We start from the raw sequence: 72,089 nt of genomic DNA on the forward strand, positions 1-72,089 counted from the left end.
CAACACACACAGTAACTCAATGAAAACACTACAAAATGATACAACACCAGTTTAGAAAAATAGGAAATATTTATCTAAACAAAACAAGACCAAAACAACAAAAATCCAACATACACAAGTCAAGTTATGAATTTTTAGAGATTAAACTCAAAAATAGCGCTTAGAAACAAAAATGCTTTGATGAGATGTTAACACGGCGTCGTGATGGAGTCGTTCCCAACAAGCCGACACCAGCGGCGCCGGACACAGAGCCGTGTAGACCCCCAAGTACAGTACCTTTGGTGAAGAGTGAAAACAAGCCGATGCGCGAAGTCGGGGATCGCGGCGTCTGTGCGAAACGTTGAATCCGTGCACTTCGAGCGGCATCGGTCACGACGTGGTGCGGTGACTTCCACGGAGTCGCGGACTTCAGTGGGGCTGCAGCGGCATCGGGCCTGCGAAGAGTGTCGCGTTCCAGTGAAGGTCACGGCGTCTGGTGCAGGCGGCGTTACTGGATTCAGCAGCGGCGGCGGTCCGGAGTCGTCCGAAGTCGATTTCCTTGGATTTCCACCAGCTTTCCTTTCAAGGGCCCAGGGACTGGATAGGGCACCACTTGTCGGAGCAGGAGTCTCTCCAGAGACACCAGGTGCTGGCAGAGAGAAGTCTTTGCTGTCCCTGAGACTTCAAACAACAGGAGGCAAGCTCTAACTCAAGCCTTTGGAGATTTCTTCAGAAGATGGAAGGCACACAAAGTCCAGTCTTTGCCCTCTTACTCTGGCAGAAGCAGCACTGCAAGAAAGCTCCACAAAGCACAGTCACAGGCAGGGCAGCATATCTTCCTCAGCTATCAGCTCTTCTCCAGGCAGAGGTTCCTCTTGGTTCCAGAAGTGTTTTCTAAAGTCTGCAGATTTGGGTGCCCTTCTTATACCCATTTTAGTCTTTGAAGTCACCTTTCTTCAAAGGGGACTCACACCTACTTGTGAAATCCTGCCTTGCCCAGGCAAGGCCTCAGACACACACCAGGGGGTTAGAGTCTGCATTGTCAGAGGCAGGCACAGTCCTTTCAGATGAGAGTGACCACTCCACCCCTCCCTCCTAGCAGAGATGGCTAATCAGGAAATGCAGGTTACACCCCAGCTCCCTTTGTGTCACTGTCTAGTGCGAGGTGAAAAACAACCCAACTGTCAAACTGACCCAGACAGGGAATCCACAAACAAGGCAGAGTCACAGAATGGTTTAAGCAAGAAAGTGCTCACTTTCTAACAGTGGCATTTTCAAACGCACAATCTTAAAATCAACTTTACTAAAAGATGTATTTTTAGATTGTGAGTTCAGGGACCCCAAACTCCACATGTCCATCTACTCTCTAGTGGAATCTACACTTTAATCATATTTAAAGGTAGCCCCCATATTATCCTATGAGAGAGACAGGCCTTGCAACAGTGAAAAACGAAGTTGGGAGTATTTCACTGTCAGGACATATAAAACACATTACTATATGCCCTACCTTAACCATACACTACACCCTGCCCTTGGGGCTACCTAGGGCCTAATTTAGGGGTGCCTTACGTGTAAGAAAAGGGAAGGTTTAGGCCTGGCAAGTGGGTACACTTGCCAAGTCGAATTTACAGTGTAAAAATACACACACAGACACTGCAGTGGCATGTCTGAGACATGATTACAGGGTTACTTGTGTGGGTGGCACAACCAGTGCTGCAGGCCCACTAGTAACATTTGATTTACAGGCCCTGGGCACCTCTAGTGCACTTTACTAGGGACTTAACGGTAAAACAAATATGCCAATCATGGAGAACCACTTACATACACATTTTAAACAGGAGCACTTGCACTTTAGCACTGGTTAGCAGTGGTAAAGTGCCCAGAGTAACAGAAACAGAAAAATTAGAGTCCAGCACACATCAATAACCTGGGGAACAGAGGCAAAAAGTTAAGGGAGACCACGACAAGGATGAAAAGTCTAACAGTTCTATATTACAAATTACTAACATGACCATATCATCAAATATGCCTCCCCTTTTTAGAACATTTTTAACTATTAAATCAAAACACAGTTTATTTTACCGGGCCCAAGGTTGTGAAATCAATTTAAAAATTATTGACAGTTATGGTATTTGCAAAGTCTAATCCAAATCGAGGACACTATGTAAAATGACCCAAACACAATACACCCACCGAGTAAACCCATCAGGAACATTGAATTCCAAGAATTTGTTACTTGAAAATAAAACGGTTATCTGCTGATCATCTGCTTTTTCCTAAAACATCTGTTCATTGCTTTTTGAAGACGAACAACACAATATACAGTTGGCAGCAATTTCTGGAGACATTGCATTGTTTATGCTGGAGAGAGTCATCCAGAATATCAGTTAAACAAATGTGGAAGTTTGCTCCTGTGTGATGGCTCATAACCCATATATATAATAAGAAAGAGGGACAAAAGAGATCCTACTTTTCACAAACCTCAAGACACACCAGGCATCCTCTGGGCCTCTTATAGGTCTCTGATCATGCCCTTCAGGGTCTTGCTGAATCTCTCTACAAGACAATTAGTTTGAGGATGGTAAGGGCTGGAGAACTTATATGTCATTCCACACACCTTCCACATGGCTTGCATGAGAGCCAACATGAAGTTTGTGCCCCGGTCCAACACCACCTTCTTGGGGAATACCATGTGGGTAAAAATCCTCCTCAGGGACTTTCCCACCACTGGTGCAGTCGTAGTCTTCAGAGGGATTGTCTCTGGGTACTGAGTGGCATGATCCACCAGAACCAGGATGAACCTGCACCTGGCAGCCATCTGGAGCCCTGCTTTGTCGATGCCCACCCTGTCAAAGGGTGTGTCAACAAAAGGCAAGGGTTAGAGAGGAGCTTTAAGCTTCAGCCTGCCTTGCCACTAGCTTGGCAGGTCACACAGGTCCTATAGAATGCCTCTGAGGACACCCTGAGTCTGGGCCAATAAAAGTGAGGAGCAATCTGTGTAAACTTCTTGTCCCGGCCCAAATGTCCTGCCAGGGGGATGTCATGGCCCAATTCCAGCAGGAAGACCCAATAAAACTGGAGGACCACTAGGGCCCTTTGGGCCCCCTGGCCAGAGGCCTTAGCTCACTGTACAGAAGATTGTCCTCCCAGCAAAGGTTAAGAGTCCCAGATTCATCACCAGCTGCTTGTGTTTCATCTTGCCACCTCAGGCCCTTGAGGGTGGGGCAATCTCTCTTTCTGAACTTCTCCCTGGTGGGACCTCCTCTTACTTGCCATTCAGCAATCTCAGTCAAGGCATCAGGACGAGTAATGCCCTCTTCAGTGGATGCCGGGGGGGGGGCTTCAGCCACTTCCCATCATTCTCACCAGAGATAAATGCAATGGCAGGTTTCCCTCGCCCACATTCTCTACCTCTCTCAGCAAAGGACTGGGCCATTATTCCAGACTTCAGCCCATTCTGGCTCCCTTTTGGGGTAGCCATGGACTGTGTGGTAGAACAAATCTAGTTGGGGAGCCCCTACATCTCCACATGAGCCTGGAGCTCCACTTCTTTCCAAATAGTGTGCTTTAGGTCATTATCCAACAGATAAGCCACTGGCATGGCGGGGCTCACAGTGACCTTAAACAGGCCAGAAACTCACCCCTATTCAAATGGCACCTGGGCCACTGGGAAACAACCCTCTTTGTTGTCAGCCACCACCACTTGGTGAGTGGCTTGGGGGGTAACCTACACTGGGGAGACCAACTCACTCCTTGCCATAGTCATGCTATCCCCTGTATCCTTCAGAGACTGTACCCCATGCCCATTGATGGTGACTCTCTGCATATATTTTGCTGTGTTACCAGGCACGTGGACTCTGGGAAACATTTGACTGTCGTTCAGGTATACTGGGAACACCACTAAACCCCCCCATAACCGTGTACTCCCTTCTCATCACTAAGCTTGCTACCCCTGGAGCCTTCCTTCCAGTGGGCTGGAGCACTTGCTTTGGACACGTAAGATCTCCTTTGTAGTGTCCGTATTTGTAGCACTCGTGGCACCTAGGGGCCCTTGGGAGCGGACTTTGTCCAGGGAAGTTTTCTTTGGGGAACTGGATTGAGGATTCAGGCCAGACCCTTTCCATAGGGGATGCTTTTGTGGACTGCTAGACAATTCCTTTCTTCTGTCACCCCCATCTTTCTTGTGGTGGGGACCCTGTCCCCCCTTTTGGGAGTCCCCAGAGTAATCTTTTTGGACACTCGGCTGCAAGCCCAGGGGTTCACTTTCTCAGCAAGTTTCTGGCAGTCCATCAGCTTGCTGTCTACCAGTTGTTGGAGCAGATTAGTAAAGCAGAATTTGAGGAAGTGCTCCCTCAAGATTAAGTTGTACAATTCCTCATAATCATTTACCTTACTGCCCAACACTCAACCCTTCAGTGCCCTACTCGAATAGTCTATGAAGTCAGACCAATCATGTGTATGCAGTTTGAGGCTAGCCCTAAACCTCTGGTGGTATTTTTCCAGGGCAGCCCAAACTTATTGACCAACACAGCCTTCATGGCAGGGTAGTTAGCCTGGTTCCCCATATATAAGGGAGGGAGGGTGTCCCTGCCTATGGGGGGGCATACTGCCATCAACTACCTCCCCAGCTTACTTCAGGAACCCAGTGTCTCTTCAAGACCATCTCATAGGCTGTCCGGCCATTTGTCCATGTCATCCCCAAGCTGATAATCCTGCACTATATACTTTGGAATTCGACCTCTACCCTTACTGTTCAACACTGTAGGGGTGTTGCCACCTTCACCATTGTTGGACCCTATTTGTAGGGCTCTTATGTCCAACTCTCTGAGGCTAAGCTCAAGGCCATCTTTATCTCTTCCATGGCCAGTCTCTTTTCAGCTAGAGCCTGATTTTTGTCCATTCTGGCCAGGACTTGCTCCTTTTTTAATTCAGCATGCGCCTGACCCTGGGCCTGCTCTTTGGCAGTCCTGGCAATCTCCAACTTTAACTTCCTGTCTTCCGTCCTGTCCACAAGCTCTTCTGGGGACAGGGTCCTTGAGAATACACTGCTGGGTCTGGAAAAAGAGGTCCCCCCTTCTACTGGTTATCCCTCAGAGCTCCCCTGGCTCTGTTCTGACTCTTCCCCATGCTCCTGTTTATCCCCATTATCTACTTCCCCCTTAGGGTTGGCCGCTACCCAGGCTTCAAGGCTTCCTGCAACACCGCCTTTTTGGCTCTTTCCTTGCAAGCCCCTCCCATTGACTCACAGACCTTCCTGAGCTGTGCCATCATGTAGGAGTCCAGGTCAGCCAGCTAAAATTACACCTCAGTAAGGCCCTTAGACATGTTAGCAGGGAGAAATCAAAACCAAGATCTATGAGGAACAATAGGACACCCCTCTCGGCTACTTCACTGTCTCTTTTTGGGGACACCTCAGGAACAAAGCAATGCTTAATTTGTAAAGCTATTTGTGTCAGGTCCAAATGTTTTCTCAGAAGTCCACGACATGAGGTGCTGAATGTTGCGGTTGAGAAATAAAAAGGGGGCTTAATTTTGATTCCACCGCATGCCTCTTTCGTCCATCACCATAGACTTTCTTCCTCTTTATGTCTCTCCTGAAAGTTCTTCTGTCATCCCTGCTTTTGCCCTTTGCCACTGTTTTTCTATCTTTCTCTTCCTCTTTCTTTCCCTCTTTTATGTGTTTTTGCTCTGTTACTTAAGGATAAATTCTGATGAGGAAAGATAAATGCTGGTCCCCCAAAATGAGTGCAAGTGTGCCACACCGACAACCACAGGCTCAAATTTAGCACTGGAACAAAGGAACCCTTTTGCCAATGTGAAGTTGTGGCACACAGTTTGTTACTGTGTGATGCTGTGCAAATGCAAGTCCTATCCCACAGGTTGATAGCCAAATGTTAAAAAAAAGGCATATTCTGGTTGGGATAGGTGTGGCCCTTGCCAGGCTGAACTTACCACTGGTGTCAGGGGTGGGTGATTACACTCACTGTATAATCCGTGCCCCTACTTGGGAAGCTTGGCACAGAGCTGTCAGGCTTATCACAGGGGCAATGTGTTATGCACTGGCACAGCACTACCACACAACAATTACACTGAGTGGCCGTAAGGAGACTGCACACAAAGTTTATGTAAATAATGTGTGTATTCAACACACATGTTAATTAACACACCATGAATGTAATGTAAATGTGGGCATCAATCACATTAAGAAATATAAGTAGCAGTACTAGGCAATTGTGTTAATACAATATTAGCAGTATGTACATGTGAGAAAAAAATAATACTTTCCCTCCCTGCACCCTCATGCGATGCAACCAGGTTGGCAGTTTGAGACCCACCCTAGCGATCAACCCAATTCAATATCAAATATTTATAGAATGCATCCCGGTTCCCAATGACAGCAGCAAGGTGTACTTGCGGAAAATCTCAGCACTTTTAAAAAATGGCTGCATAAGCCGCGCAAGTAAACTTAAATGTGATCTGCAATAGTAAAGAACATGCATGGCACCCCCGCCGGGTCGTGTAGTCAGTCCCAGGCAATCACTCCGGCACACTCATTCTGCACTGCTATGCAGTGCCACGGATATCACAGGCTTGCGCACACTTTTTTCCAGCACCTTAATGCGGTGCTCTGACATTCACTAGGTGATTTATCAATGAGTTTGCAGACCCCTCTTGGACCCTCCAACCAATTCCTGTCCCCCAAGAGCTAATGATATAGTAACCTTTCCTCGGGTACTATGCTGCTCGCAGCCAGTGATTATACTTATTCAGGATCCTGAGGCAAAGGAGTAAGGAAGAAAGAGAGAATGGCTGATCAGGCAACAGTCGACAAATGGAACTTATGAACTTCACTGAGGGGTCTCCACACTAATTTTATGGCACAGGTCCCGGTCTGCAAAGCACAGGGGAGGGTTGCCTTGAAACACACGCTGTTCACAGTGGTGCCCAGTCAAACCAGACACTCCAATCCACAAATAGTTTCCAATTTTTTGCCTCCCAGGAATGGAGGCACCACGTCTAGGGTGCAATGACTTTGGCCACACCAGGTATCCCGGTTTCACACAAAGAGTTACCAAACCCACAACGCCCTGAAAGGAAGCACAACATTGGGTGGGTGATCACTTCAGTCACATTAAACGATTCCCATCAGTCGCGAACAGTTACCAATTTCCATGCCTTTCTGTTATGGGCACAATGTCTGGTGCACGGGATCTGAGTCACCCCAGAAAATTCCAATGGAACATACAAAGTCAGCAATGTAGCGCCTCCCTGAAATGAGGCACAATGTCTAATGCACAATGACTTGAGTTGAATCAGATAACTCTGATCGCACAGGAAAAGTTGATGATGCAGGGCTTACCTGGAATAAGGCATAACATCTGGTGCACAATAACTTGAGTTGCACCAGACAGTACGAAACACACAATTATTTTCAATCTGGTACCTCCCTGGACTAAGGCACAATGTAGGTTGTGCTATGACTTGAGCTGCAGCAGACAAATCACACACATGGAGACGCAAGCTCAGCAGTGCCACATGAGGTAGAATGTGGCACTTCTCTGGGTACACCTCCAACTTCGAGAGTCGCAACCATTGACATGGAGACTGCACTCAATGAGCATCCAGTCGGGTGTCACACATGAGAAATGTGGCACGCCCACCAAAAGCAGGCCACGCGGAGTCCTCCAATGATGAATCATCTCACTACCAATCAGATACATATGTGTGTCATGGCCCCCCTTAAAGGGCAACACTCCTTGAATGCGGCAGTAGTTTGAGGGCTCTTCACCAGGTAAATCCGGTCCAGGTGCAGTACTTAGTTCTACACTCACATCACTGCTACACAGAAGAATGCAGAAGATGATGAAGACACCCAGGGGAGCAGAAGGTGAAGGTCACTCGCAGGAGTTCTTTGATGTCCCTGAAACCTTCACAAAGAAAAAGTGGCAAGCCAACAATCCCTTGGAGAGCACACTTCAGAGTGCCATATTGCAGGAAGCAGTTTGCTCAGGCCAGCCACGATGCAGGAAGGTAGCGTGGTCCCTTTCCAAGGCAGTAAATACTCCTGTGCACAACAAATTAATCTGACACTCTGCACCACATAGTTCAGGGTCTCTGTCCCACGTTCCTGCAATGGTATCTCTAAGTTGCTGAAATGTGATACACTAGTTATACTGAAGTGTGCCTTTGAAGTTATGGGTAGTTCAAAGGGGTGACCACAGATGTCTCCCCTAAATTTTAGTCTTGTCTGCCATGGGGTTGTGGAATGCAGATCTTGATCCATGGTCTGGCTCCAAGAGGCCAAGTGTCACAACTTCTCCCTCCAATCTGTCTAGCCAGGCCATCAAATGGCAGAGGTATGTCATTCCACTTGCCTAAGTATCATAGAGGTTGCTGGGGAATGCACAGATGGGTTTTCCCCAGCGTGCAGAGGAATGACACTGATTCAAAAAAGCAGCCAAACATAGGGGGTTATTCTAACTTTGGAGGAGTGTTAATCCGTCCCAAAAGTGACGGTAAAGTGACGGATATAGCACCAGCCGTATTACGAGTTCCATAGGATATAATGGACTCGTAATACGGCTGGTGGTAAATCCGTCACTTTTCCGTCACTTTTGAGACGGATTAACACCTCCTCCAAAGTTAGAATAACCCCCATAGTCTTAGAACATACAAATGCCCACTTTCTAGAAGTGCCTTTCCAAGGCATTACTGATAAAGCCACATTGGTAGTAAACATTATGAGTATGCTCCACTGCAATCCACTATTGCAGCTGGATTAATTGTAAACTTTTCCCCCTATTAACCTATAGGTAAAGAAGTTCTCAATAGTAGTGAAAAAACACATGGGCATTCTTCAATCCCTGGGCACATGTGCCCTGGTACAAGCACAAGCCTGTAGGGGCACACTTGAAACAAGGTTTAAGAACACCACAAAGGTGAAAGTGTGCCCATACAGGCCATCTGTGACAGGCTCAGTATATATATATATATATATATATATATACATATATATATGAAAACATCACTGAGCAAGTGTGTACATACTAGCAAGCACCATTTCCTAGCAGATGTAGGAAGGGCTCTTGCACTTTCAAACTGTTCTTACAGTGGGAAAGTGCCCAACCCTGGAGGGCCACTCAAAGAGAATCAGCAAAGACAACTTGAAAAAGTAAAAAAGGTTTTGGGAACCACTACCTCATTGTGTCAGGTTTAACATGGTTCCACAACCCTGATACCACAGCAAAATGCTAATGGCCCTGGATTCAATTCAAACCAAGTCCAGAACATGAACGCTCATGTGTTTCTAGACAATAATCATTTTCAACAGTTTCTCATGTTTGAGACAGTCAAGAAGTATGGCTCCAATGAGTCAGCCTGATGGTGCCTGAGAGGGGAGGTAGATTGCATACTTGGCACAATCTTGGAGGTAGACCAGAGTATTCCATTCATAGATGCTGAACTGAATGGCCACCCAGTGTCATTTTTGATTGACACTGGTGCAACCCGTTCTGCTTCAAGAACAGTAGAAGTCCCAAACATACCCCTCTCTGGAAAAATGATTCAAGTTATAGGAGTGGTGAATAAATGAATGACAACCCAATAGACCACAGAAATACCTGTGAAAAAAGGATCTTTTGAAGAGAATCACAGTTTTGTGGAGTGTGATTGTAGTCAAGTGAGTCTTCCGGAATGAGATCGTCTTTGTAAGTTGAACTGTGTCATCTATTGTACTCCGACAGGCATAGAGATGCAGACTCATAGGAGGCTGTCACCTTTAAATTGGTAAATTATGAATTTTACAGTATGTTGTTAACTCTGCTGACTATGATTTACCGCCAGATCTTAAAGACACAGTTAAGCCTGAAGTGTGGGATTTTTCAAGCAAATACAATGGACTGATTAAAGGTGTTGACCCTGTCTGAATCACAGTCAAACCAAATTCTGAGTACCTGAGAATGCAAAAATATAGTTTGACACCCCAAATGATTACTGGGATAACTCCATTGATCAAGTCAATGATGCAACAGGGCATTTTGAAAAAAATTATGGAAAGTCCTTGCAATTTATCCATTATGGGCTTACACAAACCGAGTTGAAAGTATCTAATTATGCAGGACCTGCAAAGGGTAATCAACATTGTTTTTCTTTATTGTCCTGCGGTACTGAATCCAGCTGTGATATTGTTTCAATTTCCATGTGAGGCTGAGTAATTCATTGTCACTGATTTGGGGCAAGCCTTTTCCTCAAAACCGTTGTGTGAGGACAGTCAGTTCATCTTCGTATTTTGGTTCGTAAATCATGTTTTGGCATGGTGCCGGGTCCCACAAGGGATTACTGAGAGCCCCTTCATTTTTATCCAGATCCTGAAGAAAATTCTGGAGTCCTTGGTTATGCCTTGTAACTCAGTCCTTATAAAATGCATCGATGAACGTTTGGTAATGCTGAACACTCAAGCTTGCAAAGTTGGTACCATTGCGCTGTTTAACCACCTGGCTGAAAATGGACATAAAGTATCCCCAGGAAAATTTCAGTATTGTCAGAATGTAGTTCAATATCTTTGACATCACATCGAGAAAAGACTGAGAAAGGTTTCACAAGAGAGAATTTCAGACATTGTGAAAATGAATCCACCAACTACACAGACAGAAGTCAGGATGTTCTTGGGAATGGTAGGCTTCTGTTGCCAGAACATACCCAAATTTCCCTACTGGCCAAGCCATTGCAGAGACTGATACACAAGGATGTCTCTGATCCAGCACCCTTGCTTAATCGCCTTCCTAGAACTGAGAGAAAGTATCTTTCGTGCCCCAGCACTGGAAATGCTTGATTAAAATATGTAATTTGCACTCTTCTGAAGTGAGAGAGAGGACTGCACTCTCTCAGTGCTTAAACAAACACATGGAAAAGCTAGAAGGCCCATGGGCTACTTTTCTGCTACTCGTGATACCTTAGCTTCTGTGCTGCCTGGTTGCCTTAAAGTTGTGGCAGCAGTGAGTGTCAGCATAGAGAGGTGTGAGGATTAGGTTATGGGAGGCCTGTTATCTGTGTATGTTCCCCATTCTGTAGATTTATTGTTGACAAGGACTATAACCCAGCACCTGGTGAGTAGCTGCCTTACCACGTCTGAACAGATCATTCTTGCTGTGGAAAACATGACCGTCAAGCATCGTGGTGTTCTAAATCCTTCCACCTTGTTACCTGTACCTGATCATGAAAATGATGAATGTGAAGTGGACTATGATTGTCTCAATGTTACTGAACTGTGCATCAAATCAAGACCAGAGATATGGAATGAACCACTGCCTGAATCTGATTTTACTGTATATGCTGATATATTGTGTTTACAAGAAAGTGGAGGAAGTTTGAGAGCTGCTTATGCTGTCTGTGTAATTTCAGGAGTTGTTGAAGCTTCCTGCCTTCAAGGAATATTTTCTGCACAAGTGGTTGTTCTTACTAGGGCATACTGTGTTTCTGCCCATCTGAAAGTGACAATTTTTATTTATAGTCAGTATGACTTCGGTGTTGTTCAAGACTTCAGGCAATTGAGGTCCCAGAGGGGGTTTACAACATCCTATGGATCCCCAATCCAGAATGCCAAACAAGTGAGAAACCACCTTCAAGCGCTACAGTTACCTGAACAGGTTGCAGTGGTCAAGTGCCCTACACACCACAGTGGGACTGATTATGTGGCATTGGGTAATAACTATGCCAGTGAGATTGTAAAAATAATGTGCTCACAAGTTTTGTACCTTTAATGGAGAATATACAAACGAGGGACTGGATGACACCAATTACAACCTTTTGTTAACAACTGCTGATACATGGGAAGAGATAAAAAGGCTTCGGGAACAAGTGTCCGAGGAAAAACAGCAGAATTGGATCACAGAAGGTTGTGTCAAGAGAGATGATGACATTTGGGTTTCTATGGATGGAAGAGTAGTGTTGCCGAAAAGTTTTTTGTCCCCAATGGGCAGGCATTTTCACGGTCCACTTCATGTTGGTAGAGATGCCATGGTGAGGTTGTTTAGGCAGACATTGTTTAATCCCAAGTTCAGGTTGATGTCTGAAGTGTTGTGTCACAGATGTGTTGTGTATCAACAGAACAATGTTGAAAAGAGAACTGCAGTACCACTGAGTCACAAAGGGAGATCAGGAGGACCCTTTAACAGGATGCAGTTGGACTTCATTGAGATAAGTCCTGGTGATTATGTCCATCTTCTCCTGTTGGGCCAAAGCTTATGTGACCAGAAGAAATGACAGTCTTAATGTAGCAAAACTGCTGTTGAGGGAGCTTATACCTAGTTTCAGCTTCCTGAGATCTCTCTGGAATCAGATCACTGGATTCATTTAAATTATCATGGGTAGGGCGATGAGGTTGCTGGCAATTCCTACAAATGCACTTGTGAACATTATAGATTAGATGGTTCTTGACTACTGTAATTGGCTAGCTGGCATGGTGCATTCTGTATCTCATCAGGTTGGAGCAGCTACAGCCCCTCCGTATCAAGAGCACTATCATGACCTTAGTTTTGATGACTGGGTCTTGGTGAAGAAGCATGTAAAAAAAAGTTGTGTTTGGAACCTCATTGGCATTGGCCATATGAATTCAAGTTGATTACCACAACTGCTGTAAAGTGTGGAGGTCTCCCTAAGTGGATTCATGCTTCCCATACTAGCAGAGTTGAGTGTCAACTTGAGATGACAGGAGCAGGATAGTTAAGATGCTTGAAACATTGCATCATTGATCTGAGAGGGGTCTAGAGAGAACCACAGTTGAAGCTGAAAAAACTGTATCCTGTCCTGTGGTGAACAAGTCAAGCTCAGATTCAGACCCTGACGAAAAACCTAGGGCCTCATTTACAAGGAGCTTGCCCTGCATCATTATATTGATGCAGTGGTGGCACAATCAGTGCTCCACACTGCCCATATTTACAAACTGATGCATTGTGCCCAATGCGTCAGTTTGTAGAGGCCTGCGTCACCTTATACCTGCACCAGCTATAATGTATGCAGTGTAGGCATTCTGACATTAAAAACCACGTAGGACTTACGCAAAGAAATTTACAACTTTTCACTGCATCACTCTGCGAGTTGACTGTGTCAAAATCCTTATGCCTGCTCAGACCAGTCGTAAGGATTGATATAGGGTTTTTAACATAGGACTGTCCTCTGTGTTCTTACGCATTGCTGGAGTTGTGTATTTTTTACGATGCATCTCAAGCAATGCATCACTTTAGCGCCAACAGATGCGTCAGAATTTCTGATGCATCAATGAGAACTTGCTCCATGAACTCTGTATTGTAAATACAGCACGTCCATAGTGTTGTTAGATCATTTGTGGCAGGTACAAGAAATCTGATGCATCAAAGCTGATGCGTCAGTTCTTGTAAAGAGGCCTCTAGTGCCATGAAAAAGCAAGTAGAACCTAGAGACCAATGGTCCAGAAGGCAAGAAAGAGAGAACTTCAGTTTGCTAAAGAACGTGTGGTGCAAACAATCCCAGAGGACACTGAGAACTCTGATGAAAGTAAAAGTGAGAATAAAGGATTGGCACTAAGGAGATCACAGAGAACAAGAGTGCCCTATTGATGGTACTCTTCACCTGCTGCAAATGATGGAGAGATAAATTTTTCAGGGTTTTGGGATAACACTGCAGATACAACTGAACCTCCTTGAACTGAACATTGAACTTGAATTCTATCTTGAGGTTCCTGTGCTATTGGATAGATTGACACATTTCATTCTGGATGTGATTATCAGTGACTTTGAACTATGAATATTTCAGAAACCTTTCAGCAACTTTGTGATGGAACTAAGAATTCTAACTTGAGGATCCTGTGCTATTGGATAGATTGAAACATTTCATTCTGGATGTGATCAAGATTTATGTAAAAATAGCCTCTGATAAGTCATGGTCAAATAGCAATAAAAATGTAAATAATTCAATTCAATATTTAGTGCAATCGATAAACCAAGGCAATTAGTCCTGCACATTTAACGAAATTCCAAGTGTCCGTGGGCCAAAGTGTATCAACACAAGGGCAAAGCCCACACAGGAGACCTGAGTCTTTGGAGAGAACACTGCAGGGGCATCTGATGACAAAACTACAGGCACCTCAGGGGGAAGGGTAGGGGGGGGCACCACAGCCACATGAGTCCACGACGCCAGATCCACGAAGGGGCCACCATGCCCACTGTGCCATCCTGGGGAGTGCAAAGCCACAGTCTCTCAAGTCTCACAAGTGGGTGGGTTGCCCACTGTGCCATCCTGGGGAGTGCAAAGCCACAGTCCATCAGGTGGATAACAGTCACCACTGGTCAAGGAGGAGGCATGGTGGGCACAGTGAACCGTGAACAGTAGCTCGACACAGATCTGGCACTGTCATTGTGCCAGTGGTGCTTGAGACGGCAGGGCCCAGCGGAGCGGTGCTTGACAGGAAGGGGCCAGCGGAGCGGTGCTTGACAGGAAGGGGCCAGCGGAGCGGTGCTTGACAGGAAGGGCCCAGCGGAGCGGTGCTTGACAGGAAGGGCCCAGCGGAGCGGTGCTTGAGACGGCGGGGCCCAGCGGAGCGGTGCTTGACAGGAAGGGCCCAGCGGAGCGGTGCTTGACAGGAAGGGGCCAGCGGAGCGGTGCTTGACAGGAAGGGCCCAGCGGAGCGGTGCTTGACAGGAAGGGCCCAGCGGAGCGGTGCTTGAGACGGCGGGGCCCAGCGGAGCGGTGCTTGAGACGGCGGGGCCCAGCGGAGCGGTGCTTGACAGGAAGGGCCCAGCGGAGCGGTGCTTGAGACGGCGGGGCCCAGCGGAACGGTGCTTGACAGGAAGGGCCCAGCGGATCGGTGCTTGACAGGAAGGGGACAGCGGAGCGGTGCTTGACAGGAAGGGCCCAGCGGAGCGATGCTTGAGACGGCGGGGCCCAGCGGAGCGGTGCTTGAGACGGCGGGGCCCAGGGGAGCGGTGCTTGACAGGAAGGGCCCAGCGGAGCGGTGCTTGAGACGGCGGGGCCCAGCGGAGCGGTGCTTGAGACGGCGGGGCCCAGCGGAGCAGTGCTTGACAGGAAGGGCCCAGCGGAGCAGTGCTGGAGACGGCGGGGCCCAGCGGAGCGGTGCTTGAGACGGCGGGGCCCAGCGGAGCGGTGCCTGAGACGGCGGGGCCCAGCGGAGCGGTGCTTGACAGGAAGGGCCCAGCGGAGCGGTGCTTGATAGGAAGGGCCCAGCGGAGCGGTGCTTGAGACGGAGGGGCCCAGCGGAGCGGTGCTTGACAGGAAGGGCCCAGCGGAGCAGTGCTTGAGACGGCGGGGCCCAGCGGAGCGGTGCTTGACAGGAAGGGCCCAGCGGAGCGGTGCTTGAGACGGCGGGGCCCAGCGGAGCGGTGCTTGACAGGAAGGGCCCAGCGGAGCGGTGCTTGAGACGGCGGGGCCCAGCGGAGCGGTGCTTGACAGGAAGGGCCCAGCGGAGCGGTGCTTGACAGGAAGGGCCCAGCGGAGCGGTGCTTGAGACAGCGGGGCCCTGTTCAGCGGTGCTCTTCTGCACGGCGGGGCCCTGTTCAGCCGTGCTCTTCTGCACGGCGGGGCCCTGTTCAGCGGTGCTCTTCTGCAAGGCGGGGCCCTGTTCAGCGGTGCTCTTCTGCACGGCGGGGCCATGTTCAGCGGTGCTCTTCTGCACGGCGGGGCCCTGTTCAGCGGTGCTCTTCTGCAAGGCGGGCCCTGTTCAGCGGTGCTCTTCTGCACGGCGGGGCCCTGTTCATCGGTGCTCTTCTGCACGGCGGGCCCTGTTCAGCGGTGCTTGTCCAGTAATTCACGGGAGCCAGACCTAGCCTGGACTCCATGCTCAGTCGCCCTCCGACCGTGCAGTTGCTGGACCCTTTGGTGACTGAGTCCTGGGCCCTTTGGTGTCCTCCCTTACAGCCGGGATGGGGCTTGTGGGTCCCTTTAGCTCCACGCTCCTGCTGGCTGACTTCTCCGCCCTGCTGCCCTTTCGCTCCTTAGAAGAGGCTCTCTGGCCCTTGCCTCCCCTGGATGTTGTGGCAGGTGAAGTGGCCGAACTTTGGTCCTCGGGGGCAGCCGTGGCACTCCTCTCACGGCGGCCCTTGAGTTTCCGCGTCCTCTTGCCTGGGGGGGGGCTGGCTGTCCCCTTGCTGCTGATGGAAGTGGCACTGCTGCCAAAGGGTGGGCTCCAGAACCCATGCACCACAGTGACACTCGAAGCTGGGCTGGTGGTGGCTGAGGTGCTCTTGGGACTCTTAGCAGATGGAGGGGGTGGGTCAGGGGAGGGAAAGAGGTCAAGATTAGAGAGGTAAAAAAATTTAGGACCAAGGTAAAGGGTGGGAGTAGTGGTGATGGGAGTGGAGGAAGAGGATGTGGTTGTAGGAGAGTCAGGTGTGCTGTCTTTGGGTGCAGGTGATTGTGACGTAGGCTGTCGTGAGGTGGATGGCTGTTGGGTGGGTGGCTGCCTGCGTTTGTGTGTCTTGGAAGAGGGGGTGACAGACACAGTGGGAGAGGACACAGGGGACGTGTAAATGGCAGTGGGGGTGGTGACTGCACGTGTGCGTACTGGACTGGAGGGTGTGCTGGTGATGAAAGCACTGGCTGATGGTGGTGTGCATGCAGGTGTGAGTGTAGACGTCACAGGGAGGGAGGAGGGAGACGAGGAGGAGGGGGACACAGAGGTGGTAGTGACTGTTGGCATGTCTGCATCTGGGTGTTGCTTGGGTGAGTGTTTGTGGGATCTGTGGTGCTTGTGTCTGGATGAGCTGCCCTTGGGTGTTGAGGTGTGTGCAGGCTGGTCTGATGGTGTGGATGGGATAGGCAGAGGAACAGGAGACAGAGACAGGCTGGAGGCAGTTAGAAGAGGGAGGCTGAATACAGGGACAATGGCTGCCGTCAGTGCTGAGGCCAGAGCATTGAACGATCGTTGATGGGCAGCCTGACCCGAATGAATGCCCTCCAGGTAGGCATTGCTCCGATGCACCTCCCTTTCTACCCCCTGGATGGCATTCAAAAGGGTAGTCTGCCCAACAATGATGGTCTGAAGGAGGTCAATGACCTCCTCACTGAGGGCAGCAGGGGTGACAGGGGCAGGGCCTGGGGTGCCTGGGGCGAAGGAGATGCCCGCCTTCTTGGGCGAGCGGGCACGGAGCATAGGCTGAGGGGCTGCTGGGAGGGCGGGGCTGGTGCGCTGGGTGGCGGCTGTACCTGTAGAGGCGGGGGGCCCGGATGTTGCCGCCACTGCTAGGGAGCTCCCATCCGAGGCCGTGTCGGTGTCGCTGGTGTCACCACCGGTCCCCGTTGTGGTGCTCCCCTCGCCCTCCGTATCACTGGTGCCCTCGGTGTCTGTACCACGGCCCACCGGGGCCTTGTGACTTGCAGCTCCCTCGTGCTCCGATGCCAAATCTCCTCCGCCTGATGATGCTAATGCACAAGCAGATTAAGAAAAAGGGGGGGGGAGAAATAATAAAACAGGTTGAGTGCATGCAATGTCAACAACGTTGGCGGAGAGGACAGACACAGGAGCCTCATGCACTACGCTGCGCAATCGGGGTATACTACTCAGTACTTGTGACCAGGCCTACAGGTCTATGCACAACAAATACACACCTGGATGATGCAGGACCATGGATAGCTGTACTTGGCACCCTACAGAGGTGGGGGGCGGGGCACAGGGCCATGCCTAAAGGAGAGGACTACACTACAGGAAACGCCCTGGCCTAATGTCACCCACAACCCTCCTCCCCCACCGAGACGCCTCCACTGCGCATAAAGATAGCAGAATGTGCTGATACTCACCCCCTTGTGTCTGCTGTGATGTCCTCAAGCGCCCATCCAAATCAGGGTAGGCCACCGCCAGGATCTGGGACATCAGGGGGGTCAGGGTACGACTGGCACCCCTCCTAGGTTGGGAGGCCATCCCCAGCAGTGACTCGGCGGTCTTCCTGGTCCCGCGGCGGATGTCCTCCCACCTCTTGCGGCAGTGGGTGCCCCGTCTGATGTGGACCCCCAGGGCCCGGACTTCCTTGGCGATGGCACGCCAAATGTCGACTTTCTGATGGGCGCTGACCTATTTGACATGTACAGGGTGGGAAAGGAAAATTCATCATTTATCTGCATGTTAGATGCGATTGCCCCACCCCTCCCCAACTTTGCCATGTGGCACATGCTCTCATCTGTCGTGCGTTGCACTCCTCATTCGCTCCCCTCCCCACCATCTTACATCCACCCCACTCAACACAGGCATAGCCCAATCAATGTGCACCCAGTGTACTTACCTGTTGGTCTGGAGGACCGTAGAGTAACGCATACTGGGGGAGGACCCCATCCACAAGTTTCTCCAACTCTTCAGACGTGAAGGCAGGGGCCCTTTCCCCAGTCGCAGCAGCCATTGTCTCTTCCAGACCGAGGTCACAGCAGCACATGCAGTGTAGGTCCTCTCCTGTGGATGATCAGGTCTCGAGTGATTAAGCAGATAGAAAATGGCGGTCACGCCCGCGGCGGGGCGTACCGCGGCGGTGAGTACCGCGACCGCCGGCGCACCTCGTCATTGGCTCCTGAAACCCATAGGCTTCAATGTTAACCAATGCGGCTTCGTATAGCGGTCTTCGACCGCCTACCGCCACGGTGTGCCACGCCAGTGCATTGACCTCACATCCCATTGTCCCACTTCACAGGTCAGACAGCTGCCATTTCAAGGGCCCACATGGCCTAATCTGTACTGCGTCACACAGGCCTAGGCCTTGCATTGACACACATACACGCCTTTCAAAACATAGATAATCGTGTGCTATGCAAGCTGTGGTGAACGTACCTGTGATTTGCTTGACTCTGTGCTCCATGTTGTCCTTCCTAGGCACCGTCCGCTGGGACTTGCGAGGAGAAGGATGAATCCTCGCGTGTACCGACCGCTGGTGGACCTGTCGACAATGGAAGAACGCCATATCATACTACGATACCGACTTGACCGAGCCACTATACATGAACTATGTGCCCAGCTGGAGCCAGCCCTGATGTCCCCCATCCGCCAACCCACAGGAATTCCCCCTCTTGTGCAGGTTCTGTCAGTCCTCCATTTTTTGGCAAGTGGCTCATTCCAGACAACAGTGGCCATGTCATCTGGAATGTCTCAGCCTATGTTTTCTAAGGTTTTGTCCAGAGTGTTGTCTGCCCTGATGAAACACATGCGGAGCTACATTGTTTTCCCTGAGGAGGTTGATTTGGCCACTGTGAAGGGTGATTTCTATGCCCTTGGACATATCCCCAACATCATTGGTGCCATTGATGGGACCCATGTGGCTTTAGTACCCCCAAAAGACGATGAGCAGGTGTACAGAAACAGGAAAAGTTACCATTCTATGAATATCCAGGTGGTCTGTTTGGCTGACCAGTACATCTCCCATGTAAATGCCAAGTTCCCTGGGTCAGTGCATGACGCCTATGTTATGCGTAATAGCAGCATCCCTTATGTGATGGAACAGCTACAGAGACAACGTGTGTGGCTAATAGGTGACTCTGGTTACCCCAACCTGCCTTGGCTATTGACCCCAGTGAGGAATCCCCAGACCAGGGCAGAGGAACGGTACAATGAGGCCCATGGGCGAACTAGGAGGATCATAGAAAGAACCTTTGGCCTCCTGAAGGCCAGGTTTAGGTGCCTGCATATGACAGGGGGATCCCTGATGTACTCACCAAAGAAGGTGTGCCAGATCATCGTGGCCTGCTGCATGCTTCACAACCTGGCTTTGCGACGCCAGGTGCCTTTCCTGCAGGAGGATGGTCCAGATGGTGGTGTTGTGGCAGCTGTGGAGCCTGTGGAGAGTGAAGAGGAGGAAGACGACGGGGACGACACAGACAACAGGGACACAGTTATCCAACAGTATTTTCAGTAGCACACAGGTAAGAATCAACCACGCCATTTAACATTTGCAGAAAGCCTCCTGCATCTTTACTTGGTGTATTTCCCCCCAGTTCTTTTAAAATGATGTTTGATTTTCCCTTCCCTTTTCAGTGCTGTATGACCCACTGCGTGACTTCAGCTTGGTTAGCCCATGGACTAATGCTTATTGACATCGGTATGTTGTCATCACAAAATTACCTGAACATTATTGATCAATAATGTGTTATATATTTGTAAATAACACAGGCTGACTCCTGAATGATTTCAGTGCAATGAGTGATTTATTTTAGTGCTAGATATTGGTACATGATATTAAAACGGTGATGGGTGAGGGTGGAGTTATGTCCATGGCAAAGTCCAGTTCTCAGTCGCACAGGTGCATTGTCCATATGCCTGTGGAAGGATGGAGCAGGGGCAGTTCAAGGTTGGACAGGGTGACAATGTGGGACAGTGGGATGACATCCGGGGTATCTTATGCTGGTGGGGGTCTTGGCATCCTACTCTGTCTTCCTTTGGGATCTCAGGCTCCTCTTGCGGGGTGGTTGTTCTTCAGCAGGAGGTGGGGTTCTGGTGGCCTGTCGTTGTGGTGGGGCCTCCTGTCCACTAGCGCCGGCGGAGTTGGTAGGCTGTTCCTGGTCCTGGCTAGTGACAGGGGCCCTTTGTGGTGCCACATGGTCCCGCAATGTGGTTTCTATACGGTTGAGGGCCTGGACTATGGTCCCCATAGCGGTACCGATGTTCCTGAGTTCATTGCTGAACCCCATGTACCGTTCCTCCTGCTGTGCCTGGATCTCGGTGAACCTGGCCAGTACCGTCGCCATCGTCTCCTGGGAGTGATGGTATGCTCCCATGATGGTGGTGAGGGCCTCTTGGAGAGTCGGTTCCCTGGGCCTGTCCTCACCCCCCTGTCGCACAGCAGCCCTCCCAGTTGCCCTGTTTCCCCGGGCCTCTGTCCCCTGGACGGTGTGCCCACTACCACTGCCCCCAGGTCCCTGTTGTTGTTGGGGTGTTGGGTCAGCCTGGGTGCCTTGTAGTGGCGGACACACCGCTGATTGACGCGTCCTGGAGACAGAGGCATGGGCCCGCTGGGTGGGAGCTGTGCTGGTGGTCCCAGAGGGGTTGGGTCTGCTGTGGCCTGTGTCTGTGTGTGGGGAACCGACTGTCCAGAGGTCCCCGATGATCAATAAATAGGGGGATAGGGAGGGTTGTTGGTCCAGTGTATAGCCTCCCAACAGTCATATAAATACAAATAATACACTGTTCCAGTTGAAGAAGGAAAGGATACAAGGTAGGGAGTCCTAATCTTTAGGAGCAGAAACCTCACACACCCTGGAGGGTGTCATGCTTCATCATCGGAGTTGCTCCTCGTCAGACTGGCACTGCAATGTCTGACGGGCACCACCCCAAACGGGGGGGCTCTTTGCCGGAGATCTTAATGGATGATGCCACTGCCCTATATAAGAGTAGAGGTATGGAGATCAAAAAAGAGGTAGATAGTGGTTAAAACTGACTCTCTGAAATCAGAATGAGTGATCTGTTTAATAGTCTATCTCGAAGTCAGAGGCCAAGATTAAAAATAATGAGAGTGAAACAGAGACAATGGTCAATCACTCTGTGATAAAAAAAGAATAAAGAGAGAAGGCAGGGAATTACCTAGCCGTCCCTCATCAGGGTCAACATGTTTTGCGTCGCTGGTGGCCCAGCCGGGTCCGGTGACGCTTCTTCAGGACCAATTTGATGAATGTATCTCCAAAACTTAAATACTATGAATTATTAAACACTAAGGGGGTCATTCTGACTCCCGCCGGGCGCGGTCACTGCGCGCCCGGCGGGAGCCGCCAAAATACCGTACCGCGGTCGGAAGACCGCGGTGGGTATTTTGAGGTTTCCCCTGGGCTGGCGGGCGGCCTCCAAAAGGCCGCCCGCCAGCCCAGGGGAACCGTCCTTCCCACGATGAAGCCGGCTCGTAATCGAGCCGGCGGAGTGGGAAGGTGCGACGGGTGCTGTTGCACCCGTCGCGTATTTCACTGTCTGCCAAGCAGACAGTGAAATACTCGTAGGGGCCCTCTTATGGGGGCCCCTGCAGTGCCCATGCCAGTGGCATGGGCACTGCAGGGGCCCCCAGGGGCCCGCGACCCCCCCTACCGCCATCCGGTTCCCGGCGGGCGGACCGCCGGGAACTGGATGGCGGTAGGGGGGGTCGGAATCCCCTCGGCGGCGCAGCGAGCTGCGCCGCCTTGGAGGATTCAAAGGGGCGGCGGTACACTGGCGGGAGACCGCCAGTGTTGCCGGTCTGACCGCGGCTTTACCGCCGCGGTCAGAATGTCCTGCGGGGCACCGCCGGTCTGTCGGCGGTGCTCCCGCCGACCCTGGCCCCGGCGGTCTAAGACCGCCGGGGTCAGAATGACCCCCTAATTGTCAATACAAAAGTATCCAGTCACTTACAGTAATATGTTGAGGGAAAACTATTCCTATCAGTCGCCCTGTAATACAAAAGTTAAAACAGGTGGAGTAACACTTGTTATGTATATGGTGACATCTATATCAGTATCAAAGAAGAAAGGGAAACAGAAGGTGACTGTCCAATGGTGGGGAAACTGTGAAGGTGGTAACACGTGATTGTGCAAAAGCATGCGCAGGAGTAAGGGCAAGCTTACCATCCCTGTTTAAGGAACGTGCTACATGGGACAACACGGACCAGTCATCTGGTTCACAGTTTATCTGGAGTGTAAGTGTGAAATAATCGAAAAAAATAAAGAAAATAAAGAATTGTACCAATTAGTAACATGTATAAACTATATACATAGAATTGCCACAACCATGTAAGTACGGGACACTAAAATTAGAAAAGTCATTATAAATACATGTCGGGATTCAACATCACAAAAAACTAAAGATATAGGAGCAAAATCTATCACTGGGACGGAATATAAAAGTGGTCCACACTTTTGGCATAATCATAATCATTCTCAAAACAAGATCTCTCAGAATCTTTGTCCTGTAAAAATACGAGGAGGGAGACTTTGGTTGAAGAAAAAACACAGGCTAAATGCAAAAACACAGAGCTCGCACAGCTCGAATCAAAATAGCTGCGCGCAATGACGAGAAGAACAACGTACACTCAGAGCCGAATCGCACTTACTGAATGATGGAGATCCAGGCGGTGACTAACCTACCCGGGTCCGCGTTTCCCGTCGGGGTGGGGAGCCACGGTGGAGTCCGGTTAAAAGGGCGCCATAGCCGGAAGTAGTAATTACCTGATTAGTATCAGGTAAACGAGTCACGCGATCTGCCAGTAGACAGTAAAAACAGACTCGCGCGTCTGGGTCTAAGGGTCATGGAGACTAAGGAAGGACTAGAAAGTCGGATTCGGGACGGACGTACAATCACGTGGTCCTGAGTAATGAAAAAATAGAAAGTGCAAAGGGACTCACTGATGGGAGTACGAGCCGGCAGCAGTCAGAAAAACCGACTCAAGGAGTAGTCAAGAGTCTGCAGTGCATATCAGTGATGCAGTTAAATATGGCAAAAAGTTTTAAAAAAAACAGGTCGGTCTCAGCTAAATCAAGGGGCAGGTGCAAAACAGGTAGATAGGGAGAACCCAATGTGTACAACCACCCCAGAGGACCGATCATACTGTAAAATGTCTACCACATAGGGTGAAAGTGAAGACATTTGTGTGATAGTTAATTTTAAGTGGGAAAAGAGGAAGTGGACTCCTAGCTAATGGGCAAAGCTGGTCCAAGGGATGTCGTCGTTGAGACCATTAATATGAGTCCGCAATTTAAACACCCAGCGCTGTTCTAGTTCAAAAAGAGAGTTAGAATGTGCATGTGAGTTGGTTTGTAGAACGACCCACCACATATCATCAGGTCTATGATGTGCCTCCAAAAAATGCATACTCAACTTAGTGGAAACGCGGCCACATCTAATGTTACTCCGATGTTCATTGATGCGTAGTTTAACCGCGCGAGTAGTCATCCCTACATATTGTAGTCCACAGGGGCAGGTAATCAAATATACACAATTGCGGGTGTTGCAATTAGTATGCTTGAGGAGGTTCCAAGTGCCTATACGTTCAAGGACCAAGAACTTAAGTCGTTTCATAAGGCTGCAAACGTTACAGTTACCGCACGGGAAGTGTCCGGTCACCGGCGGAATGTCCCACAAAGGTGGCTGCCTAGAAGGGCGGGAGGTCGTGGTAGGTCTCGTATGGACCAACAGGTCTCTGATATTGGTAGTGCGCTTGAAAGCAAAGAGAGGTTTAGGGATCTGTAGACCACCACTACATAGAATAGACCACCTCTTATTGATCACTTTTTTGATGGAGTTAGACAAAGGGGTAAAGGTGGACACACAAGTCAGTTTGGTGTCGGTCAGACGTGGAGTATTGGCAAGTAATATGCCGATGGTCCGGGCTGGTCATCAGGTTCTAGGTCGACAGAGCTGCTGTCCTCACTGGGGGCCGGTTCTGGGGGTGGGATGGACATATCTGGACCCTCCGTGGCGGTGTGTTGGCGTTCGGGCCCTGCAGGGGTGAAAGAGTATGGTTATTGTTTTTGTGTGAGCCATGGCGTGCATTTTGAGTGCCCTTGTCCGCCAGTGCTGGCATTCCCTTGTGGGAGGTGTTGTGAGGGTGGGGCGGGGTGTATGGGTATGTGCAATGGTCATGCTTTGGTGATGGCTGTCTATGGGTTGTGTTGGCATTCAGGGGTTGGTGTTGTTTAGGGTGGGTTGTGCTGGTGAGACATTGGCAGGGAGGATGTGTGCTGGGGGTTGAGATTGGGGGTGAGGGTGGGGGTGGGGGTTGGCATGCTGGTGGTTGGGGGGGGGTGAAGTAGTTGAGATTCGACTTACCAGAGTCCATTCCTCCGTGTACTCCAGCGAGGCCATCAGGATGCAGGATGTTTACTACCTCTTGCTCCCATGCTGTGAATTGGGGTGGTGTGGGTGGGGGTCCGCCGCCAGTCTTCTGCACAGCGATGTTGTGTCGCGACACCATCGAGCGCACCTTCCCCCGTAGGTCGTTCCATCGCTTTCGGATATCTTCCCGATTTCTGGGATGCTGTCCCACAGCGTTGACCCTGTCTACGATCCTTTGCCATAGCTCCGCCTTCCTTGCTATAGTGGTGTGCTGCACCTGTGTGCCGAAGAGCTGGGGCTCTACCCTTATAATTTCCTCCACCATGACCCTCAGTTCTTGGTCCGAGAACCTGGGGTGTCTTTGGGGTGCCATGGGGTGGTGTGGATGAGGTGTGGGGTGGTGTTTGTGGTGATGTGCGTGGTGATGTGTGGTGATGTGTGCGTAGATGTGGTGTGTGTGAGGATGTTGTGTTCCTGTGTGTGTTTTGCTTTGCGTTCCCTGTGCTCTCTCTCAGTGTATTGCGCCTTCTCTCAGATATTTGTGGTTGTAGGGGTTTGTGGGTGAAGTGGGTGTGTGTTTTATAGTTAATTGGGTGTGTGGGAGTGGTGTGTGTATGTGTCTCAGGTGTGTGGATTTCGAATTGTCCAATGTGGCAGTGTTTTGGAGCTGTGTGTGTATTTTGAGCGCAGCGGTGTGTACCGCCAATGGAATACCGAGGTTGAAAGACCGCCGCGTGGATTCGTGGGTCAGAATGGCATGGGCGTGATTGTGTTGGCATGGCGGTGGAGGTTTGGTCATCTCCAGTTTATCGCTGCCCGCTGATGAGGCGGAGTTCCGTGGATGTCGGGTTTTTGGCGGTTGCACAGTTGGTGGTCAGAATGACCGTGGAGGTTTGCCGCGGCGGGAGAATGGCGGACTTCTGACCGGTGGTAAGGGCCTTTTACCGCCGAGGTCAGAATGACCCCCTTAGACACATATTTCTAAAATGGAATATGTACTTGGCAGAACTAGGGGAATCTCAAAATATAGAGTTAATTATTCTTAGAGGCTACATGTCACACTAACCAGTAGGCTCTGCATGCAAAATAAAGCTAAAGGTCATTCAAAGCAGATTGAGGCCATAACCGTTTCTCCTAAACCTATTTGTAAAATTATCATTGATTGTCAGACAATTCAGCTTACTTTCTACTTCTGTAAATGTTGTCTAACCCTACGATTACTTCAATTACTAAATCATCAGATTTTTTAGCATACTGTTTGTTTGTAAAAACTATTCTTACTACAATATTGGACCATATTGCACGTATTATTAATTATGTCTCTTTTTCAAGTAGCAAATACTATCTGGGTCATTGCAGTGCCTTTCATGATGTCAGTTGAGTAGAACAATATTATGAAGCATACATTACACTTATTCAATCCAGATATCGTTTTCCAAGTTTCCTGTTGACCAGTAAGTTAGAAAACATTCAAAGCTGTAAATCTTTATCTCTGGACCAAGGGGAGTTCACATATTACATGCTGAGTATACAGGTAATAGTTGCAATAGATGTAATTTTATCAAAATATTTGTTAGACTTTTCATCCTTGGCGTGGTCTCCCTTAACTTTTTGCCTCTGTTTCCCAGGTTGTTGATGTGTGCTGGACTCTGTTTTTGCTGTTTTTGTTACTCTGGGTACTTTACCACTGCTAACCAGTGCTAAAGTGCAAGTGCTCCTATACAAAATGTGTATGTAATTGGTTCGTCCATGATTGGCATATTTGATTTACTATTAAATCCCTATTACAGTGCACTTGAAGTGCCCAGGGCTATAAATCAAATGCTACTAGTGGGCCTGCAGCACTGGTTGTACCACCCACATAAGTAGCTCTGTAATCATGTCTCAGACCTGCCACTGCATGAGCAGTTTTTAACTGTAAATTCGACTTGGCAAGTGTACCCACTTGCCAGGCCTAAAACTTCCCTTTCCTTACATGTAAGGCACCCCTAAGGTAAGCCCTAGGTATCCCCAAGGGCAGGGTGCAGTGTATGGTTAAGGTAGGACATATAGGCCCTCATTATGACATTGGCGGTAAGTACCGCTCACCACCATGCTGACTGCCGCCAACATCACCGCCACCCATATAATGACCCACATATAGCAATCCATCACTATGCAGCCACATACACAAGTCCGCCAGCCCAAAAGTCAGTGATAAACTGGCGGTAGCAAAACCCACACCATTATGCCCACAGAACTACACCCACAGCATTATGACCCACGAATCACCGCAGTTGACATTCAATGGTGGTAAACCATTGGCGCTACATACCGCCCAGCTCAAAATACATACCCACTAACAAAACAACACTACATTGGACAATTTGAATAACATACACCTGACACCCATCACACACCACACCCATACACCCACACCACTATAAAACATAAACTCACATTACCCACAACCCTTTACGACTAAAAACAACTGCCACAAGAAAGATAGCAAGACCACAGACAAGACCACAGCCACACACCACCATCACCTATACACCATCCACATAGCTTACATCACACACCCCAAATCATCAACCCACACATCCTCACCCACACCACTCACACAACACCCATGGCACCACAACGACACCCCAGGTTTTCTGAGGAGGAGCTAAGGGCCATGGTGGAGGAAATCATCCGGGTAGAGCCACAGCTATTCGGATCACAGGTGCAGCAGACATCCATTGCAAGGAAGATGGAGCTATGGCGGAGAATCGTGGACAGGGTCAATGCCGTGGGACAGCACCCCAGAACTAGGGCTGACATCAGGAAGAGGTGGAACGACCTACGGGGGAAGGTACGTTCCACAACAGCAAGAAACCAAATAGCTGTACAGAGGACTAGTGGTGGATCACCACCTCCTCCCCCACAACTAACAACATGGGAGAAGCAAGTCTTGGAAATTATGCATCCTTAGGGCCTAGCAGGAGTAGGAGGGGGGCTGGACTCTGGTAAGTCAAATCTCTATTACTATCACCCTCCTACCTACATGTCATCACAAACCCCCACCCTTACCCTCACTCCCATCACTCCACCACCTCACACACACCCCACCATCACAACCCACCCCTCTCAATACCAAGCCCTGCATGTAACACCAATGCATGGACCCCCATCACAGACCTGCATGGACACCCATCACTAAAGCATGCACAATAGAGAGAATCACCTAGCCCACAAAATAACTACTCACACAAGGCAAAGCTGACAGGGCATTAACAGCCATAGAGGGCAACACACCCATGCACAAGATGACACACACAGAAACAATAACAAATTATTTACATCCCCACAGGTCCCCCATCCAACGTCACCAGAGGGGAGGTGCCAGCAACATCCAGTTCCCCCCCCCCCCAGAAAAGGCCCACAGTGATGACAGCAGCTCTGGACACCTGGATCTGGATGATCGTGGGCCATCAAGGATCTCCGGACAGTCGGTAACCCTGGCACAGTCCCATACCACCACACCACAGAGCCTCCCCCCTCAGGAAACACCAGCAAAGTACGCACCCAGCGGGCTCCATGAGGCATTCCCCAACATCCTGGGAGCTTACCACCATTCCCACGAGACGATGGCCAGGTACTGGAAAAGTTGCAGGAGGCCCAGAGGCTGCAGGAGGGACAGTACCTGGAGATCAGGGAGGACTTGAAGGACCAACACCACCCTGGTCTCCATTGCAGGGGTTCTGGCAGACATGGCCAACACCATGAGGGAGGCAGTGGCACACCACCGGGCCCCTGACACTAGCCAAACCAATGAACATCCTTCCACCTCCGCTGCCGCTAGTGGACAGGAGGCCCTGCCACAGGAACAACAGGCCACCAGCACCCCACCCCCTGCAGAAGGAGAACCACCCCACAAACGGTCCCTGCGATCCAGGCAGAAGCCAGAGACTATTGCCAAGACCCGCGCCAGGAAATAAGACTCTCCTGATTGTCACCCTTCTGTCCCACTCTGTCACCCTGTCCACCTTGAACTGCCATTGCTCCACTTCCTATGCCCCTTGGACAATGCACATGTGATACAAATAGACTGGACTCTACCCTGGACATTCCCACCATCATCCCAGCCCATTGCACATCACCCTGTACTTATTAGCACTTAAATAAACACCATTTGAATACATATAAGTATGGAGTCTGTCAAATGATTGAACTATGTATTTGTTTAACAAGCTTTAAACACTGCAATACAAATGTACAGTAATGTATACATAGGAATGACCTGTAGGTGGCTGCAGTCAACACAGCAGGAGCAATAGTGGGGCACAAATAACTGAAAATAGAGATGCCAAAGTGTACAATAAGTGGCCATAGAAGTGGGAAAATCAGCCTGCCAGTGACAATGTCAAACATAAAACTGTCAATGTAAAGTGAAATGACAGTGTCTTACCTGTTTGTCATTGGAAGTATTGTCATATTATAGCACTTCTGTTGTCCTCATCCTCATCCTCTGCCTCCTCATCGTCACTGTCCACAGGGTCCACTGATGCCACACGCCCATCTCCAGCCTCATCCTCAAACAAAACCTCGCCTTCAGGAGGCTAAATGTCCTTTCTATTATTCTTCTTGTTCGCCCCTGTGCCTCATTGTAAAGTTCCTCTGCCCTTGTCCTGGAATTCCTCACAGGGGTCAGTAGCCATGAGAGGATGGGGTAACCAGAGTCACCTGAAAATATTGAGGGACAACTGTTAGACACACACTAACCCTTAGGGCCCACACCATACCCATACACCAACACCAACACCAACTGGGTGGGAACCAGGGCTCACCTATTAGCCACACCCTGTGCCTCTAGAGTTGAGCCATCACATATGGGATGCTGCTATTCTTCAGGAGAAAGGCATCATGCACAGACCCAGGATACTTTGCATTGACATGGGAGATGTAGTGGTCCACCAGGCACACCATCTGCACATTCATGGAGTGAAAGCTCTTTCAATATCTGAACACCTGTTCATTTCTCCAGTGGGGCGGAGGGACAAATGCTATATGTATACCATCTATTGCCACAGTAATGTTGGGAATATGTCCCATTGCATAGAAATCTGCTTTCACTGTGGCCAAATCCTCCACCGGGGGGAAAACGATGTAGCTGTGCATGTGTTTAATCAGGGCAGACAACACTCTGGTCAGCACTATTGAGAACATTGGCTGAGACATTCCTGCTGCCAAACCCACTGTCACTTGGAAGGAGCCAGTTGCCAGGAAATGGAGCACTGATAGCTCTTGCACAAGAGGGGGGATCCCGGTGGGCTGACGGATAGCAGATATCATGTCAGGTTCCAATTGGGCACACAGCTCTGTGATTGTGGCCCTGTACAGTCTATAGGTGAGGATAATGTGCCTGTCCTCTATTGTTGCCAAGTCAACCAGGGACCTGTACACGGGGAATGTCTCCATCTCCTATTCATCTGCAGTGGTTGCAATCTAGGGGGCAAACGGTGAGCAGCTGGTCAGTAGTCCATATTTCCAAAATCTACACTGCATTGCATGTTGTGACTGTAACAGTTTATTGTTGGATAGGCCCAAATGTTCCCTTTAAGTACTGTGACACAGTTAGGTGCCATGGCCTGCCCCCCCCTGAAATGGTATCCACCTGTCCTGTATGGAGGGACAGGTGGAAATGAGGTAATTCTGCTGACGTTGTGCGCCATTGCGGGCGGTGGTCGAGAACCGCCATGCAACTCCTCATTGGATAGCATTGGGCCCTATGTGTTACAGTGGCTAATGGTGATGTACGCCGGGGGTGACGGTACGTACCGCCGTGGACGTGACCGCCATTTTCTATCTGTTCACTCACTTGCTACCTGACCTTCAACAGGAGAGGACCGACACTACAAGTGCTGTTGTGACCTATGTCTGGAACCAACCATCGCTCGTGTCACTGGGGAAAGGGCCCCTGCCTTCACCGCTGCTGAGTTGGAGAGACTGGTGGATGGGGTCCTACCCCATTACCCAATGCTGTATGGGCCTCCAGACCAACAGGTGAGTACACTGTGAGCACGATGCATGGATGCATGGAGTGCTGTGTGTGAGGGCCTCGTGTGAGGGGGGTTGGTGGAAGGAGCCTGGGCAGCGGGCTGCATGTATGGTGGGCAATGTCTGTGAGTAAGGGGCTGTGAGGGCTATGGTGGGCCATGAGTGTAACAGGCAGGACGTCTGACTGATACCTTTTCCTATGTGTATTTCTCTTCAGGTCAGCGGCCAGCAAAAAAAGGGCATATGGTGTGCCATCGCCAAGGACGTGTGGACCCTGGGGGTCTATGGCAGGCGGAGCACCCACTGTCGGAAACGGTGGGAGAACCTGAGATGCTGGGCACGGAAGACGGCAGGGGCCCAGCTAGGGATGGCCTCCCAACGAGGAAGGGGTGCCCATCGAACCCTGACCCCCCTGATGGGCCGCATACTGGCGGTGGCCTATCTGGAGTTGGATGGGCACTTGGGGGCATCACAGCAGCCACAAGGGGGTGAGTACAGTACCCCAATATACTACTTGCACGTTGTGGGGTGGCATCCGGGTGGGGGATGTGGGCCTGTGGGTGCCCCTAGGCCAGGACGGACATTGCAAGGTAGGTCCCATGTTGGGCAGGGTCCTGATGCAAAATACCTCCAACCAAGCTAGTAGGCATCCACTACTGGGCAGGTGTGTGTGGGTTTCAGGTCTGCTGCAATTGGCGTTAGGTATCCCTGTCCATGGGCTGATGGCTAGCATTGTGACTGATAGTGCATTGCCTAGTGCTTAGGGTTGTTCCCTGTGTGTTTGTCATGTACGCCAACGGTGGTATTGTTGCCGCCATTGACCAAGGGTATCCTTTGTCTCCCCCCCCCTTTTTGTTTTGTCACCCTGCCCTTATGTGCATTAGCATCATCTGGATGCAGGAGCAGAGGCACCGGGGATGGGGAGAGCTGCATCCCACAGGGCCCAGGAGGCCGAATCCACTGACAGTGAGGGCACCAGTGGGACGGAGGGCGAGGGGAGCACCACGGCCGAGACTGGAGGGGACAGTTCTGACAGTGATACCGCTTCCGATGGAAGCTCCCGGGTGGTGGCGGACAACTCTGTGCCCAACCCAACTACAGGTACAGCTGCCACCCCCATACCAGCACCGCCCTCCTAGCAGACCCTCAGCATGTTTCCCGTGACCACGCACCCAGGAGGGTGGGCATCTCCTTCACCCGAAGCACCTCAGGCCCTGCCCCAGTTAGCCCTGCTGCCCTGAGTAAGGAGGCTATTGACCTCCTGCGATCCATCTCTGTTGGGCAGTCAACCATTGTGAATGCCATCCAGGGGCTAGCAGCCCATCTGCAACAAACAAATGCATTCCTGGAGGGCGTTCACTCTGGCATGGCGGCCCAACAGAGATCGATCCAGGCTCTGGCCTCCTCCCTGATGGCAGCCATTGTCCCTGTTTCAAGCCTCCCCCTCTACCTTCCTCTGCCCAATCCCATTCCCCTCAACCCAACCCATCCCAAGCACACAGACAGACCAGCATGCACACAGGACAACACACAGGAGTGGTTCATGCAAACACAAGCACCATACATCATCCCACAGGCACTCACAAACACCATACAGATGCAGACATACCAACATCCACTGCTTCACTGTGTCTCCATCCTCCTCCTCGTCCACCTCCCTCCCAGCTGCGTCTACACTCACAGCTGCATGCACTACATCCTCATCCACTACCACCATCACGCCCATCACTACATGCCCCTCAATGGCAGTCACCACCCCTACATCCATGCACACGTCCCCTGTGTCCTCTCCCACTGTGTCTGTGCCCCCTCCTCCCAAAGTACACAAACGCAAGCACTTAGACACCCAACAGCCATCCATCTCACAACAGCATCCAGGCCATGCACCTGCACCCAAACACAGCAGACAGACACCTCCTAGAACCACTTCTTCTTTCTCCACTCCAAAACCTTCACCCTCTTCCCGCCCCAATGTCCCTAGGAAGCTTTTCCTCTCCACTGTTGACCTCTTCCCTACCACTCCCACCCATCATCCTTTTTTTTTTTTTTCAAATATATTTTTATTAACTGTTTGCTGTTTTACATATGTAGGTCTGTTTACTGTAACATTTTGTTCTTATGGTACATTTCTGCTCACTGAGCCGCAACTCTGTTATACTTTGCTTGCGATGCGTGTTACAATTACTTGTACATTTCAATGATATTATAATATAATACTTATACATCAGTATTTCCAATTCTAAATCAGATCGCTTTTATGTTGTCAGTACTTTCAGAACCCCTTGTTACCTCTTGGATATTGTGACCTAATAACAGACTTAACTCAACTTCAAACTTTGAATAAACTTATTGGCTTAAGTGGGTGGATCTGCTTAATTTCTTAATGGGGCAATTGTCAGGGCATTACTTGTTATGTTGGGTTGGCCTGTGCTTCACACCCCTACGTCCTCTATCATTTTAGTTATTGTGTCCTGTCCCCCCGCTCTCTCACTCTCCGCGTCTGGCTCGGAGAGGCGCCTAGTATTCCTCCTGTCATAGTTACGGGGACCTTCCCCCACGATCCTATCCGCTGGCCATTTCAATTAGTTCATCCCACCCCCTCAGGTGCTTTTGGTCTCTCCGTTAGGTCGTCCCAGTTTGTCACTAGGTTTTCCCACTCCGAGGCGATGGGAGTCTGGCGTACCCCCCTGGCCTCTTCGGCCTTAAGGACCTGCAGCTCAGCTCTGGACCATCTTGTGACATCGCTTCTCCATTCTGTCAGAGATGGGTGAGTGGGAGACTTCCAACCCTTCGTAATCAGTCTTTTATATAGGGCTAGGGACAGGTCAAGGAAACGGACCCCCACCCTACTCCACTTGATGCCGGTTCTAATGCCCAATAGACACATGATAGGGGTTGGCCTGAGCTCCATCTCAAACAGCTCCGTGAGGATTGCCATCATCGCGTCCCAACCCCTCTGGAGTATCGTGCATCCCCACACCATATGGTCAAAGTCGGCCTCACCGTCCCCACATCTTGGGCATGTCCTGGGCACCCCCCCATATATGCGGTGCAGCCGTTGAGGAGTGAGGTATGTTCTGTGTAGATAGTTGTATTGGATGTATCTCAGCCTCGTGTTGCGCGAGATCATCCTGGGATAAGCTAGTGCTCTGTTCCACTCGGATTCAGACAGATCCCGCCCAATTGTCTTCACCCATTTTTCTCTTAGGGAATGCAGGGGGTCCACTGCTGCTTTTATTTGGGCCCGGTATATTTTTGCAATCAAGTGAGGTTCCTCTCCTGCTGTCAAACAGAGGTTCAACACCCTGTGAATCGTGGGTTCCGCGTTGATCGTGTCCCAATGCTCTTTCAGGGTGTGCACCAACCTCCTGAAGAGTAAAAATTGTCCTTGCGGCACTCCCCCCCCTGGTACATCAGCGAAGCTCCTCAGCACCCCCTCCTTGAATAGCCCCCCCACTGTCACTATCCCTGCTCTCGTCCATGGTGCCAATCCCAGCCCCCCTCGCTCCCCCACTCCCGGGTCCAGAGCGACGGCCGCCAGCGGCAGAGCGGGAGAGTACGGCGGTCCCACCCCAGTCCTTTTCTCGCACCGTTTCCAGCATTTCATCGCCACATTGCACATTATGTTGTCTCTTATGGGGGCAATCTTCCTGCCCACCATACTTGCTGCTATCCGAGCTGTGTCTATTACTCCGTGCGCGGTAGCTAGGTCCAGCCGTCCCCTGCCCGCTAGCCAGCCGGCCACCCACTGTAGCTGGGATGCCAAGTAATAAGCCTCGAAGTCAGGAGCACCCAGCCCCCCCAGGTGTGTCGGTCTACAGATGGTCGAAAGCGCTGTTCTCCTGCGACCCTCATCCCATATCAGCTCTCTGAGCAGAGCATTCAGCTCTCGGAACCATGCAGAGGGGACCTGTAGCGGTAAGTTAGCAAAGTAGTAAAGGAGGCGCGGAAGCATGATCATTTTTGAGAGCGCCACTCTGGCCATTATTGTTAGCTTCAATGATCTCCAGAACCCCACCGAGGTGCGCAGGGATCCGAGTGTCCTGCCAATATTCCCGTCTCTAAGGTCGTTCAATTCGTGAAATATCTGTATGCCCAGGTATTTAAAAGTCCGCGTGGCCCAGTTTATATCCGCTGGGCACGCATCAGGGCGCATGCCGTCTGACAGCACCGGGAATACAAATGTTTTCCTCCGGTTAAGTCGGAGACCAGATATGTCTCCGAAGTCTTCCAGTGTCCCCAGTGCCCACGTGAGTCCACTTGTCCCGTCTCTCAGGTAGATAAGTATATCATCAGCATACAGAGAAACAATATGCTCATCCGGACACCACACAATTCCCCTACCCATGCCTTCACATCGCAGCCGCGAGGCCAGGGGCTCAATTGCCAGAGCAAACAGCAGTGGGGACAAGGGGCAGCCCTGCCTAGTTCCCCGGTATACTGGGTATGCACTAGAAATTGTCCTTCCGGTCTTAACTCTTGCTAGTGGGGATGAGTACAACAGATCCACCCATTTCACCCATTCCTCCCCCAGCCCCATTTTAAGCATCACAGTTCTTAAGTAGTCCCACCTGATAGAATCGAAGGCCTTCTCGAAGTCCACCGCGAGCAAGACCCCCGCCGTCGGCCTCAGGTTCTTAGGCATGTGCAGAACCGTAAAAACCCGTCTCAGGTTCAGGGAGGTATTACGGCCGGGGACAAAACCGTTCTGGTCAGCGTGCACTAGCTTGGTCATAAGGGGGAGTAGCCGAGCAGTCATGATCTTGCTAAGAATTTTGAAGTCGCTGTTTAGCATTGATAAAGGCCTAAAGTCCGCCACCGAAGCTTCCCTGTCTTTTGTCTTGGGGAGTGGCACCACCAAGGCTTCCCGCAGTGTGCACGGTAGCTCTCCTTGTTTCAGTGCCTCCGCATACATCTCCATCAGTTGGGGAGCCAGCAGTGATCTGTATTTTTTATAAAAATCCATGGGGAGGCCGTCTGTTCCTGGAGTCTTTCCAGGTGCTAACTGTGCTATTGCTTTGTTTACTTCTTCTACCGACACTGGACCCCCCAAGCCGTCTCTCTCCTCTGCACTCAGTGTAGGCAGTGGAGTTTGTAGTAAGTAATTATCAAAGACCTCCGTCCGCAGCTCACTGGGTTTCCCGTACAACTGCGTGTAGTATTCCCTGAATGTGTCATTTATGGGGCCCGGTCTGAGTCTGCGCGATCCCTCCCTATCTAGTACACAGGTGACCGGCTCACCCTGCCCCCCTGGGCGGACCAGCCATGCCAGCAGCCTTCCCGATCTGCCCTCCTCCGCCTGCAAGGATGCTATGTATTTTTGCCTATCATGACATCTGAGCTGCTCTTCAATACGGGAGTGTTCTCTGCGGGCACGGCTGTATTCTCCATTCTCCTGGACTGCCTTCCCCTGTCTCAACTCCCCATCATGCATATCCTTCTCTAGGGCTTCCAGTTCCTTTTCTAGCGTGCGCCTCACCCCCACTGACTGCCCCAAACAGAAGCCCCTCGTCACCACCTTGAGTGCCTCCCACTTCAAGGCCCTAGATGGGGTGGACCCACTGTTCGTCTCAATATATTCTGCTAGGTGACAGTGCAGGGCCTCTCTGTACGCCTGGTCCTCAAGTGCTGAGGGGGACAGTCTCCATGATGGTATGGGGGGTCTATCTTCTGACAACCTCATCGTTATTAGCAAGGGATTGTGGTCAGACAAGGTGCGGGCTAAGTATTCCGAGCGTGTCATGTTATTCATCAGGCCTGCAGTACAAACTACCCTGTCAATTCTAGTGTGCACCCGGTGAAGACCCGAGTAGTAAGAGTAATCCCTAGTAGTTGGGTGATGCACTCGCCAGACATCCGACAACCCCCACGTGTCCAACCACTCGCCTAATCTTTTGGCTGTTCTAATTGTAGCTGCCCCTTGTAGAGGTGGGGTGGATCTGTCCATGTTTGTGTCTATCACTGCATTAAAATCACCTCCCACTAATAGTTCTCCGGCGTGTTGGCCTGTGAGGTGTCTCGATAGGCCCGATATGAAGGGTACCTGGTCTTGGTTGGGGGCGTAAATGCAACTCAAGACCATTGGTATACCGTGTAGCCTCCCCTCTAATATCACGAATCTTCCCTCTCGGTCTATATTAGAAGAAATCATTGTGAATGGGACCCCCGCTCTGATCCATATTAATACACCTCTTGCATAGGCTGAGTATTCTGATGCAAACACCTGCCCCCTCCACCTGCGTCTTAGCTTCTCTCCCTCTCCAGGCGCCAGGTGAGTCTCCTGCAGTAGTGCCACCTGTACACCCCTTCTCTTTAAATAGGAGAGTATTTTGTGCCTTTTAGCTGGTGTACCCATTCCCCTAACGTTCCAGGTCAAGAGATTGTAATCTGCCATTTTGTGATTTCAGACTGGTAACATTGTCCCCGGCCCTCCCAAGCCTCAGAGTTGTATTTCCACATATTCATGACTTTGCCGCAAACTAATTCTGCCACCCACTGTGCCATATTAACTTTTAACTGTGTATCCCAACTCCCGATCCCCAGGGCGCCTCTAAGCCTGTAGGTTGCCCAGCTAATTGTGCAACAGTGCAACTTGTTTAGTCTCTTAACAGCAGTACTCGCCATTTTTGGATAGGCGAGATTCTGGTTCGGGGGGTGGCCAAGTCCGGAGGGGCCGTTAGTTCCCATGACACGCTCTATCTCCGGCGCCCACCGCAGGTCCATGTTAGCCGAGTTCGTCAGCCGTTTGTGGGGTTACCTTCGGGGCCCGGGCTGAGTATTCCAGGTCTCCCGCAGAGGACACCAGCGTGTCATCCGTTTCATCCCCAGAGCCTTCCTGGGGGGATGCCTTGCTACCCATGCGTGCTGCTGCTTCCAGTGCTTCCTTCCTTCCTTTCTCCTTCTGTGTTTGCGTAGGCGCCAGTCGTCTGCGGTCTCTGGATTTCCTTCCCTTCGGAGCCCAGTGAGCCCTGCCCCCATTCGCGCCCTCTCCTGCTGGCCCCCCCGCCCGTGAACTGTGTGACTCCAGCCATTCCCACGCCTCTTCAGGGGATTGGAGGAACGTTGTCTTCCCTTCCAGCATTACCCTTAACCTGGCTGGGTAGAGTAGCGAGTACTGGATTCCTTCATCCCTTAGGGCTCTCTTGACTATCAGAAATGAAGCTCGCTTATTTTGCACCTCCAGGGTGAAGTCCGGGAATAGTGTCACCTCCCCGTTTGTTACTTTGAACGGGCCCGATTCCCTGGCCCTCTGCAGGAGGGTGTCCCTGTCTCTGTGGTGTAACAATTTAGCTATCACTGCCCGGGGGGGCCCGCCCGGAGCAAGGGGTCTCGCCGGCACTCGATGCGCCCGCTCCAGCATGTAGAAAGGAGTCAGGCGCCCGGGCGCCACTGTTGTGCTGAACCACTTCTCTAGAAATTCAACCATGTTCGCCCCCTCGGCCCCCTCCGGGAGGCCCACTACGCGTACATTGCTCCTTCTGTTCCTACCTTCCGCGTCTTCAGCTCTCTTTTCGAGGCGCGTCACTCTGTCAACCAGGGAGGTCACTTCGGCCGCCAAGTCTTTCTGTTTTGGTGCAATGTCCGCCAGTGCAGTTTCTGTTTCTTTGACTCTGTCCACCAATTTGTGGTGGTCCGCTCTCAGCAGGCTCACCTCAACCGCGACCTGGCTTATCTCCCGCTGCAGCGTTGCTTTTGTGTCCTCAATCGCTCCGAGTATTTTATCTAGAGTATCCTGGACTTTGAGCTGCATGTGGTCCTGCGTGCCCGGTCCCCCGCTCTCAGCCGGAGCCGCAGTGTCCATGGTTCTGGTCTTGCGGCGGCTCTTGGGGGACATCAGACTGGCTTCCGGCCTTGCCCTAGGGGCCCCAGCAGTGGCCCCAACGATGTTTATAGTTCCACTCCAGGGCGTCACTTCCACTCACCATAAGCGGCACCTTTTTTGTTCCTGGTTGATCCTCAGCTGGGCCCCTGCGCTCTGTCCAGACCCGCTGTTTTCGGGCCACGGCGTCGGGGGGTCTTTACGCCGACTTTTCCTGTTTAGCCGCTAGCTTCTCCAGTTCTTGGCCCTTTGGCACGTCGTGGGCTCACGTCTGTCTCCCCTCTTCGCTGCTCCGCTTTGCGTCCCACTTGGCTTCCTTATTGCACCAATAACATTTCTGGGCACCCTGTTTCACCCCTCTGGGGCTAATCCCCCTTGTACTGTTTCCTGCCCTACTCGTTTAGGGGTCTCCGGCCCTCTAGGGCGCCCGAGGGATTCCACAAGTCCATCCACTGGTCCTTCCACGTTCCGCTCACCCCCAGGGCGCGATCCGCCGCTCACCGGTTCCACAGGCTGTTCCTCTTGCCCAGTTGATTTGATCCTGTCAGTTGGATCCTCCCGCCTCGTGCTCCAAGTCCGCCCCCAGGGGGCTCAGGCAGGCGCGGTCCCGGGCCACTCTTCTCTGGCACCCTACCCCAAGGGGCCACCAGTCGCACTGCGAACTCACCGATGTCTACAGGGGTTCACCAGGGTCCGCTTTCCTCTAATCATTTCACTTCTTCGGAGTTTGCCGGGGCCCCGAGCTCCACCTCCAGTCAAGCGGCCTCGTGGCCAGCTCCCGGGTCGCACCGTCACCCCGGTGTCGTGCTGCTTCTACTCTCTCTGTCGGCCACTCGTCATCCCCACTCTTCTTCTCTGGGGTCATGCTCTTGTCTAAGAGCAGTGCCTCAAAGCGTGTCCACTATTGGGCCACCGGGCCCCAACCAGCGACCCCGCCGCAGCGGGGGGGACTCCCTTGGCGTCCCCCGCTGTCCTCGGGCCGATCGCCCTCGTGCCGCCTCGGCCCGCAGTTCCGCCCGCGGCCACAAACCTCGTTCGTAGGCTGGCCCCCGTATTCATCTGGGGCCGACCGCCTCTAAGGGCATCGCCCTGCCATGCCCCGATTAGACGCGGTCACTCTTGGGCTCTCGGTCCCCCTCTGGAACCCGCGCCGCCGCGGGGAGACCCGTCCGGGGTCCCCCGCCTCTCCACTCCGTCTGCCCTCACGCCGCTTCGGGCCTCGGCCCAGCACGAGGCCGCGGCTTCGGCCGCGCTCTCAGGCCTCCAGGGCCCGAGCCCAACAGCTGCCCGGTTTCGCCCCCCGGCACTCTCCGTGGTCGCCGGAAGGGTCCGCGCCCTCTTGGCCACTCCCTCCGGCCCAGTCCCTCCGCTCGGACCCAGGCAGGCCCGGAGAGGGCACGATTTCAAGCACTTTCTCGCCGGCCCCTCCGGAGCGAGAAGTTCAGGCGTGCGCCATCTCCGGGTCCTTGGCCACGCCCCTCCCACCCACCATCCTTCTCGTCAGGCCAGGGAGGTCAGAACCCAGGCGAGCACCGCAGCCACCCAGTCCACGGCCACAATAGTGTCAACAGCTACTGCACGTGGGAGAGGATCCTGGGCACCAGGCAGTAACACTGACAGGGTGCCTGCACCAGGTGCATCAAGGAAGGGCAAGGAGGCATCCCCAGCTGCGACAGGGAAGGGCAAAGAGGCACCACCACCAGCGTCTAAGAAGGGCAAGAGGGAACCACCAGCTGCAGGAGGGAGGGGCAAGGGGCAATCCCTACCTGCTGACAGGAAGGGCAAGGGGCCTGCACCGGCAGGAAGGACAGGAGGCCTGGTGCTGGGACTCATTCGGAGCCCCCACCACCAACCATGGTGGTTCAGCCATCCGAGGCTGCAGGGGAAGGACCGGAGCCTCCCCCCACCACTGCCAGCACCACCACCAGCACCGCCAGCAGCACCACTGCCAGGAGCAGCAGCCTCAGTGGGCAGCCATCCAAGGCTGCAGGGAAAGGGCTGGAGCCTCCCCCCACCACAGCCAGCACCGCCACCAGCACCACAGCCACCAGCAGCAGCCCCAGTCGGCAGCCGTCTGAGGCTGAAGAGGAAGAGCTGGAGCCTCCCCCCATCACTGCCAGCACCGCCACCAGCACCACTGCCAGCAGCAGCAGCCCCAGTGGGCAGCCATCCGAGGCAGCATGGGATGGACTGGAACCTCCCCCAACCACTGCCAGCCCGACACCAGCACCACCACTCCCACCATTGAGCAGCCGTCACCGCCGGCGGACACTGTGTAGTCCTCCCTCCATGGGCTGTTGTGCGTCCTGGCCCCTGCAAATCCTGTGGGTCTGACACCCAGATGAGAGACTGTGACCTTGCACACCCCAAGTTCTGCATCACAGGGCACAATGCCCCCTCCAGAACCAGTAGAAGAAGCCATCCACTCACCCCATCCTTCCCAGGATGAAGCACACTGGGCACAATGCCCCCTCCAGAACCAGTGGAAGAAGCCATCCACTCACCCCATCCTTCCCAGGATGAAGGATGAAACACACTGGGCACAAGCCCCCCTCCAGAACCAGTGGAAAAGCCACCCACTAGATAGACTGTGGCCTTGCACTCCCCAGGACCAAGCACAGGGCATATTGCCCCCTCCAGAGCATGTGGGCAAGTCACCCACTTGAGAGACTGTGGCATTGCACTCCCCAGGATCAAACACAGGGCATGTTGCCCCCTCCAGAGCATGTGGGCAAATCACCCACTAGAGATACTGTGGCCTTGCACTCCCCAGGACAGAGCACAGGGCATGTTGCCCCATCAAGAGCATGTGGGCAAACCACCCATTTGAGAGACTGAGGCCTTGCACTCCCCAGGACATCGCACAGGGCATGTAGCCCCCTCCAGGACCAGTGGTGTTGTACCATCTTCCGGCTGAGGTGCCCCCCCATTCCGCACCCCCTCTGAGGTGCCTGTGTATTTTTGACCTGATGCCCCTGCAGTGTTCTCTCTGTGTTGCAGGAGTGATGTTGGGCCTTGGCCTATGTGATGTGGCCCTGTGGGCCACAGACATTGAGGACTGGGCAGTGTCCCTACATTTGTACATATGTATATACGTGATTCCTAGTATTTTTTCTTATTACACTCACTTTCTTCAAATCATTTTGTCCTTGCATTATTCCTGAGGGGTACGGGGTGGATATGTAATGTTTGTGCATCTGCTTGTGTGTATGGTGTTGGGGGTGGGGGTGTTGCGTGTGTGTGTCACTCTCTTTTTCCTCCCCCCTCCCTTGTGTGCTAGGCGGCAGTACTCACCGTGGGAGTCTTCGCTGGCGTATCTGCTCATAATGCTGTAAAAGGTAGACGAGCATGGGAAATATGTGCAGTTCAGGCTCAATGGCGTTGTGATTGTTCTCTGAGTCTCCAGAGGTGAGTCCTTTGACTTCTGTCTTCTGTTTCCGCCATGCTTTTGATGTCATTGGTACTGTCCCGGAAAAGGTGGCGGATAGGCCTGTCATAATAGTGTGGGCGGTACATTGTCTTCCGCCTGGCTGTTGGCGGTTACCGGCATGGTGCCTGTTGATACCGCCTTGGCAGTCGGTGTGTTAAAGTGGCTGTCTGTCTGAGCGGTTTCCGCCATGGTCATAATTCCATTTTTGTTACCGCCGGCCTGTTGGAGATATTACTGCCGCTTTATCACCGACCGCTAGAGTTGTAATGAGGGCTATAGTAATGTGTTTTATATGCCCTGATAATGAAATATTGCTAGATTTGTTTTTCACTGTTGCAAAGCCTGTCCCTCACATAAGTTGACATGGGGGCTACCTTTAAATATGATTAAAGTGTAGATTCCCTTTGGAAGCGGATAGACATGTGGAGTTTGGGGTCTCTGAGCTCACAATTTAAAAATACATCTGTAGTAAAGTTGATTTTAAGATTGTGTGTTTGAAAATGCCACTTTCAGAAAGTGGGCATTTTCTTTCTTAAACCATTTCTGTGACTCTGCCTGTTTGTAGATTCCCTGTCTGGGTCAGTTTGACAGTTGGGCTGGTTGCACCTCTCACTAGACAGTGACACAAAGGGAGCTGGGGTGTAGTCTGCATTTCCTGATGAGGCATTCGTGATAGGAGGGAGGGGAGGAGTGGTCACTCACACCTGGAAGGGCTATGCCTTCCCTCACACAATGCAGTCTCCAACCCCCTGGGAGACTTTGCTTTGAAATAGGCCTACTTCAAAGGGCAAAATGGGTATAAGAAGGGCACCCAAAACCACAGATTTTAGAACACTTCTGGAAACCAGGAGGAACCTCTGTCTGGAGAAGAGCTGAGGAGCTGAGAAAGAAGAGCTGCCCTGCCTGTGACTGTGCTTTGTGAAGCTATCCTGCAGTTGCTACTTCTGCCTGTGCTAGAGGACAAAGACTGGACTTTGTGTTGCCTTCCTTCTTGTGAAGATCTCCAAGAGCTTGATTTAGAGCTTGCCTCCTGTTGTTTGAAGTCTTAGGGACAGCACAGACTTTTCTCTGCCAGCACCTGGAGCCTCTGGAGAGACTCCTACACTGCCAAGGGGTGCCCATCAAGTGCCTGGGACCCTGAGAAGAGAAGCTTGCAGTCCAAGAGTGAGAAATCCACGCACAGACTGCCGTGCAGGGAGAAGATCGACGCAAATCCGATCTGCGGTTGAAAAATTGACATGCCGCCGGCTTCGCGGCTGAAAATCGATGCTCGCCTGCAGCGTGACCTGAAGATTGATTCCCAGAGCTGGGAAAAAACGATGTGCAGCATCGCTGATGGAGGCTGGTGAGATCACAACTCACGCTGTGTGGTTTTCGGATCATCGTGCAGCTGGATTTCCAACACAAGCACCGCTGGGTGTGTAAAAACAACGTAAGGCCTGCCCGGATCGACTCATTGCTCTCTTGTGGAGAGAAGAAACGACGCACACCAACCCGACTAAAGGAGAAACAATGCAAGGTCTCGCTCGTGAGTGAAATCGAAGCATCACAAGCCCTTTTTGCCGCACACTTGCCCGTCCAGGGTTATTTTTGATGCACCCAAGGTACATTTTCTCGCTAACAGCTTTAGCATTGTGTTTAAAATTACATGAAGACTCTTTTTGCATTTTTAGTGATAACTTGACTTGTGTATTGTGGATTTTTTTTTTTTTTCCTCATTCACCCTAAGCAGTGTATAAAACCTCCTTTGCTTATCAACCAGCACATGGGAAGTTATTTTTCGGCCAGGGGTTACCCTCTCTTCTCGACCAATCCTTAGACTGTCTTAACTCCCTAAGGATTTCAGAGCAGGGTGTGTAATCATCGGACCAATGACACAAAGCCATATCAATTTCAACAAACAATAAAATAAAATTACATCCATCAATGATCTGTTTTCCAATCCAACAATGGTGTCCAGAAATCCCCTCGCGCCTTATCCCTTCCCCCTATAGCTTGATCCAAATCTGCTGTGCTTAATACATCTCTAAGCCATTCTGCATATCCTGGCGGGGCCTTCGACATCCATTTCCTACAGATTTCTCGCCTCCCCAGCACTATTGCATAAAATAATAAGGCCCATATTTATACTTTTTGACGCAAAACTGCGCTAACGCAGTTTTGCGTCAAAAAAATTAGCGCCAGCTAACGCCATTCTGAAGCGTCATGCGGGCGCCGTATTTATTGAATGACGTTAGCCGGCGTTAGCCGCCGGCGCCATCTGGTGTGCGTTAAAAAAAACGACGTACACCAGGCAGCGCCGGCGTAGGGGGAAAATGGAGTATGGGCTTCCAAAAATGGTGCAAGTCAGGCTGAGGCAAAAAAATCGCCTCAACCCGATTTGCGCCATTTTTTTTCCACTCCCAACCCCCATTGAAATGACTCCTGTCTTAGCAAAGACAGGAATCATGCCCCCTTGCCCAATGGCCATGCCCAGGGGACTTATGTCCCCTGGGCATGGTCATTGGGCATAGTGGCATGTAGGGGGGCACAAATCAGGCCCCCCTATGCCACAATTTTTTTTACAAAAAAATACTTACCTGAACTTACCTTAATGTCCCTGGGGTGGGTCCCTCCATCCTGGGGTGGGCAAGGGTGGCAGGGGGTGTCCCTGGGGGCAGGGGAGGGCACCTCTGGGCTCTTTCTGAGCCCACAGGTCCCTTAACGCCTGCCCTGACCCAGGCGTTAAAATCCGGCGCTAATGCGGGTTTTTTAGACCCGCCCACTCCCGGGCGTCATTTTTGCCCGGGAGTATACATACGACGCATATGCATCGGAGTAATTTTTTAAGACGGGAACGCCTACCTTGCATATCATTAACACAAAGAAGGTGTTCACGCAAAAAAATGACGCAAACTCCATGGACTTTGGCGCTAGACACGTCTAACGCCAAAGTATAAATCTGGAGTTAGTTTTGCGTCGAATTTGCGTCGAAAAAAACGACGCAAATTCGGCGCAAACGGAGTATAAATATGCCCCTAACTTTTTGTCTCTCGCTGTAACAGACCGCCCCAACCAGTCCTGGCCTTGACCAAAAATTATCAACTTTAAGGAGGCCTCTATTCTCTGCTTCAGAATACTCGAAATAGTTCCACATACTTCTTCCCAAAAGTGTCGAACATCCAAGCATTCCCAAAACATATGAATATCCGTAGCTTGAGCCAAACCACATTTTGAACAATTCACCCCCTGGCCTCCTTTCATTTTGAATAATTTCTCTGGGGAAATGTAAGCTCTATGTAGCGTATAATAGTGGTTTTTCTTTAACGCAGCGGGTTTCATAGTACTATAGAGCAGTGCTAATGACTCCATCCACCACCTCTTAACCAACTCTTCCGGGAAGCAATCTCCCCACAATTTTGCGGGAAGATCAAACTCGCCATCTACACCTTCTAGGATCCCCCAATACCAAGCTGACACTTTGTGGGGACCTACCAAAAGGCTCGGGATAATTACGTCCAAAGGGTTATACTTCCCCACACCTTCCTTAATCCCTTTAGCCCATTCTCTTACTTGCAAAAATTTCCACCTAGACAAAGCGCCCCCCGTTATTAACACCTATTCTTCCCACGAAAGAAGGTCCCCTTCAGGAAACAAGTCTCCCCAATGCTCTACTCCAGCCTGTTTTATCGGTAGCGCTATTATGTCTTGAAAACATTCTGGCGTACCCGGGGAATCCCATATAGGTGCGTTGAAATTATAATAGGTAAGTTTTGCCAATCGTCTAATCTGATACCAACATTCTGCTAGTCCCCGCATGATTTTCAGCCTTATCTTTTTGTAGAATTTAGGATCCCCGAATTTAAAAATAAAATTAGTTGACGCATCCTTAACATTAGAAACCATTGTTTTAAACATTAGACCAGCCGTGTAGAGTCCGATGTGGAAAAAACTCTGAAATGTTTCAAAAGAAAAGCCCAAGGATAGTATTGCAATTCAGGTAAAGCCAAACCACCCTTTTGCTTACGCCGCCTCAACTTTCTCCTAGAAATTCTAACCCCCTTAGAGTTCCAAATAAAATCACTTATTAAGCACTGCATTTTTTCTATATATTTTTTCTGCATAGGGAGTGGAGAAGTAGAAAACAAAAAATTCCATTTTGGAAGGATAGACATTTTTACCAGATTAACCCTGCCAATAATTGATAGAGGGAGATGGGACCAGCCTTTTAACAGGCCCTTACATTCCAGCAGTAATTTTACCTGATTCCTCTCTGCTAATTGATCAATGTTTTGAGGTACCAAAATTCCCAAATATCTAATTTCCTTCTTGCAGTAAACCGATCTATAATCCATATTCCAAGCCATTATCTCTGTTTTTTCCACATTCACCTGATACCCTGAAACCTTGCCAAACTCTTCAGCTAGCCTGAGAGCCTCAGGAAATGCCGTTGATAGATTGTCTGTAAAAAGCAGAAGATCGTCTGCGTACAAAGATAGTTTTTTCTCCCAACCCTGACAACGGAAGGGGGAAATCACCCTATTCCGCCGAATCTTCCTTGCAAAGGGCTCCATATATAAATTAAATAATACAAGAGATAGCGGGCAGCCCTGTCTAGTACCCCTCGCAATAACAATTGGGCCGGTAAGATTCCCGTTCACCAATATTCTAGCAGTGGGGGTCTTATAGATTTGATTTACTACCCCACACACATTAGTTCCCAGGTTAGCCTTCCTTAACAGAAACTTTAAATATTCCCAATTAACTTGATCAAAGGCTTTAGATGCGTCGATTGTGATAATCCCCAAAGGGGAGTCAAGTGATACCGCCAGATCTATTACCCCAATCAATTCATATGTCAACTCGTGGAGGTATCTGCCTTTTGAAAAGCCCTTCTGATCTGGATGTATTAAGTTGTTTACAACTCTATTTAATCTGTCCGCTATGATTTTAGAAAATAGCTTATAATCACTATTCAAAAGTGAGATAGGTCTGTAAGATGCACGATTAGTGGGGTTTTTACCCGGTTTCAAAATCAACGTAATAACTGCCTCATTCCATGAGGAAGGCATATCTATCTCGTTAAAAAAAAAATTGCCAAATAAATCCAACAAAATCGGGCCTATTAAATCCCCTAAAGCTTTATACACCTCCATCGGGATTCCATCGGGGCCCAGAGCTTTCCCTTCTTTGCCCCCCGCTAGGGCCGCCCTTACCTCATCAGCCGTAATTGGGCCGTTCAACAATTCCCGAGCTTGTTGCGAAATCTCTGGCAAGATATCTTGGGCTAGCCAATCTTCCACCCGCTTTTCTTGCCCATCCACATGCTCCGAATACAGAGATAAATAAAAATCTTGAAACCCGCGTTCAATGTCCTCCCTATGTATCAGTTGTTCACCTGTATCCTCAATCATTATTTCCTTAATCTGGTTCCTGACCTGATCTGATTTGGCTTTCCAGGCTAGCAACTTCCCTGAATTTTCCCCATATTCAAAATGTTTTAATTTGCTAACCTCCCATCTTTTCGCAATGCGTGCCTGTAAAATATCAGCCAGTTGTGTTCTTAACTCGGCCAATTCCACTCTTCCTGCCTCCTCCTCCTGAGACCCAACCCCTTTACCAACCAACATTTTGGTTTTTAACAGCATCTCCTGTTCTAAAACCCTTATTTTGTCTCTGAACACTTTACATTTGTAACATGCTATACTTTTGAGCACCCCTCGTATTACCGCCTTAAAAGAGTCCCAAACCACTGATAATGATGCCGACCCTATATTAATTTTGAAAAAGGCCTCGGATTCCCTACGTAATTGCAGCAAGACATCTTCATCTAATAATAGTGCATGCTCCAGTGTCCACCTCTTAACCAACCTTCTCTGTGGGGCAGTCAAATGCAATATTACTGCCGCATGGTCAGATAAGTGTGAAGGCAAATATTCGACTCCTTCAACATTTTCCAACAACCTTTCATCCACTAGGAAGTAATCGATACGTGACGCATGACTATATTTCTTATTAAAAAAGGAGAAGGCTCTGGCCTCCCCTTTCTTCTTACGCCAAATATCACACAAGCCATGATCCTTCATCATTCTCTTTAAAAAACATTGCGATTTGGGTGTACCCAGAGATCTGCAAGAGTCAGATCTATCCAATCTATTGTCCAGAACCACATTAAAGTCGCCCGCCATAATGACCGAATCTGAGAACTCAATGAGCTGAGAAAATACCTTCTTCAAAGGTTCACTATCGTCACAGTTTGGGCCGTAATAACCAGCCAAAACTAAAGATACTTCATTAACCTGTAATTTTACTATATTCCACCGACCAGCTTGGTCTGCCTTTATTTCGAAAATTTCTGGTCTGGCTTGAAATCCTTGTTTAATTAAAATGACTACCCCCCTTGTATGAAAATGAAAACACATTTGCACCCACTTTTGAGTCTTAAATAAGTCTTTACACTCGTCTGCAGCCAAATGAGTCTCCTGCAAAATTAAGATTTGCGCCGGAGAATCCTTTAAATATTGTAGAATTTTGTTTCGTCTCGACTTAGTCCTCAACCAATTAATATTCCACGAGAGAAGTTTTATCATAGACCTGCCCTCCCACTGGCCCGTACCAATTTTAGTCATTTAAAGCTAACCCACCACCCCACCGCCTAGGTGCATGAGGAACCATTTCTGTCCTTATCCCAAGGAACCAACCCCCTTGTACCCGCCCTCCCTAACCCCTCCCATGGAGAACCCCCCCACTATATCAGCCACCATGGGCCTAATTTTAGAGTGCCCTGCCTACCTGGGGGGCTCAAAATTCAAAAACTTATTACAGATATTACACATGATCAGCCTGTTCTTTCCTTATAACATCTAACAATTCATCTGCCTTATCTATCTCCCTTATATTATGCATTTTGTTATTATACATTATTCGTAAGAATGCTGGGAATTTCAATTGAGCCGTGGCTCCGAGTTTTTAAAATTCATCTAGCCTTTTTCCCAGCTCCCACCTTTTATCCATTGTAATTTTGGATAGGTCAGATCTGATCTCAAAAGTCACATTATCCATCTTTAATGCTTTCTGTTTTAGCGCCTTGGTCAAAATTTTCTCCTTTAGATGATAAGTTAAGAAATTAACCAACATTTTTCTTGGTCTTGTGCTATTAGGCCGCCTCGTAAAGGGATCCCGATGGACTCCCTGAATGTCTCTTTCAATCTCTTCATTACTTTCCTCCAACTCACAGACAGATTTGATTAGTGAGACAACATATGACTTAAGATTTGCTCCTACAGCTCCTTCCGGAAAGTTTAACAATTTTATATTATTCCTACGTGAGTAGTTCTCCAGATGCTCAATCCTGACTTGCAAACCTTGCTCTTTTTCATTCAGGCCTCGGATTTCATCTTTGTGGAGTTTCAACTCCTCCTTCATCCTCCCCACCGTCTCCTCTAATGTCTGAATCCTCTCCATCAAGTTCTCGAATTTTTTTTCCAGTACCTCGCAGGCTTCTCGAATTTCTCCTTTGGTTACATTCCGAACTTGCAAACCCTTTCTTTATATCCTCCGAGATGGAGAGGATCACTTCCTCCATAGAGGGGGTATACCTCAAATCGGAGGCCCCAGTTTGATCTGGGGGGGACTAACGACTTGTGCTACTAGGCCTGATTCCTCCTGTCGTGGAGTGGACAAGATGTCACCTTGACACATCATATCAGCGTCAGTTCCAACTTGTATATTCTCGGGGTAAATTCGCGATTAAGGAGGAGAAACCTTCTTCAGCCCCCTTGCCAGAGTCTGTACCACTTCCAATATCCTTGACCACAAAGGTATCCATTTTCCCTTGCCCCAGCACTAAGACAATATCCTCTGGCCTAGTCCTGAAATAGGATTTTAAAGAGGGTGCCAATCTATGCTTTATTTTTGTTCTCGCTTCAATTCCTTCTTTTTTTTTTCCTCTGTGAATAGTTCGCCTGGTCCGAGGTTTTTCCCTTCAACCTCCCCAGGTTATTGCTAACCACCAGATCCCTTCTATCCCCCCTTATCCCCAACCCCTGCCCCCCTACCTGCCATAAGCTGATGGAGGACTGGGGTGGGGCAGGGCTCTTCTCCTCGTCTCGAGTCTCCCTTGTAGCCCCAGCACCAGCTGCTGCCTCGCTGGCTTTTTTTAAGTTTTCTGAAAAAGCGCGTGTAACCGCGCTACCAGGCTCCCGGGATACCTTCCCGGGAGCCTTGCTAGTGCTGACGTTACCCGAAGGGGAATCCTTGCCGAACCTCTTCTCGCCCGGCGGAGCTCCAGTGCGGCACATCCCCAGTGCCGGAGTCTCCCGCCGGGCAGCTCGTCCAATTTCCGACGCGGGCGGCTCTCCGAGAATGTTGCGTCCGTCAGGCACATTCGGCCGATCTCTCCGTGCAAGTGCCACGCCCCCCTGGTACGGCAGGCGTCACGTCTAACGAGCTGCGGCCGTAATGCAGCCCGCCATGTCCTCCTCGATTTTTGTCATTTTGGTCTTGTTTTGTTTAGATAAATATTTTCTATTTTTCTAAACCTGGGTGTTATTTTGTAGTGTTTTCATTAAGTTAGTGTGTGTATTGATACAAATACTTTACACCTAGCACTCTGAAGTTAAGCCTACTGCTCGTGCCAAGCTACTAAGGGGGTGAACAGGGGTTAGCAGAGGGTGATTCTCTTTTACCCTGACTAGAGTGAGGGTCCTTGCTTGTACAGGGGGTGACCTGAATGCCAACTAAAGACTCCATTTCTAACAATAATGTTTTGGACTTTACTATATGGAAATAAATCTAACATCTCAGTTTAATCCTTCCAGCTATTCACCCTTTTTTACTAACTAGGGTTGACTTACTTTCCCTCCTACAAAAAGTGAAGTTAAAAATGTTCTCATGAAAGTAAAGGAAATATTTTTTAAACAACAAGAGAGTCAGAATATTACAACCAAAAAAAAAAAACTGTTGAGAGATAATAAAATCCAGAACAGCATGTTCTAGCCAGTCCATTCTGAGCAATCACAAAAAGCTACACGGAGGAAAAAGAGCCAGAAAAGCATGTTGTGGTGATTGGGAGGTCAGCAGGTTTAGAGTTAGATTTAGGGATTTTCTAAACCATGTATATTATCTGTAAATGGTTTATTGCCACTGTTAACAGTCAAGATACCCTAATCGAATAAGACGATTGTAAAGCTTTTCTGACGTGCTTTTCTGAACGATTGTGGTTGAAGGGTTAGGGTGTTTCAGTATCATGCAGCTATGCAGACAAGACTCTATTGCCAAATTTGAGGGTACATGATTTGGAGATTATCAAAAGAGATTGATTGCCAGGTCCAAGTATTGCTCTAGATAAATCTCTTGATCATAAAATCAGGTGATTTTGAGTACATAATTTTGTACATAATTTTGTATACAATGGTCATGTATTTAAAGATTACTCTAGGATGAATTGGAATCCATTTTAGTTTTCTTTTGGCATTGGACTCTAATTTTTGTAGGCCATAATTAAACAGGACTGCTGTATTCTTTACTCATTGTAACTGATTTAGTACATTTGTTTTAGTGGAAAAGAAAACAGCTTGTACATAACCAAAATTGAATTGAATGATGATTTTTATTTAACAGATGAGAGTGATGAATTTGTCATCATGGACCTAAAATATTACCAGGTGGAAGCCAAGAAAAAGATCATTATTGATACAACGCTCTAATGGTAGATGATACAACAAACATGGAGCTGCTCTTATAATTAGATGGTTAAGAAAAAGCACATTCAAGTTACTAAACTTGTGATATTTGGCCCTTCAGGTGAAAACATATTGTTATTTTGTGTAGACACAAGTAACTAGATTCATCCACTTCACATGTTAGTGATGTGTTAGGGATCATGATACGATAGGAGAAAACTCAAGCTAGCTAAGAGACTATTGAGGCAAGAACAATCCACAATGTATCTAAGACAGCTACTGCAGAGAACAATAACAAGAAGCAATGGCAAAGCCTTATACTTCAGATAGCAACTTGATAATGCAAGAAACTGGCCAGGTAAACGCTTTGAAGTTGTCAAACAGCAGACCGGCTCCCATAACATGACAATGATCAGAAACTCCTCTAAGGAGGACTGCAAAGCATATCCGACCTTCTTCAAGGAAAATATAAGGAAAATTGAAAAGTCAATTAATGTGACACAGTGATGATTCAAAAATGAGGCTCAGACACGCACCTTCCCCAACGAGAACTGACAATAACCAACAATACAGAAACTTCCACTCATCCCAAAATGACCAAAAACTAGGCCACCTGGTGTGAACTCAAAACCATCAGCAATGGCACAATCCCAGACTGCTTGAATATCAGACAAGTGACACTGCTATTGAAAAAACAGGCGCCAACTTGACAGATCTGAATATTTTGAAAATAATTTTTTACATCCTTTTCCTGTTGAAATTACTGTAGAAATGTGTACACAACCAATTTTGCCAGCACATTAGAAACTTCAACTTGCTCAACAAGTTCCAATTCGGCTTCTGATTAAGACACAACACAGAGACACTAAGGGCCGTATTTATACTCCGTTTGCGCCGAATTTGCGTCGTTTTTTTCGACGCAAATTCGACGCTAAACTAACGCCAACTAACGCCATATTTATACTATGGCGTTAGAGGCGTATAGCGCCAAAGTTCCCGGAATGTGCGTCATTTTTTAGCGTGAACCCCTTCCTTGCGTTAATGATATGCAAGGGAGGCATTCCCGTCTAAAAAATGACTCCCAGGCCTTTACGTGGTATTTATACTCCCGGGCAAAAGAGACGCCCGGGAGTGGGCGTGGCTAAAAACGGCGCATTTGCGCCGCTTTTTAACGCCTGGGTCAGGCATGGCGTTAAGGGACAAGTGGGCTCAAAATGAGCCCAGAGTGCCCTCCCCTGCCCCCAGGGACCCCCCCTGCCACCCTTGCCCACCCCAGGAGGACACCCAAGGCTGGAGGGACCCACCCCAGGGACATTCAGGTAAGTTCAGGTAAGTATTTTTTTTTTTTTTTAAATAATTTTTTTTGGCATAGGGGGGCCTGATTTGTGCCCCCCTACATGCCACTATGCCCAATGACCATGCCCAGGGGACAGAAGTCCCCTGGGCATGGCCATTGGGCAAGGGGGCATGACTCCTATCTTTACAATGATAGGAGTCATGTTGATGGGGGATGGGCGTCGTTAAAAAATGGCGCAAGTCGGGTTAAGACGATTTTTTTGCATCAACCTGACTTGCCCCATTTTAAGACGCCCTAACGTCATTTTTGCCCAACGCCGGCGCTGCCTGGTCTACGTGGTTTTTTTCCACGCACACCAGGCAGCGCCGGTCTGCTTGCGCCGGCTAACGCCATTCCATAAATACGGCGCCCGCATGGCGCTTCAGAATGGCGTTAGACGGCGCAAAATTTATTGACGCTAAACTGCGTTAGCGCAGTTTAGCGTCAAAAAGTATAAATATGGGCCTAAGGCCCATATTTATACTTTTTGACGCTAAACTGCGCTAACGCAGTTTTGCGTCAAAAAGTTTTGCGCCGGCTAACGCCATTCTGAAGCGCCATGCGGGCGCCGTATTTATTGAATGGCGTTAGCCGGCGCAAGCAGACCGGCGCTGCCTGGTGTGCGCGAGAAAAACCACGTACACCAGGCAGCGCCGGCGTAGGGGGAAAATGGCGCATGGGCGTCTTAAAATGGGGCAAGTCAGGTTACGTCGAAAAAATCATCGTAACCCGACTTGCGCCATTTATTTTCGACGCCCATCCCCCATCAACATGACTCCTATCATTGTAAAGATAGGAGTCATGCCCCCTTGCCCAATGGCCATGCCCAGGGGACTTCTGTCCCCTGGGCATGGTCATTGGGCATAGTGGCATGTAGGGGGGCACAAATCAGGCCCCCCTATGCCACAAAAAAAAAAAAAAAATACTTACCTGAACTTACCTTAATGTCCATGGGATGGGTCCCTCCGTCCTTGGGTGTCCTCCTGGGGTGGGCAAGGGTGGCAGGGGGGGTCCCTGGGGGCAGGGGAGGGCACTCTGGGCTCATTTTGAGCCCACTTGTCCCTTAACGCCATCCCTGACCCAGGCGTTAAAAAGCGGCGCAAAAGCGCAGTTTTTGGCCACGCCCACTCCCGGGCGTCATTTTTGCCCGGGAGTATAAATACCACGTAAAGGCCTGGGAGTAATTTTTTAAGACGGGAACGCCTCCCTTGCATATCATTAACGCAAGGAAGGGGTTCACGCTAAAAAATGACGCACACTCCGGGCACTTTGGCGCCCGAAGCGTCTAACGCCAGAGTATAAATATGGCGTTAGTTGGCGTTAGTTCTGCGTCGAATTTGCGTCGAAAAAAACGACGCAAATTCGGCGCAAACGGAGTATAAATACGGGCCTAAACTTACACATCTTAGACGATGCACTCAAAATCCTGGACCAGGACAAATCATGCCTATTCATCCTCCTCAATCTTCCTAATTGTTTGACCGAGTCAACCACAACCATCTTTTATGTTTACTTGAACAAAGAAAGTGACTGTCAAGATATGTACTAAAATGGTTCACCTACTATCTTCAAAACGGATCCCAACAAATCAAATTGGATAACTTGCTATCTAAATTTCTCTGAAATTGGCTGGGGGCCCCATAAAGTTCTACGATTGCCCTAAAACTATTCAAACTCTACATAGAATCTCTGACAGAAAACCTGAAACAAGCTTACCCTGCCTAACTCATGTATGCAGATGACAAACAACTACATCTAAAGTTATCCTCCCTGGAGGATATTACCCATCTCAACAAAGCTCTACTGCAAACCGAAACTTAGGTTGTCACGAAACGCCTCAAACTGAACTCTCTAAAAACTGAATTCCTACTCACCTCTCCCCCACACAGCTCCCTTTCTTTACAAGAGTGGCTCAGCCACCTGCATTCTCTTGACTACAAACCCAAAATTGTCAAATCAACAAAATCCCTGAGGATAACACTTAACAGAAATCTCATCATTCAAACCAAGATTAGCAAATCCACTTGTACTACATTTCTCCAATTCAAACTCCTATAGAAGATGGTGTTTTTAGCACTGTAAACCCTTTGTTGATGCCATTTTCAGGGGAAAAAACACAACCTTTCGTCTTTAGCCCTTTTTCCCATTTTTTTTTCAACTGAATGCTTGCTGTATTTTGGTTAATTTCACGGTCTCCTCCAGGGGAACCCACAAACTCTGGTTACCTCTAGAATCCCTAGGATGTTGGAAAAAAGGGACACAAATTTGGCGTGAGTAGCTGATATGGATAAAACATTTTGAGGGCCTAAGCATGAACTGCCCCAAATAGCCAAAAAAAAGGTTTGGCACCTGAGGGAGAAAAGGCCTTGCAGTGAAAGGGTTAAATCAAAACACAGTTTATTTGACCTGGCCCACAGTAGTGATAACAGTTTAAAATGTATTGACAGTTATGGTATTTGGTATGTTCATCCAAATCCAGGACACCATCTAAAATGACCCAAACTCACTAAACCCACATAGTAAATGCATCAGGAACATTGGATCCCAAGAATTTGTTACTTGAAAATAAAACGGATACTTGCTGATCATCTGCTTTTTCCTAAAACATCTGTTCATTGCTTTTTGAAGACAAACAACACAATGCACAGTTGGCTGCAATTTCTGAAGGCATTGCATTGTTGATGTTGGAGAGAGTCATCCAGAATATCAGGTAAACAAATATGTAATGCCGTCCATACGTAATGGCTCATAACTCATATTTATAATAAGAAAAAGGGAAAAATAGATTCTACCTTTCACAAACCCCAAGACATACTAGGCATCTTATTTTATTAATTAAAAAGCCATCAGTCTGTTCCATGTGTCCTCTCAGAAACTGGAACAACAGTCCCATATCTATCAGAGCTGCCCTAACCGTTCTCCAATTTAGGAATTAGCTGAAGACACACTCTTTAACGAGCACTGCATCATGAAGTAGTAATAGCCTACTTCTTTCTTAGGAACTACCTTGCTTTCCAATTACACATTGACTTTGTCATTGTCTTTGACCTTGTACAGCGCTTAAGTGCTTTTGGGCTAGATTTACACTATACAATTATAACATGAAACATACTGCCCCTTTTTATCTGAAATGTTTTTTGTTTGCTAGTTGTTTAATTATTTAGGTTAATATATTATTTTACAGACCAACAATTTTGCATAGGCTTTACTACTGTGACTTTCTCTGTTCTCATTATTGAGACTTCCAAAATAGTAAAAGCATTTATACGTGTCAAGAATACTTGTGTGAGTTCTGACTGTTGCACATGAGGGCATTTCCAACCACTTCTGACCATAAATGCATTTTCTACTGACAAAAATGCCTTTGTAAAGTGGATCCACAGTCTTTTCTTCATCTTTGTAGTAGCCAGTGACAATGTAGCTTGTAAATACATTTTGTCTCCATCTGAATAACTAATATTTTAATGATGTACTGATCATCTGTGTTCTATATAAGTGTTTTTTATTGTGTCCTAACAATGGGCCATTTGTGAACACTCAAATTGCCTGGAGATAATTTTGAACTAGTTTAATTTTGGTGTCTGTAAACATGTCTGTTATTTTATGTGTGCAGGCTTCTTATGAGTTTTGCTTTGTGATTCAGTCAGAGACGTTTTAAGCAAGGGCAAAGTGGATTCTCGCCCAGGGCACCAGCCTTTCAAGGACCCTTCAGCTAGAGCCAGTTCTGTTCTGCAGAGAGTCTTGCCGTTGAATAATTCCTAAACAGAATGTTTTGAATACCCTTTTCTTTTAATTTGTTTTTAATGTGAGTTGTGCGTGAGTCTTTTACAGATATTTTACAGAGAAATTTTATGATTATGTTTCATGCAACATTGATAAAAAAATTTTTTTTAGATCAAAACAGGACATGGTATATGAGAAATGGGAGGGGGTCACAGAGATTATTTGTAGTAATGTTAGTGAGCCGCTGCTGTTATAATATTGAAAACACATCTCTACCCATGAATATTAGATGTAGACATATTTAGAAAGAGGGCAGAAAAGAGTTGAAACTGTATCATAGATTCAAAGCTGTTCCAAACAGGGCCTCCCAAAACACATTTGGCCCAGAGCCACCAAAATCCTTAAGGTGTCCCTGGGTACAGTTCATTTGCCCCAATGCAAGGAGTTATAGAACAATAAGCAGTGATATTTAACAGAACACTCTGAAAAACACAGTTTATGATAAAATTTCTATTTCTGTTATAGATCGTGAAGTAATCACTGTATGTGTATTTTTTTTTGCTCGCAGCAACTTGAGTGGGGACTTTCACATTTGCATCAAGAAGATGGAAAGGATTGTTGACAACTTTGTCTAAAAACAGTTTCAATAATCTGGTGATGATATTTTTTGTTATTTTTATTTCCTCTGCTTCCACTGGTCCTGAAACATTCTGTTAGAACTTGCATCCTTCCCCTGACTTTTTGTTTTCTGATCTCCAGTTTTTCTGACTGCTAACCAGTGCTAAAATGTAGGTGGTCTGTACTCTAAAAACTTGTGACGTTGGCTTATCCACAATTGGCAAATTTAATTTACTTGTATGTTCCTAGTAAAGTGCACTATATGTGTCCAGGGCCTGTAAATTGAATGCTGCTAGTGGGTCTGCAGCTCTGATTTTGCACCACCTACAGTAGCTTTTTAAACATGCCTCAGGCCTGCCACTGCAAGACTGTGTGTGCAGTTTTAAACTGCCATTTCAACCTGGCAAGTTTACTACCATGCCCGACCCAAACTTTCGCTTTTTTTACATGTAAGTTACCCCCTAAGGTAGGCCCTAGCTAGCCCCAAGGGCAGGGTGCAGTGTATTTAAAAAGTGGACATGCACTTTTAAGTTTAAAGTTCATGTAGTGAAAAACTATTACATTGGTTTGGCACTAGCTATCTCTACCATAGGATAATATTGGGGTTACCTTGAAGCAGTCTTTAAGTGTAACTTCTAATTGAGGAAAGGTAGAAGTTTGGAGTTTGGTGACTCCTGATGCACAATTTAAAATCACAACTTATTGTGAAGTCTGAATTCTAAATCTTAAAATGTTACTTTTAGACAGTTGGCATTTTCTTACTTTAACCATTTTCTGCCTCTGCCTGTCTCTGAATACACGCCTGGGGTGGGTGACAGCTGGACTTTCTGCATTCCCTCTTACACAAAAAGGGAGATTGGGTGTGATATTTCATCTTGATTTCCCATCACCAGGATGATGGGCCTTCCTAAGCTAAACAAACAGTGTAGGCGAACAAACAGTTACACCCGAATAGGGCTGTGCTTGTTCCCACACAGAGTTGCATAACCCTCTGTAGAGTATTTGGAGCCAGAGAGGAAGGGGCATGGACCTTGTGCACTGTAAAGGCCTCTCATTGAAGTCAAACCCCACTTAAAGGGCTCAAAGGGGTATAAGTACTGGACCCCAAAGCCCACCAAATAAGAACTCTGCTGGAACCAAGGACATTTTGCCAGGAGGAAGAAAAGTAGCTGTGCTGCCAGGAGGGACTGTAACTTTTCTAACTGCATTGCTGAGTTGGCCTGCTGCCTGCTAATTGCTGTGCTATAGGAGGGAGTGCTCTTTTGCTACCTGCTTTTCTGTGTTGGCCTGCTGCTTTTTGTCTGGGAGGGAGAAAGACTGGGCCTTCTCTCTACATCCTTTAACCCAAGTTCTCATGGGCTTGCTGGGTTGCCTCCTGTTCTTGAAGTCGCAGCTTCATTGAAGACTTCCATCAACTCTGCTTCAGCCTCTGGACTCTACCAACTGCGAGTCTTGCCCTGTCAAGAGTTGCCAATCCAGTCATGCACCTTGAAGGTGGACTGTAAAGCTATTTTCTCCTCAAGAACCAATCAAGTGATGACTTTGTTCTGGTCGGAACTGATGCAGTGCCGTTTGGCGCCGATGCAGTGTTCATTTGACAGTGACATGGTTCCCGACTGTGAGGCTCGATGACGATGCATCAGCGATCCGAAAACACCACTGTGAGGTTTGAAAGCAATGCAGCACCTGCATCATAAGGTGGTCAATGACAAGGTGGGACCCGATTGTGAGACTTGAAGACGAGCATGTAACTGACTGCATAAATCGGAACCAACCCATTGAGTCCTTGATGCTGACCCTTGCTCCATCCCAGTTACTTTTTCAGCAGGCCTTGTGTGGGTCCTTTAGCCAACCTGCCCTCCATCATGGTCGGCCTGAACTTTGGATTTACCCAGTCTAGCGTGACCTCAAATAACCTTTTAGCCCTGTTGACTTCTAAGCACTACATTGCAGGTTCTTCTTTAAAAATTCAGATTGCAAGTTATACTTATTGGACTTTGTCGTTTTGTTCTTGTTTTACTCATCAAAAATATTCTGTATTTATCTAACCTGGTGTGAAGTCCTTTTGTGGTGTTTTTACTGTCCTACTGTAATTTAAGTGTAGCAAAAATACTTTACACATCTCCTCTCTGCCTGCTCTATGCCAAGCCACCAGAGGGTAAGCACAGGTTAACTTTGATTGTGTGCCTGACTTACCCTTACTAGAGTTGTGGTCCCTATTTGGACAGGGTGCACACTTCTGCCTATTAGAGACCCTATTTGTAACACATTCAGTTTTGAATTTGTTTCAGTGTAATATACATTAATTATTATTAAAGTATTGGATTTGTTTGTCCGGTATATAATGACATATTGAGGAAATTCCACTATTTGCCTAGTTTGCTCACCTATGTAATTTTTGGTGTTTTTGTCCTGCACAACAAATAATGCTGCTTTATATTATTAACCTCTGAAATGTTTAACTATCACTTCTTAGGAAAGAATCCAAGGGTGGGGTCTCATATCACGGGCAGTGGGCATTATGCCTATACATATGATAAAAAAGATACTATGATGTTCAGTATTTTTAACAAGCGTTTATTATAAGCAGTGTCATGGAATGTAGCGCTTTTATTATAAGCAGTGTAATGGAATGTGGATGACAAAATGCAATGATGTAGAAGAAGAGCCTTGGAGTCAGTCGGTGCTGATCTCATTGGTCCTTTGAACCTTATACTTGCAGTCTGGTCTTTCTACTAATAAAATCTTATATTTGGAAATTACATCCAAGACTGGAAAGAATAACTTCACAAATTTGGCAATAAGCATGGGATTTTTCTGGTAAAAGATATTTTTTTTTTAGATTCCTTATTGCTATGGAAGTGGACTTCATCAACGCTTTAATAAGGTACTGTTTCATATTGCTGAGGAGGCCCAGGGATCATGCGCAAAAAAGGATGCTTTCCGGCTGTGTACTAATGTTGTTTAGGCAATATATTGAAAGTAATTTTGCGCTTTGGAGTCTGCTTGTACCCATGCCCATTTGAAAGCTCACCGTTTGGAGAGGAATTGTTACAGCACGAAGAATATCTGCATGGCATTGACTTACCATTGGAATGAGCTGAGTGAGCTGCTGATCGAGTATGGATGTTCTAGTGTTCAGCGGCTGTAGCTGAAGGAGTGCATGCTGCCTCTGCTCAAGCCTATTCTTGTGTGAGGTCTTTGATTTCTAGGACTTGGCTAGCCTCCCTTTTGCCAATTCCAAAGCTAAATCTGAGAATTTAGATCCCACCTTCTTCCTCTTGGGACTAGGAGGCAAGACTCCAGGGCATCTGCGACAATGTGATGTAGAACAGTGTGAATCATATGGATCACTGTTTCCCAAAGGAGTCACAAATGAGGGCAACTCCAGGTCATATGGTAGAAGTCTGCATCTAAGGACACTTTAGACACTCCCTCAGTTCCCCTCCGTAGATGACCTGCAATCTCTGGGGTGTGAGATAAGTCATATGTACATAGTTAAATTGTATGTATATGAACTACATATTTCTAGAGTCCTTCTTAGGGTATGCCAACACTATGAGGGTCATTCTGACCCTGGCGGCCGGTGGCCGCCAGGGCCACCGACCACGGGAGCACCGCCAACAGGCTGGCGGTGCTCCAATGAGCATTCTGACCGCGGCGGTTCAGCCGCGGTCAGAAGCGGAAAGTCAGCGGTCTCCCACTGACTTTCCGCTGCTCTTTCGAATCCTCCATGGCTGCGGAGCGCGCTCCGCAGCCATGAGGATTCTGACCCCCCCTACCGCCATCCAGTTCATGGCGGGAAAGCCGCCATGAACAGGATGGCGGTAGGGGGGGTCGCGGGGCCCCTGGGGGCCCCTGCCGTGCCCATGCCAATGGCATGGGCACGGCAGGGGCCCCCGTAAGAGGGCCCCGAAAAGTATTTCAGTGTCTGCCTTGCAGACACTGAAATACGCGACGGGTGCCACTGCACCCGTCGCACCTTCCCACTCCGCCGGCTCGATTACGAGCCGGCATCCTCGTGGGAAGGTCGTTTTCCCCTGGGCTGGCGGGCGGTTTTACTGGAACCGCCCGCCAGCCCAGGGGAAAACTCGTAATACCCGCCGCGGTCTTTTGACCGCGGCGCGGTAATTTGGAGGGCGGGATCTTGGCGGGCGGCCTCCGCCGCCCGCCAGGTTCATAATGAGGCCCTATGTGCCATTCTGGATCGTACGTTCTAGGCAAAGTAGCTCCCCCCACAGGCACCTAGAGGCCAACAAGGGCCTACGGGCCATCTCAGAGAGGGACCTATAAAACGTTTATCAATTGCCTCACCAAATCCATGGATATTAATAATTGTAACATCGCATACTGTGGTGGCTGTTCCTGCCGCTTCACCCACAGGCCTCTAAGGCCCATATTTATGAAATGCTTGCACCACCTTAACATAATTTTTTTACACTACTAAAGTGGTGTAAACCTAAATCCAGATTTATATTTTGAATCTGGACCCATCTAGCATCAAAATATCTAGCTAGTGCCATTTTTTGGGAGCGCCAATCCACCTTGCGTATCATTGTGACAATTAGATGCAAGGTAGGCATTTCCTTCCTAAAAATGACGCTAGGACCCTAGCGCCATATTTAACTCCCTACGCCAAAACCACGCACTCCTAGAAAGGGGACCCAAAAAATGATGCTAAGGCTGACTGGTCAGACCTGGCGTTAAAGTGCAGATAGGAACATTTCCTTAGAAAACATCATGGATTCCACCATGGTGTCTCTATTTTAGACACATAGATGCCTACCAAGACCCCCAGCACCACCCCCACCCACACCACAGGGACACTATTGGTGGAGGGAGCCCATCCCAGGTAAGTTAAGGTAAGTATTTTTGTTTCAATATTATATGCCACTAGGAGCCACTTACAAGAGGCCCCCTCGCTGGCACTGGGTATTTTGGGGTTGTCCTGGAGACACTGGTCCCCAGTGGTGGGCACTGGGGTTGTGGTAATGACTCCTGTCTATGCTTAGACAGTAGTCATTTTTTGGGTGCTTGTGCCTGAAAATATGACGCTAGGCTGACTAGCGACTGATATTTTGCAACTAATCTGCCTTGTTTTTTCATGACTGTTAGACCTGACAGCCTTAGGGTGGTCACCCCTAACCTTTTGTCTGCCTGCCTCCCTCCACTTTTTAGATACTGTTTTTGCTGGTTTTAAGACTCTGCGCACTTTACCACTGCTAACCAGTGCTAAAGTGCATATGCTCTCTCCCTTTAAACATGGTAACATTGGATCATACCCAATTGGACTGTTTAATTTACTTATAAGTCCCTAGTAGAGTGCACTATATGTGCCCAGGGCCTGTAGATTAAATGCTACTAGTAGGCCTGCAGCACTGATTGAGCCAACCACTTCAGTAGCCCCTTAACCTTGTCTCAGGCCTGCCATTGCAAGGCCTGTGTGTGCAGTTTCACTGCCAAATCGACTTGGCATTTAAAAGTACTTGCCAAGCCTAAAACTCCCCCTTTTCTACATATAAGACACCCCTAAGGTATGCCCTAGGTAACCCACAGGGCAGGCTGCTGTGTATTCAAAAGACACGACATGTAGTTATGTAGTTTACATGTCCTGGTAGTGTAAAACTCCTAAATGTGTTTATACACTGCTGTGAGGCCTGCTCCTTTCATAGGCTAGCATTGGGGCTGCCCTCATACATTGTTTGAGTGGTAGCTGCTGATCTGAAAAGAGTAGGAAGGTCATACTTAGTATGACCAGAATGGTGATATAAAATCCTGCTGACTGGTGAAGTTGGATTTAATATTACTATTTTAGAAATACCACTTTTAGAAAGTGAGCATTTCTCTCCACTTAAATCTTTCTGTGCCTTACAATCCACGTCTGGCTGGGTTTAGTTGATAGCTCCTTGTGCATTCACTCAGACACACCTCAAACAGAGGATACTCAGCCTCACTTGCAAACATCTGCATTTTGAATGTGTCTTCCTCGGCTGGGAGGGTGGAGGGCCTGCCTTCACACAAAGAACTGCCACACCCCCTACTGGGACCCTGGCAGACAGGATTGAACTGAAAGGGGACCTGGTGCACTTCTAGGCCACTCTTTGAAGTCTCCCCCACTTCAAAGGCACATTTGGGTATTTAAACAGGGCCTCTGTCCCTACCAATTCAGACACTTCCTGGAGAAGAAACTTGTAACCAGAACCTGCATCCTGCCAAGAAGAACTGCGTGGCTGCCCAAAGGACTCACCTGACTGCTTTCTGTGAAGGACTGCTGCTTTGTTTTTGCCCTGCAGCCTTGCTGCTCTATGGCTGTGATGAAGAAGTGTTCTCCAAGGGCTTGGATAGAGCTGGCCTCTTGTTCCCTGAAGTCTCAGGACCAAAAAGACTTCGGGGGTCATTCTAACCCTGGCGGTCCAAGACCGCCAGGGCTAAAAGGACGGGGGCACCGCCAACAGGCTGGCGGTGCCCTGCTGGGCATTCTGACCGCGGCGGTTTAGCCGCGGCCAGAAAGGGAAAACCGGCGGACTCCCGCCGGTTTTCCGCTGCCCAATTGAATCCTCCATGGCGGCGCAGCTCGCTGCGCTGCCATGGGGATTCTGACAGCCCATACCGCCGTCCTGTTCCTGGCGGTTCGGCCGCCAGGAACAGGATGGCGGTATGGGTTGTCGTGGGGCCCCCGTAAGAGGGCCCCACAAAGAATTTCACTGTCTGCATTGCAGACAGTGAAATTCGCGACGGGTGCCACTGCACCCGTCGCACCTTCCCACTCCGCCGGCTCAATTCTGAGCCGGCGTCCTCGTGGGAAGGGTGTTTTGCACTGGGCTGGCGGGCGGCCTTTTGGCGGTAGCCCGCCAGCCCAGTGCAAAACCCAAAATACCCTCAGCGGTCTTTCGACCGCGGAGCGGTATTTTGGAGGGGGGAAGTCTGGCGGGCGGCCTCCGCCGCCCGCCAGACTCAGAATCACCCCCTTCATCTCTTCAAGAAGGACTCCTTGTGGGGCGAAATTCAACTCACAGCCTGCCAGAAATGACGCACAGCCTGCACAGTGGTGAAAATTCCACCTCACGTCGAACCAGAACGACACAGCCCGACTTCGCCATTAGAAGATTGACGCAGCACCAGCGTAGCATCCGAAAAGTGGACGCACGGCCCACTAGATCAATGCACAGCCGACCCGGAACAACACGGCCCGACTTCCAGAGAGGAATCAACGCAGCGCCTGCCGTGCGATAGAAAATTTGACGCAACACCCACCGGATCAACGCAGCTCCTGTGACTTCATCCTGCCAGCGCAGGAAATCCACGCACCATTCCTGGGGCGTCTGAAAACCCCGCAACCCGAAGTGGATCCACGACCGAGCACTGGAAATCGACGCACAGCCGTCCCTGTGTGAATACTAAACGACGCATCGCCGTGTGCGTCCCGAGAAATTGACGCACACCCCTTTGTTTCCACGCATCTCCTCCTCTGCGGTTCTTTGCAGAGGTTTTTCACGCAAAACAGTTACTTTGTGCTTGAAAGAGACTTTGTTTGTTTTTTAAAAGACTTAAGACACTTTATTTCACTTTTCAGTGATATCTCAACATATACTTATTGCATTTTAATCGTTTTGACCTGCATTTATCCAGATAAATATTATATATTTTTCTAAACACTGTGTGGTGTATTTTTGTGGGGCTATATGATTTATTGCACAAATACTTTACACATTGCCTTCTAAGTTAAGCCTGACTGCTCAGTGCCAAGCTCTGGCTTTGTGCTGTGCTCATCAGGCCCATCTCTTCCCTTCCAGTCCTATCTAGCCAACGGGCAACCCACTGGATTTGCACCTCTAAAACATCCAGTTCGAGGTCTGGAGCACTCAGGTCTTCCTCGGCACATGGGCGCTGAAGTATTTCCAGTGACACCCTATTATGACCTCCATCCAACACCAATTCTCTGAGTAAGGCATCTAGTTGTCTAATCCAAAAAAGAGGGACCCCTTTTGGAAGGTTGCAGAAATAATACAGTAACTTGGGGAGCATTACCATTTCCAACATTGATATACTGACCATGAAAGGCAGCTTCATGGGCCTCCAAAAGGGGACGCTGGTCTTAAGCAATCTCAAGGCATTTCCCAGGTTCCCCTCATGAAAGTCACCCAGTTAGTGAAATATTTGGATGCCCAGATATTTGAACATGCTGGGGGTCCAGGGCTGTTCTTGCAGGATGTCCAATGGCCGTTGGTTGTCTGGAGTTGTGGGCAACAGGCAGGTTTTTGATTTATTGACTCTCAAATCTGAGAGTCTTTTAAAGTCCTCCAATAAGCACAGCACCTTCGCTGCTCCTGTGGGGCCATCTCTTATGCATGCTAAAAGATCGTCTGTGTACAATGAGATAATACATTCTCTACAAACCACCATTTTCCAGGCCTCTCCCTACCTTCCAGAAAAGCTCCACCAATGGTTTGATGGCGTGTGCAAACAGAAGTGGGAAAGGGGACTCCCTTGTCTGGTACCCCTGTATATCCTATACTGCGTTGAGACGGTCGTGCCATCCTGACACACACTGTTGGGTCTTAATAGAGAAGTTTGACCCCTCAAAAAAGAAGCCCCATCTCAAGGAGACAAAAGCCTTTTCAAGTTCCACTGCCATCAGCAATGACTTCTGTTGAGTCTGTACCTCAGGGCTGTGGAAGACGGGATATAGTCTTTGAAGATTAAAGGAGATATTACGTGTCGGTATGAAGCCTTTCAGGTCTTCATGTATCAAGGTCTGCATATATGGGAGAAAGTGAAGATCTAGGACCTTGCTGAGAATTTTAAAGTTCATGTTAGCATGGATATGCAGTGAAATGCTGGAACAGGTATGTGCTTCAGAATGGTCTTGGGATTGGGACTACCATCACATCTCAGCTGGTGGCTGGAAGGATTCCACTCTAAAGCTAAACAGCATTTAAAGTCTCCAGCAGAGTTCCCAGATAGGAGGGAGAAATTAGGAGAACAACTCTGCAGGGAGTCTGTCTGGGCCTATAGTCTTACCTGTGGCCATACCTCTAATGGCTGCCTTGATCTCTTGGACAGTAGCTAGGCCACTCAATTGTTCCCTGGGCTCCAAGGGGGAGCACTCTCAACTGCAACTGTTGCAGGAAGGCAGCCTGTGCCCCTGGTGGAAGAGCACTCAGTGCCCTGTACAATGCTTCATAGTATTTCCAAAAAGAGTTGTCAATGGCCATAGGGGAGTACAACAACTGGCCATCTTCTGTGAGGATCTATGCAATGGAGAACCCTCTGGATTCTGGCTTAAAAAGCCAGGCTGACAGTCGGCCCGGGGGCCCATCTCCTCATGAGCCCTTGCGATGTATTGTTTATGATCATGACATCTTAAGTGTTCCACAATCAAGTCGTATTGTTCCCTGCTCTTCCGAAGGGGAGCCCTAGAGACCTCATCTCCTCCCATTGCATTATCTAGTTTGTGTAGCTTACTATCTAGGGATTGCAGTTCTCTATTTAACTCCCTCTTAACCCCTATCGTTTGACCCATGCATTAGCCTAGAACCACCACCTTTAAAGGCCTCTCATTCAACCTAAGCCGAGCATGCAGAGCCCTGATTTAGGTCAAAGAACACTGAAATGGCCTCTCCCAAAGAGTCCCAGAAACAGACATCTGCAAGGGATATTGGACTGAAGCACCACTGGGGGATCTCTGAATGGTCCACTATTGGCCAAAAGTCCAGCAGGATGGGACTATGATCTGACAATGTGCGTCTCAAATACTCAGTGAAGGTGACGTGTTGGCTAATTGTGAGGGAACATACAATTTTATTAGGCCTAGTGTGTATTTGATAAATGTGTGAGTAATATGAGTAGTCATATTCTTCCTCATTCTAGATCCTCCAGAAGTGCGTCAGACACCATCTGCCCAACTAGTCTCTCTGCTTACATGTGGGCAGTCACCCAGGTAATGGGGGAGTAGAGGGGTCAAGTATTGTGTCAGCTACATAGTTGAAGTCACTGCCATTAAAGAGTGGAAGAATGACAAGTGGTCCTGTTTGGGGACACAAATGCTACCCAGCATGATTTTCCTACTCAACAATGTGCCCTTTACCAAGACAAAGTGACCCGCTTTGTCAATGATGAAGTGGAGGTGCTCAAACAGGAGCCCTGCCCTTATACAAATAAGGGTTCCTCTAGCAAAATTCCAGTGAGATATTGCATATAGTTGGCTTCACCACCTATGCCTTAAGTGTACTACTTCTCCATGCAGGAGATGGGTTTCCTGTAGTATGATGATCTGGACTCCTCTACATTGCAGGTATCAGTGTGACACTTAGAAGCAGAACCCTTCCCTCAGATACTCCATGTAAGGACCTTTTTTACTTGTTGATGGGTCTACATCTAGCCCAACTTGAAAGGTCCCTTGCCTGTGCCTCCCCCGGGCCTCCACCTGTGGCTCCCCTCCCCCATACATGCAACAGCACAGACCCAGAGACAGACTATAAACACCCCAACCAAATCTCTCACCTCACGGCAGACTAGCAATGGCTGGCCACCCAAATCTAGAATATGAAATCACTGTAAGTGGAAAGCCTTTTCCAGTTTTTAACAAGGGCCTGTCCATGGGAGGGGTCAAGGCAAACAGGGCAGTCCTGGTAGTTTTCACACCAACCTTACTAAGGACTTCCAGCTCAGACAACCAATAGTGGGTGTGACCAGCTGTGATGTTGTCACTAGTCCAATGTCCCAACATGAGCTGAAGGGGTAGTTACATGTGACCACCCCTAGTCTAGGCCCATTGGAAGTCTCATCTTTTGTGCAACAGGACCATCTCCTCAACTCGCTCTTGGTTCATAGTCTGCAAGATTTTTCAGACCAGTTCATCAACTGATTGCTGGGTCACTTGTGGCAATGTGTTCTTTTCATTCACAGAAGACCAGGACTCCGAGTGCAGTGTCCACCAGGCCGAGTGCATGTCAGTCCCAGAATCAGGACTCTGGACAGCTGCAAATTCAGCCACTGCCAGAAGTGCAGCTGCTCTTTCCATTTCAGTTTGGGAAGGTTTTTTGAGTGGCCAACTGCTTAGTACTTTCTGTGACTACTTTTGGGGTTTGCATCTGGGTGTCCCTAACCTCCTTCTGGCTGCTGGCAAGTTAGATCCTGCTCTATGCACCTCCTGCCATTCCCAGGTCTGGCCTGGGTCCTGGCAAAACTGTGCTTTGCCATCCAGTATAAAAATAACATCAGAGACTATTGCAACTCTTCATCCCTAAGGGCTTTCTTTACCTCCTGGAAGGAAGTGCATTTTGACTGGACTGCTGCTGTGTAATCTGGGACACGGACATGTTACTGTTGTCGACCACGAGGGGACCATTGGTTCATGCCTTCTGGAGTATGACGTCCCTATCACAGTAATGTAACAGCCACACCACCACTGGCCTCGGTGGGCAGCCCAGTGCCGGGGGGGGGAGACAGCACTGTTTGGGCCCGTTCCAAGGCAAAGAAACCGGCGAGACCATAAGGGGTTACCTCTGTCCGAAGCCATCTTTGAAGGTATGCCACCAGGTCCATCCCTTCTGATCCTTCAGGTAGTCTTACCATTCAGATGTTGTTCCTCCAGTTGCACCCTTCTGCATCTTCCGCTCCCTGCTCCAAGGTGTGAACCCTGACTGACAACGCATCCATTTTATGGGCTAACGTGCTGTGTAGGTTGCAGCTCCTCCACAGTGGTTTCCACCTCCTTAACTCTTTCAGCTAGTTTGCAGTGTTCAGCCTGCAGGAGGTTGAGTCCCACCAACACTATAGTAACGTCTTGTTGGAGAGTGCCCTTTGTGTCCATTATTACTGTAAACTGTAAACTTCGCACTTGTATAGTGCACTACTCACCCGTTAGGGTCTCAAGGCGCGTTATGCATACCGCTGTGGAACCCCTCCTGGCTTTTCCCTGTGAGGCGCCCACTCCTGGACAGCCCCAGGGTGAAGCCAGGCATCCAAGCGCTGTGAGGGCCGTTGTGGAGATTAAGCAAGCTATTGCCCAGAGTTACCGAGTGGGACCCATTAATTAGATTAGGCACTGAGGCGAGAATTATCTGGTCCAAGGGAATTGAGCCCAAGACCGGCTGAGGTGGGAATTGAAACCTGGTCCTAGGCCAGATCTCAGCATCAGGGTTTGCCGCTCTAACCATTGTGCCACACTTATCCACTGTGCCACACTTTTCCACTGCCAGGATCTTATCCATTTGCAGGTAGATGGAGGTGGGAGGGGGGTCAGAGCTTTCAGGAGCTGTGGTCAGATGTCAGGGTAGTTCTTGTGGTACAGGCAGTTCCCCCCCACCTTAGACTTTGGTTTGCCCATTCAAATTGGGCATTGGGCCCTCACGGTTTACTAGTCGGCAGCCCTCTGGGTGGGTGAGAAAAACTCAACAGTTGGCCAGGGTCAGCAGCCCATGACAGTCGGGGAGACGGTAGACAGCTATCAACTGCAATACCTATCTCCCAGCATGGGCCGCCCCGCCCAGGTCCACACTAAATCTCTGGGTTGCACTTCCCAGATAAGTGCACCATGGTTCAGGAGGAGGTACACATCAAATCACTCAACACTTTTGGCCTCTGTGATGGTTGAACTGTTTTCACGGCCATCGGTCAAAAGGCCCAGCCTTGTGCAGGGTATTCATTTGAAGAGGGGTTTGGGCATGTGTATTATTGTACTCCTCCATTGCCCCCACAAAGGCATACAGATCCTAGCAACTTTCGGCCCCGGATCACAGCAATAGGCTCATTAGGGCCCTCCAGCAGTGCAGTTTCTCACGCCTGGCAGTTTACTCCCTCCTGGGAGTCAGTGACAATATTAGTCTACATCTGGAGGGGGCTTGTTAGTTGTCCCCGCACTCTTACCCTGCGCAGTCTGGATTCTTGGTGTGTGCAGGTCTGCACCATTGTAATCCACGGTGTGATGGCCAAGGCTTGCATCATCCCTGTTTGGGGATATATTGTCCACTTCAGTTATATCCCCATGGGGCCCACTCGTTCCCCAGTCCAGGCTCGTGGTTTATAGTGCACTTGGGAGATGGCCTACCTCCTTGCTAGGTTTTTCCTTGATGCACAACCATCCCACTATGCGCTCCACCCTCGTAGTGCTCTCAATGGCGAGTCACAGCCCAGCACCCCGGGCTGTCCAAGCTCCATGTTCCCTCGTTTCCAGCCCGCTCAGCCAGGCCACTGCCTTTCAGTGCCCCAACACCACTCAACTAATGAGGGGAGCAGCACCAATCTTGTTGGAACTCATTTTCTGTTCCCTGCCATGGAGCAGGATGTCGCTGTGCCCTGAGGTGGCACATCTTCCAAATTGCCATCCGCTTACATAGCAGAGCTGTTGCTGTCTCCAGCTCGTCTATTCTGTGGTGGTTCTGCAGAGGCCGTGAGGCACCAGCTACCATCTAGTTTATCCAGGCCTCTGGGATTGTCGCAGAAAAGGCAGGGAAATTCGGGGCAACAGAGGCAGCCATTGTCAATCTAAAGTTGCTCTGAGTGGTCACTAGAAGTTGTGTGTCATCTGCCTGGCCCAGATTACCACCCGCTGTGCAATGGCAAAGGATGATTACAAACTGATGTGGAGCTACAGACTCAGGCGCCTGCCATCTTGAAAACGCAGCCCTGCCACTGGAGGCTCGTGACAGCATTCCGATATCTCAGTCACTGCGTTTCTGGTTTTGATTACTGCGACTCTGTTTGTGGGTAAATCCTGTCAGTGTACAACATAAAACTCATCTTGAGCATACAGTGCAGACAGTCTATGTTTGAAAGCATATTCCCGGTGATATGCTCAACATTTAATTTTAACAAAAGTTGAACATTTATCTTTCATAGTGTTTATAAGTGGCAAGAGCGATTGGCACGCTTGATAATTTATTTATTTTTTGTTTTCCCTTTTCTTGCCTGTTGTTGGCCATTTGATGTATTTTGTTTTCTTTGCAAAAGGGGCTATAATTTCCAGTGACTTTTGTTACTTTATTGTTTATAATGCAAACTGTTACTCCACCTAGCCCTTTCTTACAGGAACCTGGTACACTGCCAGTAAAATGGCCGTTATGGTACAGATATTTTAACGCATATTTAGGTGCAAAGATAGTTTAAAGCAGATAGCAAATTGAGTTTACTTTATTCATATCTGGGAATTGAAGGTCAAAATGCCTTTGGCCACTTGCCGGATTATACTGCTATGGACAGTGAGGAAATGGATGAATTTCAACTTGCAGTTAACTAATTGAGTGTATTTTCTTTTAAAGAAAAGTAGTTCTTGTAGTTCACAGACATACATTACTTTTAAGAGTCCAGGGTCCCAATGAATCAGTTGACTCATATGTGATGGCTTTAAAAATGTTAGCAAGTTACTCTGAATTTGAGGGGTTCACATTCCAATTGATTCGGGATCACAAAGTTTCTATATGCAATTCAAAGAAAATTCAGCAGAGTTATTTTGGTGAAAGAATCCATCATTGGATGAGGCTATTGATATAGCGAAAAGCATAGAATGCTTGCAATTGGATGATTAAACATTAGATGCACGAAAACCACACATATCTGTTGTAAATAGTATTTCCTAGGATAAAGTGTCACATGCTTCATTTGACAAAGTAAATTATAGTAAAGGTGGTAAAAGTGACACGGACAGCAATAAAAAGAATGACAAAATGTTAATGTTGGGTGTGGTCAGATGAATTTATCTTGTTTTAGATGTGGATCAACCAAGCAAGTGTCTAGTTTTAAAAATTGTCCAG

The sequence above is a fragment of the Pleurodeles waltl genome, chromosome 2_2 (assembly GCF_031143425.1).
Source record: "Pleurodeles waltl isolate 20211129_DDA chromosome 2_2, aPleWal1.hap1.20221129, whole genome shotgun sequence".
Classification (NCBI taxonomy): domain Eukaryota; kingdom Metazoa; phylum Chordata; class Amphibia; order Caudata; family Salamandridae; genus Pleurodeles; species Pleurodeles waltl.